Source organism: Onychostruthus taczanowskii, unplaced genomic scaffold (genome assembly GCF_017590055.1).
Source record: "Onychostruthus taczanowskii isolate IOZ18803 unplaced genomic scaffold, ASM1759005v1 scaffold4, whole genome shotgun sequence".
Classification (NCBI taxonomy): Eukaryota; Metazoa; Chordata; class Aves; order Passeriformes; family Passeridae; genus Onychostruthus; species Onychostruthus taczanowskii.
Genome location: NW_024501459.1, coordinates 2,475,469 through 2,547,557, shown reverse-complemented (window position 1 = coordinate 2,547,557; position 72,089 = coordinate 2,475,469). Strand labels below are relative to the sequence as shown.

The following is a 72,089-nucleotide window of genomic DNA, read 5'->3' as shown; positions in this document are numbered from 1 at the left end:
GAAAAAAAAAAAAACCAAAAAACAAAAAACAAACAAAACACTGTAAGACTTATTTTTCTTGTAAAGCTGCCTAGACTGGATATCTATCATACAATTTTTCCAGGAGACTGTTTTGCTTCTAGCAATTTCACTTTGAAGTCTACAAAATATGATAAAATCTATCAAAGAATAAAAAACCCTGTTTTGCCCAACTCGCCATAATCAGAGAGGAGCAAGTAAAAGTGGGCCCAAAGAAAAGCCAAGAGCTCTGTCCTTCCATGCCATAAATCAGAGATCGCTCTCCTTCGCCTTGAGAAAAATGTAAGGCTTGTAGTACAAAAGCTACCAGAGGACACTACCAGTATTTCGAGTTCCCTACAACAGCAGGAAACTTGTTCTGCTTAAGGGAACCCAGAAGTAACACAGCCTAGGTATTTCTCCTATATAATGACATTTTGGATTTTGTTTTGTAAGCACTCCAGCCACGTAAAGGAAACCCACAAGAAAATTGCATCCAAGCAAGCAGCATGACAGGGACTTTAAATTGTGTATACTTGACAAAACTCATCATCAATGCAATGATTTTTATATCCCCTATCTTGGTAGTTAGTTTCCTAAATAAACTTTCAAAGCCTCTAATTTAAATTCTTCATGGGTATAACCTGTTAAAGGTGCTTCAGATGACAACTTAATAAAGGCTGATCTTGTGAAAGCAGAACAGAACAAGATGACAAGAAATCAGAGTGCTATTCTTGGTTTCCTTATTTTTTTTCTAGTTCTGAAAAATTTGTTTAACCTTGCTGTACTTCACTGTACTCGAAGGCTAATGATGCATGCCTATTCTACAGAGAATACTGGGAAAATAATTATCTTTACATTTCAAAGCTATGGGAATGAAAAGTATCATTACTTCACTGTTATTTAATTGTATAAAAAATTATCCTTGAACTTCCATTAGAGTCTTCGGTATTAAATATAACAAGAGAGAGCAGAAGTAATGAATACCACAGTCCCTTATTTTCTCTATGAGTAAAGGTATTTATATGAATTAATTAGGAAAGCCAAGTCTTTTTTAGAGGAAACAGAGCCTATCTTCTGTCTAAAGGAGGAAGAACCCTTATCAAACTCATATCACCAGTTTAGTTTAGGTTCTTCACAGTCAATTTGTAGTGTTTCAGGTCTGGGAGCTTTTGGGTTCTGTGAACATCACAGTGCTGCTCTAGCAATTACGCTGCAAAGAAAAATTATGTAAAAATTATCCAGAGAAATCAAGCTCTCTGGTGTTAACATCCCAGATGGGAAGAGAACAACAGTAGGAAGCTGACTAAACACAAGTCTCTATATAGAATTTTAATAACGTCTCCTCTGTTGTGCTGACTAAAATAAGGTATTTCAGAGAATTTCCTGTCAAACAGAAATCAGATCTAAGGGCTCACTGAAAATTAGTAACAATTATTAGTGCCACATAACTTCCTCCTTCCTTTGCACTAGCCAATGACTGTATTTCTGAAAACAACTCTTGCAAAATCAGAAGAGTTGTCAGGAGAAAGGAGAGTACGATAGTGATGTCAGAAGCTAAATGATCTATTAAAAAGGAACAAAACCCCGGTTCCCAAAGAGTTTACACTCTGTTTTAGGCAGAGAAAATAGTGAAGATATTTTGGATGTTATTGTACTTTGCAATAACACCATCTTTGGGTATTACTGATCCCTGTGAATATTGGGGGAAAAAAAAGGTGTGCTACAACAACTCTAAGAATGTTTCTAGTTCTTTGAATAGTAACCATCCAGAAGAAAAAAAAAAAAAAATCTGAGTTAATTTTTTTAATTGATATTTAAAGTTTTTAAGGTTTTGGATGAAATGTAGGTATTGAGGTATTGAGTTAGTTGGTTTGAAATTTTTGAAACTGGTTATAGTAGGTCAAATCTTAGCATGCTGAAAGGTTTACATCACAACTCACTAAGAAGGCAACATTATTCAAATACTGGGTGTTTACCTTTTTTTTTTTTCCCCTATGAAATGAAGAGCATATTTCATCCTCTAACTATAAAAGTCTTCAGACATTACAGTCACCTGCAGCTCTGAGTCACAAAAAAGATACTTATTACAGCCCAGACTCTCAGTATCTGATTGTGTTTTGATTCCACAGTTCTGATTGCAATGAATGGTGTCACTCTTCTGCAACAGTTAAATTGGTTTTAAACAGCCACACAAACACGACAACCATATACTTAGCTTGTTTTTGTTGTGGAAAACTAATTAACCTCTAACAAAATAAAATCTTATGTTTGAAGGAGGTCAGTGAATGAATTAAATGAGGGGTCTTAAGATATCTCTTACATTTAAACACCAGAATAAAGATGAGTTACAGTTATTGTCTGAAATGACCCTTCTTGGCTGCAGGTGGAAAGTCAGAATAAAGAAAGGTACTACATTGACTTTATTAATAATGTCAGTGATAGGGCAGATGGTACCAAATGAAAGGCTGTGAAAAAAGCCTCAGGGTCATTTGGCTAAATGTGCTTTTAACAGAAGCATACCCACATCACATTACATGGGAAACTGAAGCTACTCTGACAGTCAAGGTCTAAAGTGCCCAAAAGTTCCAAGCAGAAAATTTCACAGAAATGTTTAAGTATCTGGGACAAAGTAGGATTAAAGAGTCAAAAGCTTCTTCTGTGGTATAACAAAGAAAAAATCTTAAACCAGAATCCAAGGAAGTGTGACATTTATAAAATTATTCAGAACATTTCTTAGGTATTGAGGATGCATTTTCAATTGTGTCTTTCTAAAATCTGTTTCTTGTGAATTATTCCAGAAAATAAGATGCTTCTACTCCTTCCTCTTCACAACTGAGGTTCAAGAATCCACTGTTATTTCTTTTTTTTTATATTCTAAAACTTCATCTAAAGATTCTGGCAACTTTTGGAAGGCAGAATACTATGATAACAGATATGAAGAGCTATGCAGTACCCTTCATATAATTTTTTTATGTTAAAAGATATGTATGAAGAAAATGGAGCAAGATTAAATAACCTGAGTTCTATGGAGTGTTTTTGTTTTGCCATTGTATGTACTGTTTACTTAGTTTTTGAATATATGTATGGAATTTCACCCTTAATACAGATGTATTTGAAGAATCCCCATAAACCCACCTGGATACCAAATAATTTCATTTGTCATACAAGTTTGACCTATGTGATTACTTACATGCTGGGTAGTGCCTAAAGACTCCACAACCTCTCAGGGCAGCCCATTCCTTTCTACACTTTTTCACAGAAAAGAAAGTTCTTGAGCTTCATTTTCTATTCCACAGCATCAACATTCTTTTCAGAGAACAGAAGTATGAAATCAGCAGAGTTCTGCAATTACAACTACTTAGAAGCCAAAATGAGACTAAGTGTAAACTTTCATTGACCTAAGTTGATGCTGGAACAATCTAAATAGGCATGTTTACCTGACACTGCTAGATTTACCTGTGATCTAGAGTATGCTTTGAGTTCTACTTTTTCAGTGGGAAATGGTTATGTGAAGAACTGAAGCACCCATAAATGACCTAAATATAGAGTGTAAAACCAGAAAGTCCTGTAGAGATATTAGTGAGCATTCTCTAACAATAACACGTTGCTACCTATATACTGTAAGACATTTTCATGAGTGCCAATAATAATATAATTGGCACTCATGTGCATATAATTCCAATTATATGCTAGAAAATGCAATAAAGCACATCAGTTAAATACAGTTCATACCTTGGAGGAGGAAAATGAGGTTTGTATTATCACTGTCTCTTTACTTCCTTCAGTAGCAGGCTGAAGGAGGCTATCAAGTCATACAGAGGCAAACAACATGCAAAACAAAGAACTGTGTTCTTTTTCTTTAATATACTGAGAGTTTAATTGTTCCAGGATCAGATTCTGCCACTACTATAATGTATAGTACACTGTTAGCAGAAAGCTTTAACCTTTTCACACTTAGAGTCCCCTGAACGCGTTCTTGCCACTGAAAGTTTCAACACACACTCAAGAAAGGCTATGTAAGGTATACCCTCACACTTGTCTGCTGCCCCATTGATTTCTGGTTGTTATTTGACCTGAGAAGTCAGACTTTAGCAGAATAATTTTCACACTCTCATGCCTGTGTTTTTTCAATGCTTTTTTCTTTTTCTTTCATGTAATTGTATGAAAAATTAGAGATTGGGTGATGCAGTTAAAGGCATATAGCCCCTATGAAGATTTATAGGTTTTTATTCCTAATAGTTGATTATTTAAGTTTTTTATTTCCTTAGGTTAGTAGAAAATTGAGAATTGCCAAGAACCAAGATGAAACAAACACAGAACTATAAAAGGGTTTGGGCTGGAAGGAAATTTAGAGATGACTTAGTCCAATTTCCCTGCCATGGCCAGGCACACTTCCCACTAAGACCATCCACCGTGGCTCTGAACAGCTCAGGGCATCTGCATCTTCTCCGGGCAACTTCTTCCAGTGTCTCACCATGATACAATCTTTCACATGAATTAAAGGGTGGAGCTTTAGGCACTCATGCAGATCTTTTGGAGTACATAATGTTCAGTCCTGTAGTTGCATGCAAGAACAACTTGGCTTTAACAATATCTTCCACTATAACCAGTATGCACTAAGGGGAAAATATTGGCCTTCAGCATTTGCTCAAGACTTAAAACAAGCTTACTCATCCTTGTCTTGCACATGAAGATAGATGCATTAGGCCAAATTAAAAAAAAAATGAGAGAGATCATAAACCTATTTCTTATCACAACAGTAAAACATAATTTTTACAAGAGACCAAATGCCTACCTAAGGCTGCTGAAATGATCAGAAGCTTTTTAACTTGGCATACCTTAAACGTGACAAAGCAGTACAATCTTCATCTGGTTATTACACCCTGTAATTAGGTATTCACTGCAAAGTTTGGCCTGCCAAGTTATGTCTTTTAAGAGCTCCATTTGGGCTTGATCAGTTAAAACGCTCAACGTCATGATCTGTGAGGCTGTAATGGTGCTGATGAGAGTCCACTCACAAGCCCTTCCTGTGAAGATTCATTTAGCCTCAGGTTCCTTTATCCTATAGGTGCTACCTCCCACCCCCACATCGGTGTTGTGGCTTGTTGCCTTGCTTTTGCTCTATGATCTCTCTATAAACTCCATTGCTATTACCACTCTCCTTTGCTTATCCTGCTCAGATCAGACTGTGCCCTGGCAATGAGAGCTCTACTCATCCTCTGCTGTGGCTGCTCTCAGCTCTTCATTCCCCTTTAGCTTTGGAATCCTTCTCTTGCTGCTGGCTGGTACTCAGTGGCCACTATTCCTGTCAAAATGAATCTCTCTTAGAAGTGAGGCCCCTGAAAGTATTCAGCATAAAATGCAAACAGCTGTGCATGGAGCAGCTCAAATCTACCACTTGCTATGAGCATACTCAGTTACAAGATTTGCCTTCAGTATCTTGAATTCTTCTCCCACTTTAGCCACTCCTTTCCAAAATGCGCTAGTAACTCTTCCTCCAACATGAACATGCGTTTGCAGGATGCTTTGCCTGGAATGGGGTAAAACAACTAGAACAATGCCCTATTTGCAAACCTACCAGTGGTAAATGACGAAGGGGCATCACACTGCTTTTGGTGTTGAATAAAGCTGAAACAAGTCTGACTCATCAATCCCAAAATTAAGCATTCTGATAGTGAGATGAAGATGTAGTAGGACTAGTAAAGTACCCAGATAAAGGAATAAACGTGATACTACCAACAACTCATCTAAAGTTGCTGAACTGACAGTTGCTGAACTGACACAGCTGGCCTGGAAACATGACTGACAGTCAGTCACTCTATACCATAAAAGCCCAGTCACAAATTCTAGCAGCAAAGTCTTCTAACACATTCCTTCTAAGAGTGTATGTGTGGAGGTTCCTCCCATTAGTGGAGATGTCCCTCAATGTTACTTCTTCAGGCTGAGCAAAAGATTTGCCCACAGTCACTGGTGTGGGTAACATCAATCTCTACTTAATAATTATATACAAGTGCTTTAATACAATTGCTTCAACATTGTTTTATATTACACTATATTATAATAGTTGCTATAGCTCCTATACTGTGTAATAAATAATTCTGATAAAGATCTTTTTGTCTAATCACTATCATAATAAATCATATATATTTATATAAATAAATCTGGTTTGCCATCCTTCATCTTGCAGGACAAAGTTCAATTACACCTGTATAATCCTTTAGACATAGACTGTTGACAAATCTGGGACTGAGATTAGATCCAGCCATACCCAGGCTACTCTGAAAAGGAGTTTAGAGAGCAAGGGGGTCCTTTCTACATCCTGTGACGCAACAGGAGGGCTTCTTTACTAAACTTTGTATGAAGCTCCTCCTGCCCACAACAAAGAGTCTAGCTGTGCTTCAATGTACATGGCTTTGTATGAGAACAGCTGAAGGCAGAAAACATCTTGCTCTTAGTGCTGGGGAAACAGCTGGAGAAATGGCCAAAGAGAGACTCACATAGCCAAAACCAGAAATGCATATTGCTCCCCATGCCATAGTCAGTTAATTGACTTCAGTGATGGTATTTTACCTAGCTAACATCTCAAATTTTTTACCTTTCTCACAATTGTTCCAGGAGCCAGAAGATAAAAGGGCAGGGCATTTAATTCCTTTTACTGTATACCTAAGCCTGTGGTGTACCACTGCAGATGAGGGACTCTAAGAAAACCCTCTAATTAATTGGTTGAGATCTGCTGTAGAGATACTTTGCAGCTCTCCTAACAATGAAGTTGCATCTAACTTACTAAATAATGTGCTCCTCAGACATAGTATGAAGTTTCACTTTTAGTGCCCTTGCTATCTGCACATATATCAAAGACTTAATAGTAGCCAACTACATCATCCAAAAAGGCAAAAAACAAGAGGGAAAAAAAAAAAAAAGAAGTGTTAAACCTCTGCAAAATTTGGAGAAAAATATCAGTTGTATTTTTTAAGGCAGCAGGAGTTTGGAAGAGGCTAGAAAAAAAGATTATGTTCTGTTAGAAAACTTTTCAAGAGCAACCTGCATGCTGCAACTTAAACACAAATCTTTTGGTAAGCCTGTTGGATATAATGTAATATTTGTCCATGTCTCACAAAAATTACTTAAACTGGAGAATATTATATAATATGAACTTAATTGATATTAATATATTTTTAATATCTATAAAATAAATTACTTTTTCCCTGCCTTTTTGGTAGTCTGTTGATAAAGGATGCTTTTAGACAATAAACAGACTAAGTTTATGTCTCTAACAACTCAGTCCTGCTGATTAAGAGATTAAATTCTTTTAGGGGAAAAAATTATATAAACATAACATTCTCACTTTGTCAAAAATATTAAATTAGTTAGAAATGGAACTAGAAGCATTTTTGACACATTTACAACACACAGATAGCTTTTATCATCTTTGCTACTTAAAGATAAAAAGTTGCATGTAAGAAGTAGAGTACTTGGAGACTATTAGGTATCTGGTAATCAGTTGATCTTAAAAGCCTCCAAAATTATGGAACACAGGCCAGCTGACTATCAGTAATTTTATTACTGTACACTGTATACACTAATACACTACAGGGTATTATCAGCCCAAATATAGAAGAGAGGCTCCACAAGTTAAACTTTAATTCATTTAAATTAAATTACATATTGTTCCATATTTGATTAACAAAATCAGGCAAAAATAAAGTGAAAACATTTATTATTTTCAGAATAATATATGTGCTGTTTATTTGCTATAAATACAGCAACTTCCTTTAAATATGACTCATTCAGCTCAGAGACTGTCTTTAAAGTATTAACCACGGTGGCATATATTTTTTCTTGGTTTGAAGGACTGTGTTCCTTCTAAAAAAAGAACGTTATAAATTTAGAAAAACACCCTATTGATTTAAGAGAAGGATGACATAAAGAGTATGTTGTTGACTCACTGTCAGCTACATCTAGAGACAAATCAACATATTTCCATGGAGAATGTCTTGTGCTTGCAGTTTACAATCAATAGGGAGGACAGAAGTGATAATATATGACACTTTCTGCTTACATATTCATTTTGTATCCTAATATACCTCTCAGACAAGTTACAAATGGTTTAAAGCAGAAATACCGAAGGAAGACATTTCTTTTTCCATCAAGGGTCATGGAAAAAATAAAAAGTAATATACATGAAATCTAAGTAACTGGCACTTGGCTTAGTACCAAATTCTAAAAGATTTTTTAATATTTGATTGTGTGACTAGATTTTGTAGTACATCAATCATTATCTAGATCTGCTCAGTTTGTTGTATTTACGAGCAACATTTGGTTGAGCACTTGGCAGTGACTACAGGCCACTAGAACCCTTCTGTTGCTACAACCTCAGGCTTGTTCTTAACAGACAAAAAACCAGGAAGTTGCACACAAGAAATTGGAAGAGTAATCTGAAGAAGGCTAAAAAGCTGATTGTGAGAGACACACCCTTAAGACCAATGTCTATGGCTACAGACTCCATTTTATTTATTTCCTCATTTCATTCACTCATATGCATCTTTAAGTTAAAATATGGGTTTCATTGTTTTGGTATTTTTCTTTTTCTAGAATGTGCTTTCAATACCTTAATATCTGAACTGAGCTCATCTTATGTTCTGACAACCAAGATACTTCTAGCTCTGTGCCATGCTTTGCCCACTGCCAGATGCTCTCCCAAGAATTGCTCCAGAGGGGCTGAGAGTGCTAATACCACTCTAGCAGAGCACTTCATGGCAAGAAAAAAAAAGGCTCATGCACTCTCCTAACTACCTGTATGCAGGCATATCACTTTTGAAGATTATCACTGCTATTCCTGCCTACTCATCAAAAGAAGATGGTTTTGCTACCATTGTATGACATTTCTTTTAACAAAGTTGATAAAAGTTGTGACCACTTAAATGGGGTGTGAGAGGTGGGATGCACAGATAAGATTACAGGCATCCCAAATAAATATATGTAACTCAAACCCCAATGCATTTCATTTGGAGTGATTCAGATGAGTATGACTGTGATGCACAGCATTAAAAACATTGGAAAATTGCTTAATGCAATCCATATTTGCAAAGAGGGCATATCAAAATTTACAGCAATGAAAATCTCTATCCCTAAAAACTCAAAATGCCTTAGCAAGTAACAGTAACAAACTGCCTCTCTGAAGGGGGCTAAAGAGAAGAAAGGATGTGCAGATCTCAAAGAAGTAAGTGGCAAGTCTTAAAGACTAGTAGGGATACTCAATGAAGGAATCTGGCACATAGACAAGGCCTATGTCGTAAAGGTTGATTTATTCTTTTTAAAGGCACTCTTTTCAATCACTTAGCTCTGGAGCTTTGGGAAACCTTGTAATTATCTGAAACCTGTTTAGCATACAACTACTTTTATCCAGGACAGTAATTCTGGGTTTGTTTATCCAAACTGCTGATTAACAAGGTCAAAGATGCAGAGACACTATACACTGGGTATGTAGATCTTACCAGTTTTACAGGTGAAATCTTTCAAGTCTCACCTGTCAAAGCAACGTTGTATAAATGTGACTAAACTGCTTTCAGAGCCAGGCCACACCTCAGCTGCACAGCTGCTGGTTCCAACAGCCTATGGATGATGGTTTGCCAGGCTGGTGTCTGGCCACTCACGGGGACTGCAGGTTACACCCTGACCAGTCCATTACAGCTTAGCTACGAGTGTGCTCATCCTGTACATGCAACATGAAGGGACTCAGCTGGGGCTTGGCACTCTCCAGGGGATGACCCAGTTCCGTTCCTGGGAACTGGAACATTACTTACCACAAACTTTTGGAAATGGCAGGATGACTGCTGGGATCAGATGGGAGCCACAGAAGGTATATTCAAACATCTGGGAGTGAAGAATGCAAAAATATAACATTTAAAAATATGAAAGGTAGGCCAAAAATTCAGGACAAATTAAATTGCTTTCCAGAAGTTATTTCATTTTTTTTTCCTTTGCATTACTTGTGTTGTTTTTAGTAACACAGAACTTTTACTCTTTGAGATAATACAGTAATGCAGGAAGACCAAGGCTGCAGGGTACGGGAAGCCACTGCATCACGTCTCCATTTCAGGGCCTCTTCCTGAAACTCCTCCAATGGAATGTGTGACACAGCGTGAAGTATGTGCTCACTGTATCCAGTTGCCAGAAGTGGTACCTGCTGCAGACAGCAGAGGACAACCTCTGAAAACTGGAGCTGCTACTTCTGTAGCACATCTTTTTTGTTCTACATCTGTAAAATCAACCAGTCAAACTCTGTCAGGAAAGAAGATCTATGAAAAATAAAGGAAAAGAAAGAAGGCAATCAAAAGAAAAAATAAAAAGACAAAGACAGAGCTCAGTGGATGAAAGGCAAGTGTTAGGAAGTTATCAGTATGAGAGAGTATATAAAGTAGATATAGGAAATCACCTAGAATTTTAAAATGCTTGGTAATTGAAGAAGAAACAAAAGTACAGAATGAAATTTGTCTGGGGAAAGGAAATCAAATAATATTGTGGAAACTTAGAGGAAAAAAAAATAGTTACATGCAAAATGAATGAGGAAAAAAAAACAGAATCAGAAAACAATTAGTTGTTTCAAAATGACAGTGAGTTATAAATATTTTCTAAAAAGCTGCATCAACATACAAATGTTTGCACAACAGTGTGAAATAACTACTTACAAACAGAGCTAAAGTGTAAGTCTCTAATATCCTTAACTTTGTATTGACTTTCCAGAGCTAAATAACAAAGTAATGAAGTTCTTTATTTGGTAGGAATAATCCAAACCTTAAGAAATCCTACAAAACATTACACTGTCACAACTTTATTAAAATTAGATTTTATTGCAGAACATAAAAAAGTATTTTAAACAGTATCAGCTTAAGCTCCACCAAAAATTCTACAAATTTAAGCTTTATTAGATTAAGAAAATAACATATATGTCAGAAAAGAAATGTTAAAGAAAAACACTTTACTACTTGTTTTGTATGTTTTCTGTAGCATTTAAAAATATTTTAAAATACTTATTCAATAACAGAACATAGAGTTGAAACTGATTCAAATCAAAGTACCTTAAATGTAATGATATATAAATGGTTTCCATTAATTAGAGATGTGCAAAAAATATAAGCAGTGCAAATGATGCATTATTTGTTAGCTTTATGCCAACAGGATTATATTCAGGGAATGTAATTTGCAGCACTCTACTTTTAATCTAGTGCCATTTTTAGGAAGGCCAATATGTCTAAAGCACAACTTTTTTCCTGCATAAGTAAGAAATTAAATATGCCTAATAATACACTTACTCTGTATTTGTGACATGATCTTTATTTGAAACAGTTTTCATTATAAATTGCTGGGTATATCCAATTTTCTGTTCATTATAGTAACAGTTAAATCTAAATACTTAACCTTAATGACCCCTGGTAGCAAATTTCAAATTTATCTAAAAAATGGCAGTCTTGAGTACTTGTCTATTAGATATTTGAATTCTATAACCTTCACCAGAAGCACAGGATGAAGATTCACTGGAGTCTTCTACATAGTTCAGACTTTATCTGCATGATCATGAAAAATAACAAAGCAGCAGGACAAAGTACTGAAAAAGTAAGTTATGGTTAAATCTTCAGATGCAATGAAACAACCCTAAACTGGCTGAAGATTCACTGGAGTCTTCTACATAGTTCAGAATTCATCTGCATGATCATGAAAAAATAACAAAGCAGCAGGACAAAATACTGAAAAAGTAAGTTATGCTTAAATCCTCATATGCAATGAAACAACCCTAAACTTGCCCAGAATAATGAAGTTGGTGGAACTTTAGCCTAGCCCATTGTCTTATGAGGGTGAAAGGATGTTAAGGATGTTCACTGTGCTTCAATTAAGATGTGGGTTTCATTATTTCAATTTCATTCCATTAAGAAGTGGGAAATGTGGGTTTTGTACTCAGCAAGCTTATACAGAGGTTTGATGGGCCTGTCACATAATACTTTTACTTTTTTTGAGACTATTAACTTAGATTCAAATGAAAACAAAGGTTGTCCAAATGATGCACATCTTGAATTTAAAATAACATGACATTAAATATCTTTCACACCAAGGTGCAGACATTACATACTGCATCAGAAAATACACACCTTCCTTCTTTTTTGACAATGCATGGACAGCAGTTAGAACAGATTTGGAGAACTATACATGCCTGAGTAGAATTTTTTGCTAGACCTGAATGCTACAGTTTCCTTTCAGCTCTGAAAGAAGACGGCAGAAATGGCCTTCCTAATTGTATGTCCATGTTTGCTACAAATGGAAAAAATAGTATCAGTTGGTAATCACAGAGGAAAAAACTATCTGAAAAATTCTCTTAAAACTGAATGAGCAAAACATAACTTCTGTCCTGACTGAATACTGATCAAGTGCACCTTGTCTGACAGGTAATGCCTACATGCTGCTCAGGCGCAAGAATATCGAGGATGTGATGGAAAGAGAAGGAATCAAACCCAGGAAACCTTCACACATACAACAGGCAGGGAATTATACACACTTATTACACCTAACTAGAAATTCTTAATAAAAACAAACTTACAATATTCAAAGCCAGTAAAAATTATTTGTTTACTGATGCAATGATGCAAGGAATATTTCAGGGTAAAAATTGAATTTATGTGTTCATTTTCCCTTTTATTTCTCTCATTCAAGGAGCGATCAGTTACATCACTAATAGGATGGCAATTTGTAGCACTGTTTGAATCACTCAGTCCAACTGATAGGAGGCATTTCTTTCTGGGTCCCAGACCAACAGAAACTCTCCCCTTATATTGCCAGTTATCTTCACCTCAGTCATTGTCATCTACAACCATTAACTCCAGGTATTATCTACCCCCAACAGGGTAATCCTCTTGGCCTCCTAGCAGCTACACTTTAATGTCCTTCAATTCTCAGGACTTTTAGTTAGAAATCGTGTTCCACCACTACTCAAGCTTTGGCTAAAGCTCAAATCTTTACGCCTTTCAGCTGCATTTCACAAAGTACTCAGTGCTTACAACACTCCAGATTAAATTATCATTGTAAATGTCTACAAGTTATCTAAATTAGTTTTATTATAACACCCACTCAACATCTTCAGGTTTTCATATCCATTAGCCTGAAATCCTTAAATACTACACCTTTTGCCTGATTGTTTGGTGAATACTAACTTACTGTTCCTGAAGTGTGAATGTCATCCCTTCTCTGATACTGACCTCAGGCATTTTTCATTCCTTTCCACAACAAAAACAGATGAGCCAAGTTGCTACAAGTCCTGACACCTATGTAACTCTTAATTCTCCCGAACACCAGCCAAGCCTACTTTCTCCACTGACTCTCCAAATCCCACATCATTCCTCCTTACCAAATCAAACATGAGACAATGCCTCAGAAACATCACTTGAGACCCGGGCTCAGAATGACCCAATACTCTTCATCACCTTGGGCTTCAAGTCCGCACTGGGGCCCCAGGCTTCCCTGACTTTCCACTTCTTCGTGTCTGTTTCCTTCCATATGTCTTCCCGTATTCATAAATCATACAATAACCTGAGTTGAAAGGGTTACACAAGGATTACCAAGGTCATACTCCTGGCCCTGCAAAAGACCACACCAAGAATCACATCATGGGATTGAGAGTGTTGTCCAAACACTTATGTCAGACTTAGTGCCCTAACCACTTCTCTATGGAGTCTGTGCCAGCTCTCAACAACCCTCAGTATCTTTTCCTAATATCCAACCAAAACCTCCCCAACATCTTCACGCCATTACCGCAGGCCCTTTGCTGGTTACCAGAAAGAAATCAAGTGCTCTCCTTCCACTTCTCAGGGAAACTGCCGCTTGCCGTGAGGTCTCCCCCCGTCTCTTCCCCAGGCCAAATGATCTCAGCTGTTTTTCATGCATCATCTCCTCTAGACTTTTTTACCATCGCTACAGCCCCCCTTTAGACGCTGATACTTCTAATGATTTCTCCGGGCTTTCCCCGTGATCTCTCTTGCTTCCTGTAGTTTTTCAAACTATCTTTCGGAGCTTCGACAACGAAGTGCCCTTCTCTCGGGGCCTGGGGGGAACCTTCTGGCCCCCCTGCGAGAGGCCCTACGGAAGGGCCCCACAGAGCCTCCGCGTCTCCTGAGAACGCCGAGAACGCCACAGAGCGCGGAGGCCCGGGCGACGCGCAGCTCTTTCGGACGGGCACCGGGGGCACCTTGCGCATGTTTTTAAATACGGGCCTGCGGCGCGGCTGCGTGACACCCGCCGCCCACCCGCGGTGCCGGTGCCGCAGCTCGGCCCTTCCGCACGACAACACGGTGCTGCTGCCATCCTCGGCAGCGCACGGGAGACCGGAGGGCCGGGGAGGGAACACGGGGCTGCCGGCAGCGCTTCCCGGCCGGCGGGGACGGGAACGGGAGTGCGGGGAGTCAGCGCGCGGGCCCCCTCCGCCCCAGGGCGACTGGTGACGAGCGCCGCGAGCGCCGGCCGCCCATTGGCTGTGGCGCGGGGGCCGAGCGGCCAATCAGGGCCGGGCTCGGAGCGGCGCAGCGCTCGCCCTCGCCTCGCCCGGCGGCCCCGCGCGCGGGGGGCGGGGTCACGTGACGCTCTGTTTACATCCTCTCAGCTGTCGGGCTCCGCCTCCCCCGTCCCGTCCCCGTCCCGTCCATCGCACCGGCACCGACACCGACTCTGGCCGCCGAACCGACCCGCGCATCCCCGACCCGCGGCCACCCAGCGCCGCCCTCCGCTCACTCGGCCGTTTGCCCGCGGCCCGCCGGAGCGCTCTCCTGCCTTCAATTCTCCCTCCCCATCCCCCCCATCACCGGCGGGTCTCGCCGGTGCCGCCCAGCGCAGGGTCCGGGGCCCGCAGCGGAACGGGTGAGTATCCCGCACTGTGGGGGGTGGGCAGAACTGCGCTCCGGCCGCGCTGTGCGGCTCGGAGGCCCCGTCGGACGGCCGGGACGGTGGGTTGCGGCGGGGGAGGGGAGAATGTGGCCCTCCGGCCCCTGCCCTGTGGCCCCTGCCCTTCGCTGGCTCCCCGGGCGCTCCGCTCCCCATTGTCCGCGGGCCCCGCACGCAGGCGCGGGGGAAGGGGGGTGAGGGGGAGGCGGTTGTTTTCGCGCAGCCGGGACAGGGCGAGGGCTCGCCCTAGGGAGGGACAGGACCGGCTCCGTGCCTACGCCCTCGGCAGCCCCTTCTTCTCCTTCTCCTTCTCCTCCTCCTTTGCCCGACCCTTGCCACCCCTCTCGGCGTCTGCGTAATGAATAATCTCTGGCCCAAAACGGGTTGGGAGCAGGAGAGGTGGTTGGTGTAGCTGCCGCGGGCCTGGGCAGCTGTGAGAGGACGGGGACAAGAGCGAAGGTTTCAGCCTCGAGATCCCGGCGGGGGTGTTGGTGGTACAGGCAAGGTGAGGGCAGCGCTTGTCCCCCGCTGCGGCTCAGCGCCTTGCCTCCCCCCTGTGACGGCTGTGCGTTTGCTGTTTGCCTTTGAGGAAATGCAGTGAGAAGGGAAGCCTGCGGTTTTTGGGGATTTCTTTGGGCTTGGTTTGTTGGGTTTTTTTTGTTTGTTTTTGTTTTTTTTTTTTCACTGTCGAGTCTTTACAGTCTCATGGGTTTGTGGGGACTGCGTCTTCCAGGCCGAGGCATCATTGAGGGGTGCGTGAGACATTTTGTTTTGTTTCAAGAAAAACCCGTGGGCTAATGCAGGGTATTTCTCTTTCGGGGAGTGGAGGAGGTGGTGCGGCTGCAGGAAGATACTTTGTTTACGTAAATAAAGTGTGTGAAATGCGCGATAACTTCGCTTTTTGCCCGCAATCCAGGGTGAGTAGGTCGGTGAGCATTCCTGGCGGCAGCCGCCGGAGGAAAAGGAGAAGGCTGCCTCTGCCCGCCGCTTTGCCACAAACGCACATTTTGTCTCTGTTTATATTGTGGTCTCTGTTTTGGCTGGGAGAAGAGTAAGGGGAGGAGCAGGAACTGGCTCCGGGGCTGCCACCTCCTCCCGTCTGTTTTCTTTGTTGTTATCAGCTCGAGGAGGCGTCCTGGGGTCACGTCTGTAGCTGAGCTGCGGTCTGCGGTGTTAATGGGATTCCTCTTGGGCCCCAAACCTCGGGCCGCCTTCTGCAGTGCAGGTGCGGGTCTCGCCTGCCCTCCGTGCGCCCTCCTCCCCCTGCCTCGGCAGCTGGCAGCGGCTCGCTCTGAACTTGCAGGAAGGGGAAGGGGGGCAGAGGGAGAAGGAATCTTGGCATTTATTTGATACTCGGTCAGCAGCCTGGGCCTGCTTTATGCAGCTCTGTCATGAAAAAAAAACCAAACCAAAACAAAACAAAACAAAAAAAAAAAAAAAAAAAAAAAAAAAAAAAAAAAAAAAAAAAAAAAAAAAAAAAAAAAAAAGAAAACCACCAAAAACCAGCATCAGCAAAAATGGAAACAAACACCTAAGGTGGAAGGGTGAGGGGGTGTCTGTTTGAAAACAAATTCTTTATGAAAGTACTAAACTGCTCCAGTGTGTGGAAAATGCTTGTGTCCTTGCAGTACTTGCCAGTGCCAACATAGTTAAGTGTTCTCCTAGGGGCTATTTTTTTTCACTCCTGTCAAGTAATAAATAAGTAAGTACAGTTGAACTGCAGGCTTTGTCAAGAATGTTAGGTTTCCTCTCATAAAGAGCAGCAAATGTTGAGACACACACAAAAAATACCCAGAATAAGGCTAGTCAGCACTTCAGCAAATTAATGAAGATACCCAGTTCCTCTTGACCATATGACCTCTGTGTTACAGAGAATGCTTTTCTAGATGGAAGGCACAAATAATCTAATGCTTAGAGTTAGTAAATTACAATAATGTGTGGTGAGAATGTCTTTGTAACCTTAATCCATTCTGCTTGCAAATGAATTATAATGTGTGATACACTTTTTCCCCCCAACAGGACCATTACCTTACTCTGGGCAGAAGATCTCTGGAAGGAATCAGGCTTGGAATAGATGGAGCTTCTGCAGAACTCCTGCCTGATTTGTTGGGAGAGTTTGAAAAGTATTTTGGATTTTTAGGTGGAAAAATGTGTGACAGATCGATTGGTATTTTAACTGATTCTGGGTGAATAAATATAATGGTAGGAATGTTAGAAGTATGTGAGGTCAGAGAGCCACAATGAGGGCTTTGGAGATAGACACTTAGCCAGATGTTCTTTACAACAGTCAGTGTCCCTCAGAAGTGCTAGAAAATACAATTGGATGTTGTTGGGAGGTCTGCAGTGAGGAGAATATAATGGAATTGCAGAAATAGAAAAAAGTATGTAATACTGGACAGTCCTGGATGGTCAGATTTTGTCACGGTGTCTATGCAGGTTCCTTCTCTGCATCATCTCTGATCTTCACTCCAGAATTTTTGTAAAAGTCTTCCTGCCTCTAATTGGCCTTCTTTCTGGATTTTCTTTGTCTAATCTTTGTCATTACTTGCTTTAGATATGTGACTGGCCACTTTCAATTTTGCAGTGTTCTATTGATACATTATGAAATCTTGCCATTTTTATAATCATAATCTTGGCAGTTTTGTGGTTTTTATTGTTTAGTTTTCTGTTTGCCTGTCAGTGCCTGCCCCAACCTGCAGCTCCTTCTGTCTAATAGGAGACTTAGAAATAGGACCTCAGTGTCAGGCATGTATTGTAGTTTTCCGTGCCTGTGGTGGGCCATACCAGAGCAGTCACTTGGCTGTGTTTCTGTAAACTTGAAGTGCTTTGAGATGCAAGTGTGTATTCTGAAGCTAAGGTAGGCTTCTTAGGCATGATACCAGTGCAGCTGTAAGTCTTAAGGCAAACTTAGAAGAATTGGCACATAATTCCTACTGCAAGACATTGTAGTGCATCATTCTTTTTTTCCCCCCGCAGAACCAGGCAATAAGATTTCCCCATGCAGTGTCTCAAAGGTTTATGTCGGGTGTTTCAAAAGTTTCCCAGAACAAATACATTAAAAGCAATTCTGAAATACTAAGCATTATGGTAATGCTCATGCCAGTCTTAGGTGCATGGAGAGAAACACCTGAGAATACAGTAATTTTTTCTGGATAAGAGGTGTCTTTACATGTGCCTCTTCATGTCATTTCCTGCTTTGTTCCCATTTTCAGCAGGATTGTCACAGAGATCTGCTGTTGTACCCTGCTGAACTGAAAGTGATATTCTGTAGCTGATGATTAATTAGCTCTGTGTAAGAAAAGTGCCTTGAAGTCTCCAGCACTTGGCACTCTTGAATGCAGACATCGTTTATATAATCTCATTTGTTTTACCTACTTAGAATGTAAACTCCTCAAAGCAAAAGTGGGTAGAATATAGATGCAATTATGTTTTGCAAATGAATAATCAGGTATGTGACTGGCCTAAGGCACTCCAGGAATCTTCCGGTAGGGTCAGAAGTTGATCTGCATACTTCATCCTCTCCAACAGGTGGGGATTTTTTGGATGGAGAATTCTTTTAATGTATCTGCTTTGCAGAACTGTGTTCACACTGTTCTGTTTCCTCACTTATAGAGTTAGAGGGACTGAAGTGTGGTAGTTATATCAAATATTATGGGGATAATTACATGAGAGCATCAGGATGCAACTACCGTGCTCCAAGTCTTTGGGACTTATTTGTGTGCACTGGATGTTAATGAAAGCCTTCAGGCCTCCTTCATGCAAGCTCTTAAAGGAGTTTCTGCTGCTGTGTTACTTAAGAAATTTGGGCTGGACTTCTGGTCCTTGAAGAAAGGATAGAATTTATAGCAGCTCAGGATGCTGAGTATAATATTTTATAGAACTGAAAGATAGCTGGCTGGCATTCAGAAGAGGGTTGTTGGTTTTCTTTCCTTTTTGTCCTGGTATGTCATGCCTACTTCATGTTTCAAAGGAAGTGTTGCAAAGTCAACAGTGATGTTAACCTCAAGGAGCTTGGAATGCTGATGTGATGTATGTGTGTGGATTCTTGCTGAATCTACTTCTGATCAGAAGCTTATTGGAAATGTTAAAAGTAAGAAGTAAAAGTAAACTGTAAGCAAAAATGTCTTTAAAAATGTCAGTTAGTCCAAAGAAACTTTTTTTGGAAAGAAGAAAATAATTGGAAACTACAGGATTGAAAACAGGTCTGGAGAACAACTGTAGGGTCTTTATCACTTATATATTGTGACTACAATTGGTATGTGACATATTTCTCAATTAAGTTTGTCAGTTCTTTGGTCTGCATCCAGACAGAAGCACAAAAGTATGAATTGTCCTTTATTGTGAGGGAAAGACACTGGTTTAGAGGTTATTACAGAACACTTAAAGTAAGCAAAGAAAGACAAACTCTACAGCCCTAAAAGAGATTAGGTGTGACATTGGGAGTCACCATAGGAACTCACAAGCTATAGGTCCTGGTGTATTCTCATACAGTGAAGTTCTTAAGTGGGGAATTACTGTGGAACTTCTCTTCTTAGAGGGGCTGTCTTGGGGCAGAAAAATATTTGGAGCCTGCTGCTTAGAAAATGCATTTAGTGAAGGCTAGTTTTGAACCTCTTTGTTTTGTTTAGTAAGGAAAGGATGTAAAGTTCTTGCTTTTGCAAGTGCAGAGTATTGAACTCTATGAGTTGCATGCAATTGGAGGTTTAGATACTGGGAGTGTTGTTAAGGTGGCATAACAGGTGAGGTTTGGAATGCCTCTCAAGTAGACCATTTCACTTGATTTTCTCAAAGTAGTATTTGGTCAGCATACAGTTGCAAAACAGAGTTGCATTTGCTGTGGTTCTAGGGTGTAAAAGAGTGCAATTGGAATTAATGTTGGAACACTTGTTTGAGGAAACAATTCAGAATTTGACAACAAACGCTTAATATCAGGTTTAAAAGGTAACAGGCTTTCATCAAGTGGTTTGATAGTGACATGAGCTGTTTTTAATCCTGAATGAAAGACATTTCTATGGGAGGTGCTGCAGGGCATCAGGGTTGTCGGCCTGGAGCTGTTAGATATGAGAGCATTTAATGAAGGCCTATATTATTTGAAGTACTAAAAACAAACAAAAAAAAAAAGATGGCAAACAGGATAAATCTGAATTAGAGGTAGCTCAGCAGTTAGAGAAGAGAGCCCTTGTCTTGGTTGATGACATGCATGCTTTACTGGAGGTGGTGTATGTTTAGAGACACACGTGCACAGAGAATACGTGGACAACCAACCAATTCTGTGGCAGTGTAGATACTGTAAACAGGATCTCTGTTCTGAATGTTTTCAGAACTTGGTGATGGCAGACTGGTTACAAGTCAGTGTCTCCAGGTTAGCTCTTCTGGTCTCTTTTGGCCAATAATGCCTTTTATCTGGTTGCTTTAGGTTAGGTTCCTTTCAAAGCAGTCTTAAGTGACACAGAAAGAGCAGCTTCTCTGAGTTAGTTGCAGAGGAGCAAAGACAGGATGTGGGCAGAAGAGTTTTCTGTTTTGTTGTTCAGCACTAATTGTTGCTGTAGCACCGGCCAAGTAGCCAATAGTTAGCATAAGCACCTAAAATAGCACTAGAGGTCTGTGTTTGAGCACTCGAGTCACATCACAAATACCAGAAGCTTGCTGTTTTTATTACAAAACCTTTTCTTTGCATGATTTCTAAACAGATAAGTCTTATTAAAGCTGTCAGTAATCATAATTATTTCTTCCCTTTTTTTAACAATTGGCTTGTTAAAGTTTTAAGTGATAGGTGCATATTTCTAATGGCAAATTAAGCAATCTTGAAAACTATTTTCAGAATGAATAGTGACAACTTTGTAATACTAGATAATGTTCCTCCAGGAGGCATCTGTCACTGGGAAGATTTTTTTTTTCCCAGCTGATGTCTACAAGTGTCATTTTAGATTTAGTGGTAAGAGTTAAAGTCAAATCAGAGTTGTTCTAAAATACTAGTTTAAGATGTAGTGAAAGGCAGTATGCAGTAATATTGTAGACACAAAAGGAATGTAACTATTAAAAGCATGTATTGATGCCATTTTTCAAGTAAAACAAATATAATTTATTACTTATCTTCAGGAGTGAAAGGTAACTAGATTTCAAAGAGATCATCTCAGGGGTGACATGTCCTAATTATTTATTCATATTTAAAAAAATACTAATCTGCCTCTCCAAAAGGAGATTTCTATATTAATATGTGGTTTTTGTATGTGAAGTGATAGTAATTGGAATTGTTTATAATAATAGTCAATTAATGAATCACAGTCGGCAGTTGATATGCCTGTGGCATCCCTGTCCCAGACGAAAGGCTTGATTCCTGTAAGTAGTTGTTTTAACATTAAAAGAGGAATTAGGACCATGTGGTTGGCAGAAAATGAGAAGTGATTGCTATTTTGAGATTGTTTTATTTCTGTAGCAAGTGTTTATAGCAGATATTTGGGAATTACCATGTGGTTTTCTTGACATATAAAAGAAAAAGCCAAGTAATACTATTCAACTCAGTCAGGATGACTGTGCTGTTATATCATGCTCTGTATATCAAAGTTAAAAAAAGAAATGATTGTGGGAGCCACTATCCTTAGAACCGTTGTTTTTGCTTGATAGGTATGACTGAAATGAATGCAAGTCAGCATTGCTGAAAGAATGAACTCCAAAGCAGTTGCTAAAGGAGATGCTTAATTTTGATAAATGGTTACTATTTCTGTAGTATAAATAACTTCAAGTAATCAGGAATGCTGTATTTCTACTGGTACATCAGTTTGCCATTACAAGATTTGATTTTAATTTGAAAATCTTTGCCTGAGACTCATGAAATTCTTGTTTAGTGTTGTAGTTCTTTTTGGGTTCAGTGGGTGGGGGTTTTGCTGGCTCTTTTTCTGCTGGGCATGTGATCCTGTTCTTTATTTGCAAAACTGTTTCCTCTACCCTTCTGAGAATGAACTGTGGTTTTCCTTCCATTCCATGTAGTCCATTTTGTTAAGCTTTGCTGTGTTCTTCTTTCAAGAAACTCTAAATTTGGCATTATTGTGGTCAGAAGGTCAGTGAAATTGGAAGGACACAGAAAAGTCAAGCTGCTGAGTTTCTTTGACTTCTGCTGAGCTGACATCTGCAGTATTATAAAATCCCATAGGCCTTAGTCTCTTGTTATTTGCTTCAGTTAATTATGCATTCATCATGACTAAGACTCATTACTGCCAAGTTTCCTGAGATTCTCTGATGTTTTCTGAAGTAATGCAGTTGTCAGAAAAAGTCACTGTAAAATTTGACTTCTCCATTCTGGCATGCTTTGGATAAACTGGAGTTGTCCATGATATAACTACATCAGATTGTGTGAGTGTAGCAGCCTCTTGTGTTCTATCTGTAAACTACACTTATGTAAGGTGAAAACCATGTGCTTTGTATGACTGCAAAAAACCTGATGCAGTAAGATTGTGGAAACGATGATTATCATGAGCTGTGCAGCCGCACAGCTGCTATATAGGCAATGATAAAAGGTTCTCAACTTCCATTTCTTGCTGAAATATTTGCATGAATATCTTGGAATGGTTCCTGGAGCTTTCACAAGTGCTTCAGATCCTTTCTAGATGACATCTGCCATTGTTGGTACTGTAAGTAAATTATAACTTTGGAGCCACATTTACAGTAGTACTTGATTCATACCTGAAGAAAAAGAAAACCAGTAATTCAGAAACATTTTCAAGTTTAAAATGTGCTTATGTATTTTGGTTTGTGCTTTTAAAGAAGGGCTATAAGGAGTTTTGTTCAAGTGTTTCTAGTTTTTAGTTTAGGTGTCCATGGCCTCAGGTCCAGTGAGTTGTGAGGCTAAGCACGTATTCTCAGTAGCAAACAAACACATGTATTCATCATCTACGTCTGTAATTTTCCACCACACCAACACAGGAGACAGCACTAAGGCAAGCACAAATAGCGCCAATGGCCTCATCCTCTTACTCTTTCTGTGTGCAGACATATGTGTGTATGTATTAAGAATCTTTCCAATTACTGGGTTTAGGCACTCATTCTACCCTGGAACTCTTCAGTCTGTTTATACCCCATTGCCTCTTACACACATGCACATGCTCAGCTGCCAATCCCAAACACCACAGTTTCTCCAGCAGCTCACCTTGGATTCCTCTTAGTTCTTCCAGCAGCCACCTGCCTCAGCTGCCTCACTTGGCCAGTGAGTGTGTCCTGTCCCAGTCCCAAGGCCACTCTGCTGGTTTGCTGGCCAGTCCAGCTTGCTACTCTGTGTGGTTACACCTGGACCTGCAGAATCTCACACCCTGCTTTGCTGGCCCCTCAGACTCTCCAGCCCTTATGACCTGTGGTCTGACTCAGTGTCTTGTAGGTGCCCATGGGCACCAAACAGAAGCCCAAGATAGAGTTGCGAAAGGAGATTGACGGTCCAACAGGATGGGCAGGGCATAGCTGGACACACATACTGACCTGCAGCCTGCTGACAGGTGACCTGTCCCTCTTGTCACTGTAGCTGTGGCTTTCCCATGCTTGTTTCTCCCCTGGTCACTGTGATTTTTCCCTTTGCCTGCCTCTGGTTCCTCCCCCGAGCATCCTCTCGCAGGACTTGTGCCGTCCCCCAGATCCCTTTCCCCTGCACTACATGGGATCTTTTACAGACCTACTTTTGTAGCTCTGTAAAAGTCACACCTTTGGATCTGGGAAATGCCTTGGAGAGGCACGGTGGTGGTGGGAGTGTGGAGAGAGCTGGTGGTAGGCTGGGTCAGGGTATTCATCTGTGTTTCCCTCACCTGTAAATGCACCCCTGCTCTGTTGTGTGCAGAACAGCTTTCTGTCACATAACCCAACAAAGTTAACTTTGATATGTGCAGGCAGATAATCTGTTTAATCATTTGCAAGCCCTGTGGAAAATATAAGGTGGAAGGTGCGGACAAGCTACAGAGGTGTAAATTAAAATGATACTGTTACAAAAGCAATACTTTGAAACATTACCTCAAAGTAAGGATAATATTAAAATATTTGCATGAACCTTTGTGAAACAGATTTTGATTGCAGTGTTAATGCTGTAGCCTTTTACATTGTAAACTAAAGTGTTGATTTTTTTTTTTGTTTCCTGGATGACTAGAGACTTTGGTAGAACTTTAATGTAGATTTAGTTCGTACTTGATTAGTATGTTTTGAAAGTTTGGATAAATCATCACTTTCTTTTTGTTAGAACCATGAAAAGGAAGTTTATCTCTGTTTTATATAAAGTAAGCATTGAAAATCATAAGTAATAGAGATTTATGAACAAAGTCACATCATTATATAGTTTGTGCTGTGTGTGGGTTTATGGTAAGTGTAGAGACTGAGACAAATTATGACATGGATCCTTAAAGTCTAAAGCTTTTGGATATGCAGGATTTGGGGGTTAAAAAGAAGAAAAAAGGGTAGATATCCATTGCTTTCTTTGACAAGATAAAACTAACTCAGTGTGCAAAGTTGCATTTGAAAAATCAAGTTACATTTGAAAAAAATGGTGATTCCAGTGTGATGCTTCTGGAAGATTGCATTAGTGAAAGAATTTTATTTTGTGGTTCTGAGGAGAGAAGCAGGAAACAGGAATAGGCTTTACTCGTTCTTTCCTCTTGAGAATTACAGGACTAAGTAATAAAATAACTTCTCAAAAGATACTGTTGTATTGCACTGTACTGTTTTAAGAATTAAGCACAGAAGAATTGGGATATATTTTTTCTTAAATGGTATTTGTTTAGCATCTCATAAGAAGAGGATGCATAATAAATAAAAGTTGAGGTTCTCAGGCTGTGAAAGTAAACGTCATGATAATACAGTATTTAAGTTGTTTATGCTGTGATTATTGTGTGCTATTTTGAAGCTTTTAGATACATTCCTGAAGATTAGAAACGAAAAAAATTTAGTGTATTTGGAGGTTGGTAAAGTTGATTGATATTTCTGTTTTTAATTGAACCTGGTGGGTTTTTTTTTTTTTTTTTTTTTTTTTTTTTTTGTAGAGACTGAAGTAAATGCATAGCTCCAAGATGAGGTTTCAAGTGTCAGGAATGCAACTATCTTCTATTTTTACACTTGACCTCATTTCTGTTTTCTTTTGCTAAAGGCAACAGGCATATGTTGTTCTGTTGCTGCTGGAAGTGAGTTATTTAAATAACTTGAAATGTTTATGTGCAGTAAATTTTTGAACTTTAGTACTGCCTGAAATAGTGAAAATTTTGGCATGGGCCACATTTTGCCTCAAAAGTCAAAGTTATATGAAGTGTGACTTGATCTGCTTAAGGACTATAACTTTTATGGTAAAAGGTTAGGAAAATATGTTTCAGTTCTTGTACAGAATCTGCTTTGTATTTCTTATAAAAGAGGGTTCACCCTCCCCGTCCCCCAGTTGTTACTAGGGACTCTGATGATTACTCCAAGGAGCATAATTTTTATATTCTGGTCAACCAAACTAAATTATTAACCATCTTTTACAGAAAGAAGCAAGTTTGGTTTTAAAAATGTTGACTCTCTCACTATTGTTCTTTATATATATATATCTCAAAGTGTCTTAGATGGAAAGCAATCGCAGTGTTAAAATTTGCAGAAATGTTGTGTCGCTTTTAGACCTTTGCCTTTTCACACCAAACAGAATTAGATATACCAGAACCAGTTCTTCTCATACATCACACTACAGCTCTTCTGATTCTTAACATTTGCCTGTTACGGCTTATATGAACCTGCTTGAAATGAATACTCTCTGTTAAATACCCTTCTACAAAGCTGTGTATTTTGGCAATGAGTTTTGCAGCCTGGTCACTCTGTAGCTCACTAATTTGTGAAATATGTGCACAGACAGCAGTTTCTGATACGCAAAACAGGTGCATGAGACAGGCTCAGTGAATATCAGACATCTGTATGTACTAAACATCATCAATTCATCTCTCTAGTGAAGTCCTGATATTTTAGGCAGTGAACAAACTGCTGTTACCTGGTACCTCCTGTTTTTGTCGGTCTGTTAGGCCCTCCAGAGAAGCTTCTCATCTTTCCCCTTTCTCCCAGCCAGTCTGTGATAAAGCCCTTTGGCTGGTGTATACTGGGCAAACTAAAAATAGTTGTGACCTGGCAATAGACAGAGCTGTAGGCGCACCTCTCAGGAGCTGAGACCTTTACAAAATGTGCTAGAAGAGGACTGCCAGGTTCTGTCACGGACACTGGTATCAGAGGAAGGATATCTTTCTGCATATTAGACATTGGGTTAAACTGATATCTTTTGCTTAGATCTTCAGTGGAACTTTAAAAGGTCATTAAGTCATCTTAGGCTCCCCAGAGGCAAGAGCATTTTGGTGCATTGTCTTACAACTAGGCAACAGGAATTGTTTTCGACTGTTGCGGGTAGAGAAGCAATATTAATTATTTTGAAGTCTGCAATTGATGGTACACTGTACGGTACTCAGGGCAGAGGTAGTGTTCATTCAGTCATAAAGGTATACCTACAACCTGTTGTCTATATGTGAAGAAGAATTTAAGTCTCTTTTTGAAGAAGAAACTGCTCCTGAAGCCTGAGGGGCTTAGCTTTGCAAAGAGTTTTGGTTGCCCAGATTTTAAGCAGTAAGGAGAGCTAAGTCAGGATGTGGGGTTAAGCTGAACATTAAAATTTTAGTCCAGGAAGTATGTAGGATTGTTTGCTTTGCTTTGTAATAAAAGGTACTGAATTTTCAAGCCTTTATCAGCATACATGAGAACAGGTCTGGCATGCATAGAAAAATGTTCCTTTCAGCATGTGAAGAGGGTAGATAGAATTTCAGATGAAAAGAGCAAAATAAGTACAAGAGACAGTATAGACCAGGAAAGGAATGTCTCCTAGTTCAGAGAAGAGCGCAAAAACAAACACAAAAGCAACTAACAAAATTCTATTGTTTCATTATTTTTTATTCTACTCAAGTTCCTGTGAAAGGTTTTAATACTAAAGAAAAAAAAAAGTTCAGTAGCTATTCAGCAAGTTACTCCAAAATTATGCCCTTGTGCAGCTGCCAAGGTTAAATTCATTTGATCATGTGCTTATATGCTTGTCACTGCTCATACGTTTGTGGAGTTCCATAAATTTCACTACCTCTTTTGAGAGAAAGGCAGTACCATGTCTGCAGTTCAGGTGACTGTAGGTGGAGGAAGAGTGAAAGCAGGCACATACCTGGAATCTTGTACAAACAGCTGTTGAAAGCTCAAACAGGAAGATCAGGGCTTAAGCTTACATCAGACTTGACAAACATTTTCTGCCCAAGTAGGTCAATGCAATTCAGGTTAAGTCAGTAGTTGTAGCTGTTTACATTCATTTGACTTAACACTAATCCTGTGGTCTATTTTTTTTCCATTGCCATATTGCAGAGAACCTCAAAGTATGCACTGCATGGGAGAGCTGACTCTACTTGGTTTTGTACTTGTTTCTGTTTAACTTGAAGAGCTTCTTGAAGTGACCCACTGAACAGCAGTTTAGGAGTGAATGTTTTTAAGTAAGATTAGTCTAGAGTATAGACTATAGAAATGTGCAGTGTTCTCTATAGTATTCTCCTTAATGCGCCAAGTAGCATCATATATCCTAAAAACAATAGGTTTTCTTCTTTCATTAGCTGCTTGGAGTGACAAAACAAATACCTGTGGAAGAGAAGGTAGTTGGATTTCCAAAGCACTTAAACTTTTTGCTGCCTTTTGTATCAGTTTAGTGGCAAGTGCAGGTGTAAAAGTTTTTAAAAATGTTTATGAAGACTTCATTGTAAAATACCTGTGTGTCACACATTTTATTCTTAATTTTGTAGTCACATACTGCAGTTACTACCAGCACATACTTAATATTTTGGTTTTCTCCAGTCTTTGCTTGGTTTTTGTAATATTAGAATTATTCTTTTCTTTTCAGATCATAATCAATCATACTGTTTGTTTGAAAGCTACTGCTGAAATCTTAAACTCGGCTCTGCAGTTTCAGGTTGAATTTCCTTGTGTGAGTCACTATTATACTTGGGAGAAAAAGGGAAGCTAAACTGATAATGGAGTCCTGTGGTTGTAGGAGTCACTGAATGGGATGAGGACAGGCAAAACATGATCTTGAGTTCATAACAGCTGTGAGGGTATAATGTATTGAGTCTGGACAGAAAAGGAGTAAGTCTGGTATTTGAACTTTAAATCGCTGCTGATTATAGCAAAGTTGCTGATTTTTGCTGAGTAAACTGTTATCTTGACTGAAGTGTTTCAGGCCTGTGTGTGTATTCATGGTTAATTCCCTTCTATTGCCAGTCACAGAATATTCCTTTTTGGGGAAATTGAACAGCTGAATTCTAATATTAATGTGCAGCTCAGTGACTTGTTGTGTCTTCTCCCTCTCACAAGAAAGAGAGAGGATTCACCAAGCAAGGTTGTATTCTGTGTGAGTTTAAAGTAATGTATCACACTCCTGATTGAGTGTCATGTTTCTCCAAGCTGATGTGTTAGTGAAAATTGTGTTAGTTGTAAGGAGAAAACTTCAAATATGGCTTATTTCATTTATTATTCTATTTTCTATTTTTTGAAACAAAGTAAGGATCAAGTTTGTCAGCTCAGGTAGCTTGTATTTCTGAGTAGTTATCTATACGGAGTCAGGTTATGTCAGTATTACAAGATACTTTAAGATACTTGATGTCATATGGATTTAGCAATGTCAGTGAGGTTTTGACTGGCAAATTAACTGGATACCTTGCTAGCATGGTATTTAAAGTGTATTTAAGAGAGTGTGCAAGTCCTTAGTGGCCCAGGAAATTAACTTGAAGTGCAAATACATTTGTAGACATTCTGAAATTTGCAAAACTTGTTTCCCTTTAAAAGCTGGCAAAAAAACTTGGTTAACGTTATACCTCATTACTAACTTTTCAGCTAAGAGTTTTGCGTGTCTTACAAAATAGTGGAGAATTAAAATGCACTCAAATTGTCATCTCTTCCTAGCCACATAGCCAAAAAATAAGAGTTCAGTTAATGTGACAATATTAAAAATAAAGGAAAATTATCACAAAGCCACCCAGAATTATTTAATGTGTTTCACTGAAATTGGTTACAAATTAGGTCAGAAACAGGTCAGAGGTGGTGGTGTTACACAATTGTGTGGATTGTTAGAGAAATTGGAAAGTGTGTTTCCATTTCATTTTTATTGTGAATATAAGAAACTTCAAGACAAGTTTCCAGCTTCTGAGAACAAATTCATGAGTAGTGCAGAATGGAAAATAAGATTAATTGCAGTTGGTTTTACTAAGTGAATTAACTTTTTATCAAGACTATATTGAAATTTTAACTCCTACACTGTAATTTCTGTTGGCTTGTGTATTCCAGAGATTCCTAAGGCTAAAAGCATTAGCTGCATTTTGTTAAATTGACAAACCTTCATCTTTCTTGTAGTTGCTATACGTCTTGGTGTAATGGGCATCAGAATGCTGCTTGTGCTCTTTGTGAACTGCAGGTGTTTCAGTTTTACTATCAGGGAGCTTCAGATGATGTTTTTGGTGAGCATTCAGCTGTGTAGAAAGTTTTATCATGCTGCTGTTTTTATCTTGGTCCTGGGTCAGCTGTCAAAAGGAAGATTTGACTAACTTGCCCTTTTTCTCCAGCTGTGCTAAAATGGCTTCTGAGATGTTTTTTGTGTGTTTAAAAGCATTGCAGGAAAGTGAACTATCAAAAAGTATTTCTCTGCAGCACAAGAGGCCACTTCTCATGAAAAGATCTATTTCTTTCACTTCCTAGGGCATTTTTTGTTTTTGAACAAAAATGCTTTCCATTGAGCAGCATTTTTGCCTACCTGTAGCTGTAGAGTGCAGAGTAGAGCACTGTAGATGACTAATGAATGCAAACCAAACCAAGATACCTAAAAAGCTAGGTATCTAGCCTAAACACCATCACTGTCATCTGCTTAATGTCACCTTCTTCAGACGGGGGCAGTGTGTCATGTCCAGAATGATATGTAGCCTTTAACTGCACTGCCAAATAGCCACGCTCTTTTGCTGTGTCTCATTCTTGAGAGGAGACTCCATTTCTCTTCTCCCCTACTTCCCTCAAATGTCACGGTGTTGACCACACTTTTTCTGTTCTTGGCTTCGAGATTTTGTGTGATAACCATTATTGAAGCTGAGACACTTGGTGGGTGTCGTCAGTAGAAAGTCTTGTGCTATTGCAATAACTTGACCCATCATATAATGCCAAGAATACAAATTACAAAATACCTAAAAAAAGTCTGTTGCTGTGTCATGAATATTGAAAATTAGAAAAGTGTTATTTACAGGATCTAAATAGTATGTGAAAGCAGTGAAGACACTTGTTGATGGAAATGCTAGAGCTTTATGTTTTGCCATGCGCGGGCTCTGCACGTTTGCTGGCGCAGCGCTGATGGCTAGCCGAGTTCTCCATCTGCTGGTGCGAGGTGGTGGATGCACCCCGCAGGAAGAGCTGAAAGCGGCATTCCCGTTTCTCAAACGTAGCAGCTGAATTTAGTCTTTACGAAACTTAGTTCTTATCTTTGTGTTTTTAGTTAAATTTATTTCCAAACGTATCTCAAGATAATAATGAATTTTTTAGTATGAAAGATGGCAAAAACTATTGCTTTAGTCTCTGTAGATTATTTAATTGAAGTATCATAATTTGATTCATTGAATCTTCAGGTGTGGTGCAAGTGCAGACAAACAAATAGGGCTGGAATATTTTTATAAACTACAGTTGAAAAAATATCTCAGGTTTCACATTTTCTTAGTTGTCCTGTAGTTTTTTTAGAAGTAGAAAGAAATATTCCTGTGCAGTTGAACATACAGTTCAACATACATTTGAACATACAGTTGAACATACAGTTGAACATGCTTATTCTGCTGTGGAGCACTAGGGTATTCTGAAGTCTGTTTTTTCTACTTTAATCAAAGGGCTTTTTGCTGGATAATTGCACGTAGTGACTTTTTACCTCTTTTCATTCCAGAATGTCAGTGGGAATTAGGTTTGGATCGGAGGGAAGCACACAGCTGAATGGTGAACAGTCATCATTTCACCTGTGGTTGACCAGAGCTTTAATAGCCTTGAACATTTCACCCCCACCCCAATAAACTCCCCCCAGTTTATATACTGGTCATGACATCCTATGGTATGGAATAGCCCTTTGGCCAGTTCAGGTCAGCTGTCCTGGCTGTGCTCCCTCCTGGCTTTTTGTGTGCCTGCGCACTGCAGAGTGTGGGAAACAGAAAAGTACTTCCTCGGCTTAGGGTAAACACTAGTGAACAACAGCTAAAACTTCAATGTGTTAACATTATTCTGGTACTTACTGTGTACTCTGTTCACCTAGAAGTGATGCATTCAACTTCCTATTCTCCTGTCTCCTAGTCTTCTGTTGCTATTTTACTGGTAATTCATGCAACACTAAAAGTGTTAATATCTGGATTTTGAGTTTAGTAATTCATAATGAAATAACTGCAGCTAAAATACAGATCTGAAGGAATTACTTTAAAGTTAATATGACTTACTGCAGTGTGCTGTGTATAGTTACACTTACAAACTGGCAAGCTGTTAAAAATTTTTAGATACTTAAGGAGTTTTTATTCCTCTAGTGAATATGGCAGGCATTAGGGGGGGCTCAGATACTTGGAGGGCTTTCCTGTTTTGATCCCAGAAGAGAGCAGCGTGCCATTGTATCTGCAGTATTCTGTTTCAGCTCAAAAATGAACGTCTGAAAGCATCTCTGGGACATCATCCCTTAGTGGGTTTTCTTTCCCCCGTGGGATGATTTTAGCACATGGAATCCAAGTTCCTTTCAAAATTAACTAATTTAGTACATGCTCCAGCTGCTGTTGGATACTTAGCTCTCAGGATAGGACTCACCCAAAGGCAATTGCCGTCCTGTAGGTGCCTGCTCAAATATGTAACATGGGTGAAGGGTTCTTAGCACTGTAGGGTTTGCAGTGTCTAGCAAGCAACGCAGCATAAGGGTTTGCATGATGTGGACAGCCCATGCTGACGTATTAAGCCCATGTTTCTCAGCTCTGAGTTAGAAATCTGAGGGGCAGAATTTTGATTGAGTACTAGCTGTCCTGCCTCTTAGTTCTGCTTTGTAAAGTTATCCAGTACAAACAATATTTCATTACCTGCTAATAGTTGTTAATGCCTTTGTTTTGCAGGATTCTCTTGTGATGTCCTTCTGAAAAAACAGCTGAGACTCCATTACAGACTTATACTTCTGGAAAAACTGCTCCTAATGTATTTTGCAAACTAATTGAATTGCCACTGAAGTTCAGCATGGGAGGAGCTGTGAGTGCCGGGGAAGACAACGATGACTTAATTGACAACTTGAAGGAAGCTCAGTACATTCGTACGGAGAGTGTGGAGCAAGCCTTCAGAGCGATTGATCGTGGTGATTATTACCTGGAAGGATACAGGGACAATGCTTACAAAGACTTGGCCTGGAAGCATGGAAATATACACTTGTCAGCACCTTGCATTTATTCTGAAGTTATGGAAGCACTGAAACTTCAGCCTGGATTGTCTTTTCTAAATCTGGGTAGTGGAACCGGATACTTGAGTACAATGGTGGGATTAATATTAGGTAATTATTAGGTAACCTGAACGTTTTTATTCAAATATAGTGGGTTTGAATATTTTAGAAGATTATGCAAGCCCTGTAAAAACTTACTTTTACTTCTTTAATAACAGTACTATACATAAGGCTGGCTCTTGGAGGTGTGTTGTTAAAATACTGTTTGTTATCTACAAGCAGCTCTAATTTGGTGTTTTGGTAATTTCTTGGGTGTTTTGGAAGAGGCAATTCTTCCTGCATTCTGTAGTCTAAAATTCTCATTTGAAAGGAAACAGTCCTTATTTTTGTTTAAAAGGGAAAGGTAGAGTGGAACAATTTTTGAAGACTAAAATTTTCATCTGCATTGCACTCTTTGTGTCTTTGCTGTAAGTTACTGTTCTGCTCTTCAGTTTATGGAAGGGAAAATCTAAATTGTAAAGGCTAATTTATTTCTCTTGAAGAAACTGAAAAATAAATCTGTGTCAGTATGCAAACAATTATTTAAAATATATCCAATCATTTTTTTAGTGAGAATATTTTGGAATGTAGACTGATGAGACTTTAATCAAGTGTGTAGGTTTTCAAAAGAATTTTAACACACTAGCACTGTGTTTTTTCTTGTTTTCAAGTGCATTTTCTATATGAAAAATAATGGAACTAAATATTGTTGCCTAAATTAAATTTCAAAACCTGGAGAGAAGACTGCATTAAATCTCCTCATGCCCAGCATTTAGATTACAGAGCACATGCACCAACTAATTTTTTTACAAATTATTTTATTGCATAAAACAGCAGTAGTTATTTTGATGTGTATTTTTCATAGATACAGTTTTCTTGACCATACTGCATGCAATTTTTCCGTGGTTGCAGAAATCTTGCTGACAGCTAATACACAGATTTTGCTTACATTAATTTATATGCAAAACTAAGGTGTCAAGAGTCAGTTTGTTCATTTTCAGTTAATTTAGTTACTTTCTGTCATCAGTTCTTATTGGAAGGAAGAAATTATGGCTAATAGTGCATAACAAACAAAATTTGTTGGTATCTGCAGTGTCTTTTGTTCTAATTAATGCTAATAAACAAAAGAGTTATTTATTAATACTAATAAATAAAAACTATATTGTGGAAAAGAATTATGGTCATTCACAGGTAAAAATAAGGTAAAGCTGTCTACTCTTGGAGTGTTGCTTTTCTCTGTTTGGGAGTGTTTCTAATTGAGAGTAGATATTTTAAATTGGATTGTAGTATTTTAAGTGTAGTATTTAAGCAATTAGTAAATATTGCAGCATTTTTTTTTGCTAAAGTGTTTCTTCAGGGTAGTGACTAATGGTACTTGTTTATTTCTGTCTTGTGGAAAGCTTTGTTACTTCATTATTCTTACTTATCTAATACGTTGTGAAAAAAAGACACTTATATTTATTGTACTTGATTCTGTATACTGCATCTTTATCTCTGTACTTAACCAAATTTGAGTGGTTGTGAATACTCCTGGGTTTGACCTCTCTGTATTAAGCAGAATTCCTGTCCTTCAGAGTAGTATATGCAGAGCTGAGGGAATTAAACCGGAGAAGACTTGTCTTCTGCAGAGGGTGAGGTTGGCTCGCAGCCCCTGAGGAGCACATTTACCCTGCAGATGTTCCCAAAAAGGCAGCTCAGGTGCTGATAGTCCCTAGCAGGGCTTGAGCAGCCAGGAGTAGCAACTGCCCAGCTACTTAGGGAAGTAGACTTCCTGTGTTTTGGAGTGCTGTATCCTGTTGCCAAAGTCTTAGTGTTGTGATGTGTTTTGAGTTCTAGGCTGAGGCGTAGAAGGTATAAATGCAATTTATGTGTCTTTATTTTCTTACTATACTCCTTCTGCTAAAACTAGTTCCGTATAATAATTATACATAAGTGTTTGTTTTAAACCAGGGAACAGTTGCTTTACCAAAGAAAAATAAACAGATGTAGTTTTCTGACAAATAAACCATATTAATTTTTAAAAGATCACTTTTTTTTCAAACCAATTTCAGGGTACACTGCAGTGAGGAGCAGAACCATTTTGACAGTAGTTGGGTATCTTTTCCATTTGACAATGTAGTGAGTAATGTTTCTGCCACATTGGTAGTGTCAAAATGACTAGGTTAAATTATCAAATCATCTGAAACTGGTGATCACTTCTAAGTATAGCAACATACTAAAATCCAATCCATAGAGATTAAATTAACTTTTGCTGAAATTGTTAAAATGTAAATGAAGTTCAGACTAGGTGGTGGAATTGCTATCTCATTATGCTGAAAGAGGCCAGTCGATTTCAGAGAGTAGTGTGGAGAGTTGGTTTCACATTTTTAGAATAGCTGACTCTGCTTACATGTCCAGCTGTGACTTTCCCAGTGAGAGAAGAGAGCACATTTCTCATCTTTGCATTTAAATTACGGATGCTGTGGTGTATGATGATGTTGTAGTGTTCTGCATTCATAGTTTTAATTTCAAGTTGTTAGGGCAACTGGCATTTGCAGGATGTTTTAGTTGTTTTCAAATTTAGGTACTTGAAGGAATGTACATATGAATTTTTGGACAGATGATATTTATGCATTTTTAATTTAAATTGTGCGGTTAAAGGAATTGTGATTAATTTTTAGGCAAAGAAAACATACCTTGAATGCTGCTGTATGCTGTAGAGCTGTTAGCTACATCATAGCCTATTATGGTACAAGAGACTATTAAACAGCTAGAAAGGGGTTGCCTATGCCAATGCTTTTCTTAAAGTGATCAATAATAGCATGAATTTACAGTAAAAATGAATGTCAGCAGAAGATAAATGTTTTCACAGGATCTAAGAACATCCCTTGGATGATAGCTTACCTCTTGCCTGCTATTAGTGAGGTCTTAAAAGCACTGCCACTGGTAACCTAGTGGATTGCCTTTATTTCACCCAGCAGAAAATGTTCTAAACTATGTTAAGCGTTGCGGTTGTTGATCAGGTTAATGGTATATAGCTGTATGCTATGTTTTTGTTGCAGTAAAACAAAACCTCTCTTGCTAACCATAGGTCTGTTTTATTAATCTGTGTCCTAGAAAAGACAAATTTAATTCTGTTTCACTGGAGTAACATCATGGAGCTAAATATTTAAGTAAGATTTAGAATGCTGTAGAGGATATAAATATAAGTTTTGTTTAATCTTATTGATGTTTACTTTCCCTCTCTCCCTTCCCTCTCCCTTTTCCAATTCTATGCTCCAGTGACTAAAGACCCTGGGCTATGAGTGCATGTTAAATTTAGAATCCTTACAGCAAATGTGACTGTCTGATTCAGATTCCTTCCTGATGTGGATAATCCTCAATACACTGTCATGATTTCTTCTTGTTCTGAAATAATAGCATTAACTTTTGGCACACAGTTTGACTTGGAATTATACTTGGATTTGGTCACAGGAAGGCAGTGCAGTTGTGATGGGGTTGTGATGAGTGAACATAATGTGTGGGCAATTTCACTGTTCTTGGTGGAAATTAATTATTATATTAAATCAGGAACAAATTTCTGATTTTGCAATCTGCAAAATAGAAGAGCATATGTGGCTAAGGGATATAATCTCCCATCTCTACGTAGTCAGAAGATGAAAAGTTTGCCATAAGAAAGCTTGAAAATCTAAATATCAAAATACAGACTGAATCATAATTTTTATTTGTTATATAACAAGTAAGTAACATTTTGAAAAATAATTTGCTCAGACTAACTTCAGTGTAGTCAACTTAATTTCTGCAGGCTTACAAAGAAAATTTGTTCTGTAATTGTTTTGTTGTAGTTCTGTCCCTGTTCTTTTATTGAACCTTTGGCCTTTTACCTTCCTCTTTAAGCACTGGTAATGCAGATGAAAAAAATAACTTTGTCTAGCAGTGTGTGGAGACTTCTGTTTCATGTGGTTTTGATGTTTTTACACTGTAGTGCTGTTCCATGCAGTTTTGCTGTGCTTAGAAAATAAACGTCACAAAAACACACTATGCTATTTTTATTTACAGGGCCTTTCGGGATAAATCATGGAATAGAGCTTCATTCAGATGTGGTAGAATACGCTAAGGAAAAGTTGGAGAGCTTCATAAAATACAGTGATAGCTTTGATAAGTAAGTATCTAATTTGTCTAGCTTGCTTTGTAATAACATTTTTGGTTTTAAACTCGGCATGTCATTGCTTATGAGCTTAGGGAGGGGAGAAGAATAACATCACGCAACCAAAACCTAAAACTTCCAGTTTGTGGCTCTACTTCATGAGGTAAGTTGAGGCTTAAGAAAGCACTCTTTGGAAGTATGGGAGTATTTCTGCTGTGCAGTGCTTAGCAAAGTGGATTTTCCTGCATTTTGGCCATGTGTATACATGCACATGTGTGTATGTGCACATGCATGCATATATGCATTTAGGAGAGTGACATGGTATATGGGTGTCTTTGCATGTATAGAGCAATTTTTATCCATTAAATCAGTTTTTATGTAGTTGTACATAATCTCTCTGTACAGTATTAACTTTCTTTCTAATCTGCCCCTATTGATCTGGACATGAGTGATGGTTTCTGATTGCCTTCATGTTTACTTCCTGAAGAGATGGACTTCAGCATATTCATCTGTGCTCGTAGCACTACTCATTTTTACTTCAGGGTATAACTCTGGGTTCCAGGGCTTTGAACCTTATTGCTTCTACCTGCTCAACAATTTTTTGTTAAGTTGGCCTGTAAGAGTATTGGGAGTCTCTGCCTCTGTTGAAGGGAAAGCAAGGTTCTGGCTAAGGCTGTTCTTCGTAAAGACTTCTTTCCTTGCAGGCAATAAATTCTCCACCAGCGATTGTAAGGTAACTTCTGGAAATGCAGAAAATCTTTTGAATTGTAGGAGTAACCTAAAATTGCACATTCTACACCTCTTTCTTCCCCTGTGCGCAGCAAAGAAATTTTTTGCTATCCTTTTACCTTTGTAATGTGCTTTATGACTACCACATTCTTGATTATGTTGGCTGGAGCTCAATCCACTTTTTCCCATACCCCAAACTCGAGGAGCTCATGTCTGACCACAAGCCTTTCTTGTCATGCTCCTAAGTAACAGAAAAGTATCATCCTAGTGTTACCTGTATCTGAAGTAAATTTTGTAATTCTGATACTGGCTACATTATTTTGATACTGTGTTAGCCCAGTAAAATAAATAAAGTCATGTAGGAGATAATGCATGTTTTTCATTATTGTCTTAATTTTAAAACAAGCATTTATGTTGGCTGAAGTTAATCTATAACACAAGCTAGAAGAAAAAAAAAATTGATTCATTGAGCAGCTTTATGATGCAGTTTATATGTCTTAAAAAAATGTGTGTGAAACGTGGTAATTTATGATCACTACTAATACTGCATTAATGGCTCTGTTAAGTTAGATATACCTTCTAGCTAGTGAATCCTGGCACATGCCTTGTGCATTACTGTAGGTGTCTGTACAAGACATACAAAAGCTGGTTTTGATTGGAATGTCTTACCAATCAGGTGGTAGGTTTATATACAGAAATTAAAGGAAATTGAGGTAGCAATGAAGTTTTGACATTATTGAAACAAAATTTGATAAGGATAGTTTAGTAAATGAATAGCAGAACACTGGGGGTGTTGGTTACACTTCAAAACATGCAAGAACTTGAGACAAACAAAACAAAACAGTTAAACATGATGTAAGTAAATGTCAGTGTTGTATGTGTTCCAAAGAAATACAACTCTCCTCACCAACATGACAAAAATTATACTTCTGTGAAAGTGCTTTTTGATAGCCATCTGCCTGTAATAGCTGCAGTTCAGCTGATACAATAATGGTTGCCTGGTTGGATTTTGTGTTTTGGGGGGAATTATCAAGTTGTCTGCACAGCTCATTCTGGCTAATTGCTTTCTTTGTAAATATTTTATATTTTAATGTAGTTAATGAAGATGATGTTTGGGGTTTTTTTCTGTGGTAAGGTTCTTTTGTATTTGTTTTTACTGTAAGTGTTAATATAATATCTTGAATTTTAAGCTCACTCTCCAAGAAACGTTCTCTGACTCAGTAAGTGGTTTTGCTTCTTGTTTCAGTAACTTTCCTGCATCTTCATTTGTAAGTGAAAGATTTTTACCCAAAGTTATGGGACTGCACTATCTGAACTTAACTACTATTTTGGTCAGCTTAATATTTGTCTGAAAGACCACCCAGGGCAGAGGTGTATGGTATCTGTCTGCTGCTGAACACTGGTGTATTCCAAGCAGGAGTCCTCACTGCTTGAAAACAGATTACATGACAGACTGATGTGAATGAAGTTAGTTGTCTCAGTTAATGTGTATGTGAAAAATAACTTGAACTTGACCAGCAGCCTCCAACAAGGTACCCAGGGGACATAAGGAAAACAGAGAACATGATGTGTGTTCCTGGTAGTAATGGAGTTACAAAAATGGGAAATTCAGTAAAGCTTTGTTTTGCCACTTCCCTGCATTCTTTCTTTAGTGTATTAAGTTCTGCAGTCTGATTTGAATGTTCTAAGCCTTCTGCTTTTGAAACACAAACAACAACTTTGCATTTATGGGTAGGTACTTGGAGAGCTTCAGCTTGAGTCATAAATAAACATTTTGTGACTTTTTTCCTTTGCTTGGAGTAATAGGCCATTGGTTTTGCATTTGACTTCTGTGTGGAGCTGAGTCATGATGATTTAGATGGGTTCTTGCTTAATAAAACAAGATGGAATATTTCTTTGATGCCGTTTGTATGGGAGAATGTTCCAGTGCTGTGTGATACAGTTTAACTTGCTTTTTTGATTCTTGATAATAATGTTGTTGAAGTACAATTAGAAGTTTACTTTTCTATGATTCAGGTAAGGTACTTGACCAGTGACCTGACAATATGTAAAACTAGCATGTCCAAAAGGATTTGAGACTCAGCCTTAAGGGAAGGCTGTCTGTCTCCGATAGCTGGTCTTTTCTCAGTTTTGGCCTCTGGAGCTGTTCATCAGAAGAAGAGTTCTCAGATACCTCTTTCAAATAATTTCAGTAATTACTTATATCTGTATCCATATCCCACCAATCTATAAAATGTTTTCCTCTAAATGGAGGTGGAGTTGTGCACTCTGAAAGATAAAATGCTGCCTTGATTTACTTGATGATGTATGTTTGCCAGTAAAAGCAAAGGAGTTCTTTCTTGAAAACATCTGAAAGTGTCATGAGGTAAAAAGATTTTAGGTAAAGACTGAAGAAAATTCTTTGAGTCTGAAATACATGTAAGGCTCTCTTTCATTCTTGAAACCTTCAGAGAATGCATGCCAGTTAAGGGGAAAAGAATCATTCCTTAAGAAGGCTCTATCTAAAACACATATGTTCAAGTACCAGGCCCCGCTTCATCTGTTTATTGAAGGGGAATGTGTTGTCTTTTCTGCTCCCGTTCAACTTCTAGACCTAGAATATCCAGCTTGGAGAGAGAGCCACAGGGCAAGGCTAGGTTGCCCATCTTCTAGCACCCTATCAAAACCCAAACCTGGGTAAGCTGGTGAAGTCCCTGCTGTGAAAGAAAATCACCAACCCTTCTCAGGATCAAAAGAATCCACTTCAATGGTAAGTGACAAGAACCCTAGTCCTAATTCTGGGATAACTGTTATGAGTGAAACTTCCTCCTGAAATCCTGTAGTAGATTGTGTTGGCATTAAAGAATATCTTCCAGTAGAATGTTTTTCTTCATTGAAATGTAAGCTCTAAAGGCTCACTTTTTAAATTAAATTAGATTTGAAAGGTGATTCCCTGGTGTACACACAAAGAAAAATAGAGCTCCTTCTTGCTGGTCAGCTGACTAATGATTGCAGTAAAAATCTAAGCGGGAAAAAGCAAACTGTCTCCAAATTTACTGATGACTTTCTCAGTTTAAATATTACTGATAACTTAATTTCAGATAGTGTAAATAATGCATTTTTAGTGGTGAGTGAATTCTTGTTGAGATTTAATCAGAGCAACAGAGGCAGTGGAATTCTTTGATTCCAGAGGTTATGTTAAACAAAAAGGGAAGGAAAATAGGGGCTTGAAACACAGTGATTTTATTTATTTAGAGGTATGAGGGAAACTTCATGTTCTTTACCTTGTAAACCAGAAGGCTCCAGAGACAATTGAATCTACTCTTACCTGGGAAGGAACTATACCTACATTTTCCAAGTATTTGATAGTAACAAAAATAGATCTTCTTGCCCTGAGAACAGCAAGTGAAATACCTTTTAAAAATAAATCCCATAGTGGACACTGCTCTTGGAAATCTCTTATGTCTACAAGTTTTGATAGTACTTAAATTTTTTCTTACATTAAAACAAGTGATGACACTACTTGGTATATGGCTCCTATAAAAGCTGTTGTTTCACAAAAATCCACAGTAGAAAACACAAATTTTTCAACCTATAAAATCATTTTCTGCTTCAGTAAAACTAGAAAGAAAATACTTTTCTAGTTTTTGTTAACAGGCAAATCTTTCTCTAGACTTTTTCCATGGGTATCATAGGGCCTTTACAATAAACTGAACTGACAAATTTTTTCTTACTTCCCTATGCCCATTCACTTTTCCTAATATTCTCTGTGGAATTGCTGAAAAATATTCCTTCAGTATTACTTTTCATTTTACTACCAAAATTTAGGTATAATATAATGAAGTTATATTATTACGGTTAAATTTTGTAATTCTGTGTGGAAGGAAGAGTGTCGTGAGTCATAAGTATTTTTAAGAACTTTGACTTTAAGAAGTTTGACTTTTTCTTCAGAAGTAATTGAATAATATGCTTTGATCCACTCAGTGAAACTGATGAGAATGTCAGAAATAATCAACAAGATAGCTGAGAAGCAAGACAGTTTTTCCATTCCAGAGATGGAAAGATGACAGGTATAAGTGAGGCAGAGATACAAATTTCCCAGTATCCCTATAGCATTGCCTGGAAGCTGAAATAATGTCCAGGACAAAAGTATTGAATAGAAATTTTGCCAGCATCACTTTTGGCTATTACTGTAATGCTGATTAAAATTACTGTTATAATTGGATGTAAGAGACTTAAAATTAAGTCTTCTTCCTGAAATGAAGATAAAACTTCTTAAAATGTATGAGAAGTCTTCAAGGATTTAATGTTTTAATTTGTTTAATTTCTAGTATACATGCAAAAGGTATCAACAATAGTAGTGGGTGAAAGGTGTGTAACTTTTCAGCAAAACATGCTAGAAATACATGATTATGAATTTTTATAGGAGCCAAAGACTACTTCAGAGAGATTGGAAAATACTTAAATAAGATAGAATGAACAGTGGAGAAAAAGCTTGAGAAAAGGTGGAAAGAGCTTGCCATCTTGCCCGATACTGCCCCACTTCATAGGAAAAGAATCAACACTCTCTAAAAATTGTTTACCTTTATATCTGACTGGTGTAAGCTCTAAAGCACTTTCACAGTCAAGTGAAATGAGAGAGACTAATGGAAATCAAAAGGTATTTCATTAATCTGTTGCATGTTCTTGTGGCATGTTATGTCATGTAAAGCCATGTGAGTATTCATCTGTTGTTTTCAAAGAAGACAAGTTTTGAAACCTGAAAAATTTACTAAATGATCTGAAAACTTCTTCAAAGTTTCTTTCAGTGAATACATCAGTGTTTAACCATTAGGTTCTAGGAATGCTTCGACTAACATTACTGATTTAAGAAAATCTTGTTTGATATAATGGAGGCTCTGAGATGGTATTTTTAATGCAACTGCACAAAGAAACCACAACTTTCCAGGTTAAATGATGTGTAGCTTTTTAGTCTTTGTCTTTAAGTCAGCATGGGAACTCATTTTGCAACTGCCATAGCTTTATACACCAGTTTTTGGGTTTATTTCTCTTCACCAACCAATGTGCCAGAACTGGTGGAGCGTGTGTTTCCTTCTTTCCACACTTTGCATTTTCAGAAAGTATGACCAGCAGTATATTGGAACTAGAGCAAAAGTACATTAGTATAGGGGACAAAAGTAAGTGTTACTTCCTCATCACAGTAAGGAAAATTGTTTAATGTTTTATCACATCTTTTCAGACTCTACGCATTTTGCAGATTCATTTAAGTGTCTGGTTATTAATGTGTTTGATGGTTTAAGGGTAGTTTGATATGAAGCTAATTCCATGAGTTCTGCTGGATTTTCTATTCTGTTTTGAAATATTTATTAAGATATGTTGTTTTGGGGATTTTTTTTTCTTCCACAAAGACTTACGTGAAATTCTTTCTTCTAATGTAGTGTCACGGTAGTTCACATGACAAATGTTAACAATTTGCCAACCTTTTCTTATACATTATTAAAGTTGAATGGTAGTCCTTTGTGCCCTAAATTTAAATAAATTTAAATACATTTCATATTGGAAGGGAATTACTTAAAGCAAATTGATGGTGCTGAATGTGAATTCAGGCTTTTAGAACTTTGAGTTCACCAACTAAAGGAAATGTGTGTGGTTGGGGAAAAAGCATACTAAATTCATGCTGACATGGATTTTCTTTCTATAAGGGCTGTGAACAGTAAGTTGAGAGATATGTGTGGTTAGTAATTATGGGGATAGGCAGAAGTGTACTGTCAGATGCTATTTTGATGTGAATGTAGTAGTTGAGAGGTGTAAAATGTAGCTGGAGTGGTGCTGGTTTTAAGAACTAAATAATTATTTTCATAGCAAAAATAGTTTTAAGTGGTTCCCCCATGTTGCTTTTTTTTAATCTCATATTTTATATTTGTTTTCTTCAGATACATGTCTGTGGATGCTGACAGGTTTGGGTTTTTTTTTTTTTCTTTCAAATTACTTGAGATTTTTCTCCAATGTTATTGACCTTGCTCTTTAAAAAAATAAAATCAAGTATGTTTACCACTTAAAACAACAAAAAAGGAGACAATCCATATCTCCTTGCACCTAGTTTCATTTTCACAAAACATCAGCATTACACCCTGCATTCATGAAGGTTGTATAGGTGGAAGAGCTTGGCCCAAGAAGTGTCCTGTACATATTCAGAGCTGGAAGTAATTAAAGGTAGGGTTCATGGGTGGGTGTCATTAGGACCAACCAGTGAATCGCCTTGTAAAAAATCCTGGCTACTATGGTAGGTTAGTGTTACACTCTCCAGCTTCATTATTTAGTATTTTGCTGTGACACATATACTAGATTGGTGGATATGGATACAAGAGCAACAAACTTAACCTTGGATCTTTGCTGTAAATGTTTTAAATGGTTGTTTCTTTTATTACAGTAGTAATACTTCGCTGTGCTGCTAACTATAGGGAATCTAACTTAAAAACATGAGCAGCTGCAATCTATTACTTGATAATTTTCTTAAGTTTCTGCAGCAAAGGCAAAAATTCACTTTGAATTCTGCAGGTTTTTTTTTTCTTAATTTAGCTGGAAGAAAAGTACCTTTGCCTTGCACTTGAACTGCCCATTCTATGCAAAAGTCTTACATGCTTGAAACTGCTTGGTTATCTTGGGCCATTGCTAGATGTGATCTGTGCATGCTTAAATTTTTTCTGTGGCACGTGTTTGTTTAAACAGAGATTTTCTGTTGCCGTATTATCTGTAATGGGAACTCCTAATTTCTGTGTTCTTGGCTGTTGATTCTCTTGCAATCACGATAGCAAATTCAGCTGAAGAACCTGAAGTGACTAAACTTCCAGACAGTTACAGCACTTTTTTCCCTTCTTTTTGTTGTCTGGTGTGTGAAATAGTTTTTTTCATGTTACCAATATAATGCTTTGTAAAGCCACCCTGGTCACAAGGTAGAGGTGAACAAACATTAAAGAATATTTGGCAATTTTTAGTTGCATTTCAGCTTGAAAATAAACAAAATGTTTAAGTGAAATACTAGTTCTTCTTGATAGTTATCATACATGTTTGTTAATACTCATGTTAAAGCAATAAACTATTTTATTTTCATCAATATTAATAAAAGATAGCTCCATGTAACACAGAATGAAGTGCAGTATCTGGTCTGTTTTGATACCCGAGATGCAATAAGAATAAAAGAAACTTTTTGGATGTAGCAACAATTAGTACTAAAAGATTTGGGCTTTGATTGTTTTGAAATGGAACTTGACCTAATATGGGTGATACTACTTTCCCACTGTAAAACTAACATGCTTGTGTGTGCCTTGTGGGTATTCTAAACACTGAATACTTCATTATATTTGTAGAACCTTTGTATTTAAGTTTTAAATAATTTCCTGATTGATGGGGATCTCGTATACGTTAGTAAAACCAATCTGAACTTTACTTTTTTTTTTTGAAAATTATGTAAGCAAGTTAGCAGAAAGAATTTTCAGAATTATACTTCTTCAGTCTGTGTTTGAAGGTCATCTCTTATTACTGGATTGGATAAATACAAGAAAATTGTGCATATCTTATCAGCTCTTTCTGATTCAGAGGTGTGTCTATAACCAAAATCATCTTAAGATTCAGGGATCTGGGAAAGAGTCTTGCTGCATCCCTAGTGAGTTCTACATTTCATGGGAGCATGGAGGTGCGAGATTCACTGTTCTGCAACTCAACTAGTCCTGAGGAGTCCATGGTGCTCTACTAAGCAGGAAAGCAGTATGCTTTTCTTGTATGTCTGGTATGAGTTGCTGTTCATACCCTAACACAAGAAGCAGTTATTTCTGAATAATTTTGTGCGAAGCACAAATGAAGAGAGATAGGCTTTTAAACAGGCATGTTGCTGTTACCAGAGGCAGTATCACCTTTTCCTCCCATTTCTTCTACCTACTTTTACCTTTCTGGATAACAGGGAATTACCTGTGGCAGTTTGTGAACTAGCAACAGACCAGCAGCTGGCAGACCAATTGAGGCAAGCTGGGGGTGAGCATTGCACAGCCAGGTGAGCTGATTTGATCTCATTTGTCATCTGACATGGATTAAACAGGTGTCTTCAAAAATTACATGTAACCTAGTCCATAAAGTGTTTAGTTTTGCTGCAAGAAATGAGTTTGTCAGGAAGACCACCTGTTGACAGACTGGGTTGAAACTAACTGAAAAACTATGTGGAGGAAGAAGGTATTTTTTGAAGTAATTGGAATAACAAATGAACAGCTCTTGTGGTCATGAGCTTTTTTGTGTCTTCACAAAACTCTGCTAATAGGGTGGAAGGAGCACAGTCCAGACAATCTAAAGTGCCTATAGCCAGAGTTGGTCTCTAGTGTTTAACTCATCTTACTCTTTTAAGTGTATTAAGTTGCTTCTGTGTCTTTATTTGGCCTTTGTGCCCTTCTGGTTGCAAGCTACGAAGCTAAGTAACAAATTATATTCAGCTTTTACTATATTATTAAAGACCACTGTGGATTTTTGTCCTCAGCTCATGTGTAGAGTACTTTGTGTCTGGGGAATGTTTCATGGAGTTTTCTTGTATCTTGTATTCCTTGGATAGTTTGGTGTTCCTCCTTATTTTAAGAGGGTGTGGCCAGTGTATTCATGAGCTTTTAGGGTGGTTTCTAGTAGAGGAAATAGGATTATCTGGTAATAAATTTGGTAGGTTTTAAAGGAGCATTCTGAGAAGGTAAGAAGTTGTGAAAGTTGTGGGGATGGGCAGGCAGGCAGGGAGGCCATCTTCGTTTTTCTAAGACTAACCAAGGACTGAGTCAAGATTTAAAACTGCCTTTTGGAAAAGTACCATATTCATTCTCTCCCTGCCCCCTCCCCCTTCCTCCTTTACTTTTTAAGCCCACAAAAGTACTTTGCTCAAACTTGCAAATTAAATTGATACGTTGGTGCTTGATTTAAAGTGTAGACAATCTGAAATGAAAACTGTAGCATAAACTGCCTGTTTGACCTGTATGTGGAATGTAGAAAATGTAGGAAGGAACATGATAGCCCAAGTGCTTATGCAACGACATTTGCTTCTTCAGCAGATTGATCAGTATCTCGGATTTCATTTTCTGTCTTGTCTAATGTATTTCTAGATATTTCTGTGTTAATCTGAAATTATTTCAGCCACAGTCTGGCCGGTCTAGGTTCACCTTTTCAGTTTGTGCAACAAGGAAATTTATCCCTCTTCCATTTCCATCTCCCTTTTTTGTCTTCAGCTGACTAGTGTTTGCAGCTTTCTTCTTCCCCCCCCCCCCCCCCCCGGTGTGGAAAAGAAAATATGGACTCTTGACCAAAAGAAATGCATGAGAGAGAACCATGCAGTAGTTGTAAAAAGATTCTGGGGTTGGTCTGGACTAGTCATAGAAAGAAGCATTGAAGTATTTTCAAGATCAAGCATTCCATCTTGGAGAGAAAATTACACTTTCAGCAAAAACTTCAATTTCCTGATTTGTTAATGGCAGCGCTCTAGATCAGAAAGTCAGCCAAGCCTTACAGGCTTCATCCCTAAGCAGTGAAAGCTGCCAACTTTACTGTGACTGAGAACATACTGATTTGAATGTTGTCAGGTATTGTACTGGGATTTGCTAATGCTAGCTGAGCAAAAAGAAAAATTATTTTCCATTGATAGTCAGCCATAAAGTTCATAAAATGGCTACATGTATTTGAAGTTGTTAGAAAAATTCATTCTTTCTGGATGCAGTTTGAGATGCATTGGACTCTAATACTGCCAGATGAAGTTTATGAACTTTTTCATGCAAAAACAAGGGTGTTAGGTTTTATGTAATATTTTTTTCAAAGAAAACCATAAATCCTTTTAATGAGCTACTTTGTAACCTCTCCTCTTATATATAAAGTGCTCGGGGAAGATGTACAGTTATTTGCTCAATGAATTTTTTTACAAAATGGTAGATTTTATTATGGTGTTAACAGCTAAAGCAGTAACATGCTTCAGAGATTTAAAAAATGTCAGAAAATAACAGTGTTGTGGCAAATATATGCAGCTTTAGCAATAAAGTACTGCCCTGTACATTTTTCCTTTGGTATTTTATGCAGTGACAGAGAACACCTACAGTCCTTTCAACTTGTGTTATAAGCTTTGGTCCACTAAAATGCAATTGTATTACTTCCATTTGCTGAAGAAAATGAGATGTTTCTGAGATAAAGAATCTTTAATTTTTGCTTTGCGTGTGGTCAAAAAAATGCCAGACTTCTCCATTGAATTACTTTTTGGGGAAAAGTGGATTGGGCTCAAGGTGGAAAATTGGGAGGTAGAGAAAAAAGAGCCTTTAAATAGACCCTAACTGAAAGAAAATGGAGGGGAGCTACTAGGAAATGAAACTTTTCAATGTTTATTCAACAGCCTGGATATTGCTCATTGTTGATAAACATACTGTTTTAGTAGCAGTTGTGCCGTATAACTTAAGATTTCTTTGGATGAATCTACTTGCTTGTAGTTAGGAAGGTGATGTTTTGAAGCTTTCTCTGTTTTGCATAATACATTATTGTAACTGCAAGAATTTTTCTTCAGTGGTCCCTGATGTGGCAGAAAAAAAGAGATTACTCTCAAAGTAATGTCTTAATACAAATTTTTAAATTATGTATGCTAATCATTCTTATTGATATAAGGTAGGATATGAAATATATTTTTCTGTCTTTATCTGGACTGGCTTTTCTTAAAAATCCTAATTTGAAATGTATCTCCCTTTTTTTTCTTCTTCCCCTTAGATTTGAGTTCTGTGAACCTGCCTTTGTGGTTGGTAATTGTTTGGAAATAGCCTCAGACAGTCATCAGTATGACCGGATTTACTGTGGAGCTGGAGTCCAGAAAGACCATGAAAACTACATGAAAATTTTATTGAAAGTTGGAGGCATTTTAGTAATGCCTATAGAAGATCAGGTGACTTTAGTGACAATTTCCCCTTTTTGTCTTTTAGTATGAGAAATATGTAATTTAAAGAATGCTTCTGAATATATATTTGACTAAGTTAATGTTCAAGTAATGATACCTTGATTCAATGTTCTGTTGCAGTTTAGCAGATATTAATCTTTTTAATGAAGTATTGAACTTTTTTCCCTTAAATTTGTAGGAAAGCATCAATATCCTGCTTTTAACAGTCTGTTTCATGCTACCGCCTCTAAACCAGGATAATTGTTTTCAAAGAATACAAAATAACTATAGCTAGTGGGACATTGCAAGGGGAGGAAAAAAACGAAGGAAAAATATATCTGTATTCACAGCAGCTTTCAGTGTTGATTTTCCATGTTAGATGTAATGCTTTTCAGATGGGCATAATATTTTAATAATACTTCGCACTTTTATCACTTTTCATTCTTAGACCTCAAAAGGCTTCTCAGTGGTAAGTATTACTCTCCCTGTTTTACTAATAGGGAAATTGAAAAAGTGACTTAAGTTGATGCCCTCCTAAGTACAGATAATTACTAAAATGCTTGTTGATAAGCATGTTAGTTACTTTACTTTCAAAAAAGAATTCTCGCGTTATTGATCTGCTTTCTTAAAATACTGAAGGGATTTAAGCGTAGCCTGCATGATTCTGTTATATAAATAATTTCGTTATTTATTCATTTAGGATACTGTCAGTTGAAATAGCTGGAATTCAACTTAAAAGTAGTCACAAATTAAGAGAGAAATTAAAACCATTACTATTTTCACCTTCCATACAAGTGGATATGGGCTTAGAGCATATAAAGTATGAGGAGCAGCTACAAGATACGAGATAATCTAGCTTGTGGAAAAACACCAAGGAAATGTTTAATTCCTGTTGTCTTCCTGAAGGGGTGGAGAATTTATCTGGTAGACAGGAGTCCAGTTTTCCTCACAGATGCACAGCATAGTGCAAGAGCATTACGGATTGGCAGCAAGGGTGCTTTCTGCCTGCACATAAGGAAGACAGTTTTTTATAGTAAGAATGGTTGAACACTACAGCAGGTTACCTGGATAGGTGGGGAATCTCAGTCCTAGACCTTTTCTCACTAAGTCAGAAAAGCTTCTGATTTAACTTTGAAATTGGCCTTGTTCAAGGAGGAGGGTAGGACTCCAGAGGTTGCTTCCAATCTAAAGTATTCTTTGATCTTTTGGAAAAATGAGAAAAAACAAAACTTAATTTTTACCTTGGGGCCTTAGTTTTCCAGCTGCATCTCTTCCCATTACCAAAGAGCCTTACTTATTACTCTAGTGACCAAGTGATATTTCAAGGTCTGTCAAAGTCTTTTTTGTTAACAAAACAGCCTTAATTCATTGATTTTAAAACAAAGCAAAATAGCAGGGTGTTTGAAACCAATCTGAATAGTATTGACTATGACAAAATTGTAACCACTGATTTATTTTGGTTTTGTTTTGCAGTTAACACAGATCTTGAGAACAGGACAGAACACATGGGAAAGTAAGAATATCCTTGCTGTTTCATTTGCTCCACTAGTGCAACCAAACAGAAATGACAACGGCAAACATGACACTGTAGGACTGCGTAAGTTTGTGATCCTTCCCTTTGGCTAGCAGGGATGTTATGTGCTGGATGTTGGAGGTCTGGAAGCTGAGAGGCTGTGCTGTACAAACATTCCATTTAGCAAAGCAGTAGCTCACTGATACGTTTTTGTGCTCCTGGTGCATGGTCTGTGTTGCTTCACAGTTAATATTCTGAATTTAAGTTAATAATTTAAGTGATAGAATGTTTCCAGCTTTTTTTATCCAGCCATGTTTTCCTTTTAAGTACAGCTTCTCTATTACAGTGGTATAGATAAAATGGCCAGCTAATATTACAACCCTCATAGTGCTAACTTTCTCACAGTCTGCCAGAGAAATATTTTTTTTTCTCTTCTCCCTGAAATGGAAGGAAGAGGTCTAAACTGGGGCTGTGGTATGATAGGATATTAATAAGCCCAAGCATGCTTTATGTCTGTGTGCAGTGGATATAGTCATACCAAGCTGTTTGTTATTAGTCACTGGAATTGGCTTTCTAGCTGCAATGCTTTGAGCAGAGGTAGTAAAGAGCTTTAGAAAGTCTTTGGAAGTACAGCTGTTGCCAAATGGTAGGATAGGATGATAACAGGAAAGGAGAAAAAGCTGACAAAGAAAAGCGTAGAGTTGAAATTTCCTGTCAGAGTTGTCAGGGCTAGGAGTAAAACACAGAGCTATGGTAGCATGTGGAAAATTCGATAGACCTAACAAAGAGCCCAAAAGATAGCATGTTTTAACTGGGAAACTGATATAAGCCCTTCAGGAGTCCAGGGTGTCCTATCAGCTTGCATTGCCAGCTGATCTGGCTATTAATTTTGAGTGTGTTTGAGCTTGCTATAATAGGTAATTTTCCTTTTTTTTTTAATGCCAAGTATAAAGATAATTTCCTTCATGTAATCTGTTCCTATGCAGAAATAATTAATTTTTGTTGTTTTAATACTTGGTTTGAGCCCTCAGAAGCCACTTACTGAAATTCATTTACTAATTCAAGATTATTTTTCCTTTTCAATCCATAATACATAGGCTGTGTCATATCTAGCAATGAAATACAGAGGTGGCTAGTCAAACTTTACGATGATTTTGTACAGTCTAATTCCCTGGAACAAAAGAGGATTTTTTCTATCAACATTCCTAAATTTTCAGAATGAGGAGTGCAGACCATGGACAGTCAGAGCTGAATGGTAGTACAAGAAAGGTGTTCCTGTGTTATAATTTCAAAATTAAGTTTTAGTGAGAAGAGGGAAAAATAACCAAATGTGGTATTGCTTACATTTAAAAGAACAAAGTGTTAGAGGCTTGAAGTTGCTCTGTAAAATGAGATTAGTGAGATAGGCTTCTTTCCACTGCTCAGGTGGATCTGGTTTTATTTTAAAAGTTAAAAATAAAGCAAAAGTGTTCTTGTGGTTATTTGGTATACATGGAGGGGGCAGGGGGTGTAAAAAGAAGTGTGCTGAACCTCAACAAAGAAAAATTTTAGACAATTTCTCTTTCATAGTAACATTGTCTACTTGTTTCAAGCCCACAGGCCTGTAATTTATTTTAAAGTTCAAAGTAGTGTAGTCAACATGTTTCTTCTGCAAATTTTAGCCAGTTTGTAAATGTCATTACTAAGTAAACGTAGAGTCTGAGCCATACTTTGGGCAACCCTTGAATGCTTTCTGACACATATGTAGGGTTACATATAGACTGAAATAACTCGCATATGTAAAATATCTGTCAGCCATGCTCAATGTAGTCTTTTTTGTTTTGTAGAAAAATACAGAGATGGTGTTAAAAGGTTCATTTTGTCAATGTAGTTATTGGTTAGGGTGCAGTTCACTGGTAGTATGCAAATGGAAATACATGGACAGTAAATATCCAAAATTTTGCATCCTGCTCTTCTCATTAAAAAATGTTTGCATTTGTTATAAGTGGCATACAATCTGCAATCATGGTTTGTTTTGCCTGAACTTCTAAACATGTTCTGGATGGTTAGATAGGGTTTTGAATTTTCAGCTGATGTTATACTAAAGAAATGGGACCTTTTTTTCCCCTTCCTTCTCTTTGGCATGACCTGAAGTCAGTATTGTCAGTGCTAATATCCTTTCTGTGTCAGGTAAATTAATTAGTCTGCAACTGAAGTCATTGTATGTAACAATAGATCTTCTTTAAACTGCATCAGTAGCTTTTATAGCTGAATGCATTTTCTGGAAGTGTAGTTTTTGAAATTATTTCTTCCATAACTTCTTTCTTGCTGTAGTCCCTGTTATTTTTATGGTATTCTATGCAGGAAGGAAAGTAACAAGTAAGAAAGTTGAACAAGCTCCAGCTTTGGCTAGTGTGCTTTTTTGGTTTTGTTTTCCTTGCAACTAGGCATCCATAGTTCATCTAGGGCTGGTGTCCAGCAGCCAAGCAATACTTTGTCATCACCTGGATGTCATTGGAAAACAAAGTTTTGGCTTTTTGTTTACTTGTTGGTTTGGGTTTTTCTCCCTTTAGGACTTGAGTAATTTTGGTTCCTCTTCTGCTGCAAAGATACAGGTGGCTTATCTGGTTTGTCACCTGTGAATTAGACATGTCCCTCCCTCATCAGTTTGATTCAGTAGGAAGCAAGCAGAAGGAGGAGGCAGAAGAAAGGCACTTGCCTTGAACAAATATGGTACAGGGGTAGAAATTGTTTTCCCACAAGATCTTAACAGTGGTAGCAGTAGGTGCCAAGACATGCCAGGTGCTAAAAAGTGACAGTACTTGTTGTATAATTTTTTAAATTTATTTTATTGATCTGTTCATGCTTACTACTTCTCTTGCACATCTCTTAAAAGACCTCTTTGTTTCCTGGACTGTGCCACAGGGTCAAGGTGATACTATCTAACTTTGTGTCAATTGAGTATTGCATAATTTACTAAAATTTCAATTGAATTGGTTTCAAACATTAGTCTCACTGCCTTGCAGCTAATTTGGGATTTTTTTGCTAGAGGGAAATTTCACTTAGTACAACTTACTTTTCTTTCATTTTAGCTCCATGTGCTGTTAGGAACCTCCAGGACCTAGCTCGGATATATATCAGACGCACTCTTAGAAACTTCATAAACGAGGAGATGAAGGCCAAGGGTATTGCTCAGAAGGCTCCTCCAAAACGGAAACGCAGGAGATGTCGTAGACGCAGGATTAACACCTACGTGTTTGTTGGTAATCAGCTCATTCCTCAGCCTCTAGATAGTGAAGAAGATGAAAGAATGGAAGATGATAACAAAGAGGAGGAGGATAAAGATCACAGTGAGGCCTTGAAGCCTGAAGAGCCTCCTCGAAATCTGTTGAGAGAGAAAATTATGAGTCTACCATTACCTGAATCTTTAAAAGCATACTTGACCTATTACAGAGAAAAGTAACTTGTTTTAAGTAGAAATAATGCCTACTGATAGTTCCTTTATTCTTGAAAATGTAGCATTTATTAAGAAGTAGGTGGACAAATTATTATTAGTCTTTCATCAAGACTGAAGTACAGCGATAAATGGTAACTTGTCTCTATCTTGTCTTTGCTACAAGGAAGACTTGCATTTGACAGTAGAATCCCTTTTTAAAAGTCTATTTTTCTTTAAATTTTGAAAATGCTGTTTTAACTCTGATAGAAATATATATTCCATTATGCAGCACTAATCAATATTTTGCATGGTAAGTCTTTTTTTGATCCCTAACAGATTTGTATTGATAAAAGGATGAGTGAAATTTTATATATGCTAAATAATTGGTTAAACATGTACATCTGACTTGATGAGCAATTTGTCTGTATTTATTACTATTAGGGAAACATTTTAAACATGCAGACACTTACCTTCTAATGTCCAGATCAGACCCTTTTGAAGTTTATTTTACTATGGCTTTGTTGCAATCATTATTACTATGTTGGTATAGAGTATTCCAACAACACAAGTGCAATAAATGTATACAGACACTGAATGAGCTGGCTTTAGTGAAATACAAAAATATAAATTCTGAAATGTCAGATGACCCTGCTACTTCTGCATTTATCTTTTGCCAAAAGATCTTGAGACAACTAACAGCTTCTCTCAGAGCCTTAAAGAAACATTGTATTGAATAAGAAGCAAAGCAATGCTTACTTCAGCTCTGCTTGTACTTAACTCCATTCTACACTGTCAGTATTTCTAACTAGAGGCAATTCCTCATTTGTGGGAAGTATAGGACAGTACGTTTGTTTATTTCTAGAGCTCACAGCATTGAGTCAAAAAGTTTGGTAATTCAAGATTGTAATTTAGATTTCAGTCATCTATATTTACTGCTTTTAAGTAGAGGTAGAATTTCAACAAAGTTTAGTTTGTATTGCTTATTGGGATAGCTATAATAGTAGAACTTAGAATTTGTTCAGCAAATGCACTTTAGTAAGTGAATTTTATACTTAACATGCATCTCCAAGAAGGTAGACTTGTGCCAGCCTATATTTTGTTTCTGAGCATGGCTCTTAGCACAAAAATATTTATTAAATCATATGCATCTTTTGGAAACCTAAGAGTAGCAGTGCAACTGTGGGGACCCACAATAGTGCTGATTTAAATCCTTCAGTGATTTTTCCTCTTCTAGTTGTCAAGTTATTTGCAGTTCTCATTTTTAACTTTGCTTTTATCATCTTAATTTCTTCATTCTGTTGTAACATAACCATGAGGGTAAACAGTTCATTAAGAACTTGGCATGTGATACATATTAAAAACCACAATCATAGGAAATACATGCTTGTTAGACCAAATGAAAAACATTCCCATTGAAATATCCCCCATGATACATTTTATAATACTAGTGACACTTCTTTTTCTGTAAAACAATGAACAAAATAATCACATATTTCTAAAGCAGTAAATGTTCCTATTCCAAATATTTATAACCAACTAGTATTCATATGGTCTAGCAGTCCAATATTTACTTCAAAATACATTAGCATTTTGTTGCATCTGAGAAGGAAGGTCAGACACAGTCCCATGACACTGACTCTTTTTGGTGCATTTCATGCTGTAGTCCCTGTTTTTAAGGTACATCATAGTAATGTTTAAATGGAATTCCATGAAGGCCTGTTGTACCAGCATGTGGAGTTACTTTCCGCAATATATTTACCGTATAAGTTAGCAAAAGTATTTGAAATAAATATTCTGACTTTATTTTAAAAGCAGGAAAACCTTATAAGAAATAGTTTTCCAAAATAATGATACTAATAAAGTAATTGTGATGCTTCAGCTATAAGAATTGAACATAATCTTGTTTTAAATGGGTTATTTTAGATGGAGGTTAAATAATCTGAAGTTTGAGATGTTTGTCTCCTTTCTTGGAATCTACATCCATGAGCTCAAGAATTAAATTACTAAATATTACTTAAGTACTTCAAGGACTTTATACAGGATGCTTTTTGAGAATAAATTTCTGCATTCTTTCATGCCTGTATACTTGGAAAAATGGACAGTGGATGACTTGTCATGAATCTTCAGTATGTAAGTTTTTTTGGAGTCACTGAAAGAGAATGTTTCCTGTGTTTTATATGTGGATTTATTTTACACTCTTGAATTTATATTTACATAAATAAAAAGGTAGAAACGCAAAATTAATTGAAATTTATTTTCTGCCATCTCACTTGATGATGGGGACATTGTTGCAATAAAATGGTTTTTTGTGGTTTCTGCTTGCTTGAATTTCTGTGTTTCTGTGGAAGTATTTTCAGTTATTTGGAAATTGAGGTACAAGTTGTTTCATAATTAGGTCAGTAATATCTTAATAAAGGCTGTTCTTGAATTTCAGAAGTATATATTCTCGCTAAATTGTGAATTTTTGCGAAGGTTGAAAGATGAGATGTTATTAATGGAATGGGGAAAGCTGTTTTGGTCCCAGCACTACTTTTGAAGTACTTATGTGGAGAGTTTCCTCAGGAGAGCCCAGAATCTAAACTTGAGCTATATACTGAAGAGCATTTCCATGTTTGGGTTTTTTTTTTTCCTAAATACGGAATTTTTTTAAATCCTCAACTGAGTGGCTATCTGGGTCAAAACAAATAAGGACAATTTGGAGATAAAAGCTGCAAGGGTGGTGAGCAACCAGTGAGTCACACTTCCTACTGCAACTCCTTGATACAGCTTTATTTTATTGCTGGTTAGAGAAAAGATTCAAGGTAAGTCAGGTAGACTGATGAGCAGCCTGTAATTGTGATGACTGTAAGGAAGTGTGTGATGAATTGGAACTTCAAGGGGGTTTATCTTCTTTGGTCTGGTCAAGGACACAAGACCAGTGCAGTGTTTTCAAAAGACTTGAATTTTTAATCCCATGTCATTCAGGAAAAACTGAGCAGCTGCCTCCCAAAAACTTGAAATGAGTAGTTTTCGTTGCAGTGAGCCTAAATAGCTGTGCCTGGCTGAGCACTGTTGCTTGTTCAGGTGCAGGCAACTTAAGGTTTTTTTGTTTAACCCTTATGGGGTTTTTTTGTTTTTTTCTTTTTTTTTATCCTGTATTTTTCTCTAAAATACTTTTTAAAATGCATCTTTGCTTGCCAGTTTGAAAACAAATAGGGAATGTTATTAAATGTGCTATGTTCTGATTAAAGCTGTTTTAGCTCATTAAATATTTATCCGTATGTCCTCAAGAGTGTCGGCTTCCATCATTCATGTAATTGAGTAAAACTGAAGGCTTTGTGATTTACTAATCAATTATAAAAGATAAAGGAGTGGTGTTCTGTGTTCTTCCTAGAGGTGTGTCTACTAAGCTTCATATTAGTGAGCTGCTACTTATTTTGACAACACTCGAATCATGTATGAGGTGTTTTCCATAAACTTGTTCTGAGAAGGTCATTGAAGTGTGGCTAGAACAGTGAGGCTTTAAAGGTGTGTGGGTTTTCTGATGTTTTAGTAAAACAACTTCAGTAAAATTCAGGTGACTGGCTTGATCAGTGCCTGTCTCTCTTCTGTAGCTTCACAGTGTACTTGTCAACTTGTTGAATGACTCTATTCAAGTAAAGCTGGCTTGTTTAGCCACAAGGCTTGTACCACATTTATGGCCAGTATGGATGCAAGGATCTAACTCTGATTTATCAGTGCTTATCAGCATGATGGTATCATTCTCTTTATAAAGTTTCCTGGCATCCTTTGTATGTGGTGCTTTAAGAAGAATAGTCAGGGGAGCAGGGGGAACTTGCACATCCTTTTAAAAGCTCTGTCTTCTGCTGCAAGCAAGGAATCTGTAATACCTTGCTGGGGTATTTTGCAAAATACTTCCATGCTAGAAAGAAGCAAAGGCACTGCATTTTTAGTCACTTTTTCTTCATGCATTCATGACTAGCCATGATTTTAGGATAAAGAGAAAATAGCAGAACTACAGGTGTCAGTACACACTAAATGCTGGTGGTTTGTTTTATAAGCATTTCCTTTCCATTTTGGTAGCCTTTTTATCCTGGCTGAAAAAGAATTCAGTAGAGTTTCCTGCTGCTCTACTGCTTCCATGGATGTGTTCCATGGATGATCTCTACAAACAAAAATGTTCCTTGCAGGCAAATCAATGTGAAGAGTTAAATTGCATTTCTTGATATTACAGTAATGCAATTAAAACTGTAGCACATGCTCTTCATTTCTAATCCTCTTCGAGTTATGCTCAATCTCCCTTTCTTTCCCTTGAGTTTTAGATCCACAGTTAGAGAGGGCAACACAGTGTTTTGCACCTCTGCCATCCTTCATCGGCAGAATATTTTGTTCACATTCATGGTTCCTTCTTACCCTCCTGGGACCACCTTGGGAGTCGTTTGTGTGTTGGATAATGTACTTCTTGCATTTTCATTCATTGTTCTGCATCTCCAGCTTGTATTCAAGTTCTCTCTTTGTGATAGTATGTGTATGTTAGATACTGTATTTTGTTTCAGGTTTTGGGTCTGCATATTTTTAAAACTGACTGTTCTAGAGCTGTGCATAGCTCTAGAATCTCCAGTACCAAGGGTGGCCCACACCTTGATCCCCTTGCTGTCTCCTGTGTCTCCATTTTTCTGCTCTCAGCCTAGGGCTCCATTTTCTGCACTACAGCACCATGAGAGAATGAGAAATACCTTTTTTTACTCTTACCCATATAAAACTAGGCTTAGGCCACACAAGCATGAATGAGTGTATGCTTACCTACAGACAACAGGTCAGCCAGAGAGACTGATGTGTTTGTCCTGCCGTGGGTGATGTCAGTACTATGCATATGAGACAGAGCTACACAAGCATGAAAACAAGCTTTCATATCTCGACTCAGTGATCAAAAAGCATTTTTTCAGGGTTGGAACAGGAGCAGGAATAAAGAAGAATGGCTAATTTGTATGGAGAAATTACTGGTAAATAGTAACAGTGATAAAAAATAAACAGAGCTGTTTATCATAAAATTAGCTGTAAATTTTGATTACTCTTTAAAAGTCTTTTCATTTCTGCCATTTACCATTATTTTGTCTGTACAATCCATAGGCTTTGTATATGTTAGCTTGTAAGGAGATTCTGCTCTGTGTTTTAACCACTTTAACTACCTGGTTTAAATCTTTCTAACCTTATTGTTTGTCTCAGCCTTCAGTTTTTCCCTTTATTAAATGGCAAGGTATGATTTTGTGCTGTAGTCAGTAAAAGCAACACTGTAAAGTACTACTTTTGTGCTCTTTGCTCCACATCTAAAAAATTCTCTATGATTGACTTTCAGTAATCTCTTAACAGTAGAGCCCTTTTAGATCAACAGCCAAAAAAAAGGAAAAAAAAGACTTTGTTATTTGTGGAACTTTGCTTGTTTTAGTTTGTTTTTCTCAAAACCTAACATGCCTATTTTCCACACAGTCAAAAGTAGCACATCCTTAAAAAATGCTTTTACCTTGCTGAAGAATTTTATCTGAAACGTTGTGTGTAATCAAGGATACCAGAAGAGGGCAGCATTGTCTTTCGGGAACAAAGGCTAGGTGCTGGCAACTGATAGGAAAGACAAAAAATCGACATTAATTTTTTTATAGTGAAATATTTCTTTGAGTAACTTTCTTAGATACAAACACCTTTGTAAAACGTAGAGTCAGTCTCAGAAGAGTCTTTATGATTTTTCCAAGTAATTTTCTGAAATTCCTATGTAGGTGTATAGTATAAGCGGTTTTCTTCTGAGTTGTGCTTTAATGCAATCTGAGACCTTGCCAGAATTGCTGGTGTGGATAAAGCCTTTCACTCATAACCGTTCAAGGTGCCACACTGTATAAGGGTCAGTGAGGGTTTGACTGGCTGTCTAATTGGGCATTCGATGTCTTCAGCTGCCAAAGTTACTTTTCATCCTAATCCTTCCTGGAGAACTGGGCATCTGGCATGTGAGGAAAGCACAGCTGTACAGAAGCCTGCCGTGGCTGACACAGCCCGTGCCTGTGCATGACTTACAGATGTGTCATGCAGTAGCTGCTGTTCCTGCTGCCCAGTGCTGCTGCTCCTTTCCTGCTTGGAGCAGAGGCATAGGCTGGGAGGCCTGAGTTGTGAAATACACATTCTGTGTTCTGAAGCCTGTGGCACTATAGCCTGGCCCCTGCAGGACGTTCTCAGAGAAAGAGGTGTGACCTGAAGGAAAGTGCCTCAGAGCTGTGCTTGCCGCTCTGCTTTCCAGGGTCCCAGCAAGGCTTTTGTGTCCATTCCAGATACTGAAGCTGTGCCACAAACAGGTCCCAGCCCTACCTTCAGCTTTTGCAGCAACTGCCAACCTCACTATCCAGCAAACTGGCAGCTTTTGAGCCCTGAGAGTTTATCGTCTCTGGCTGTTGTTGATTTACTTTCAGAAAATTGGGTGAAATATGAAATGGTGGCCAAAAAAGCAAGTGTCATATTTAAGGCATAAATCATATAATGCTTCCACAGCTTGATCTCAGCTTTGCCAGTGATGCCGGTGCTGAGATGAGCTTTGGCAACAATTTTCCTCAGATGCAGTTTCAACTTTTCTTGAAAAAAACGATCAAGCCGGCACATTTCTAAACAATTGTAGTAGCAGAAGAAGGACACACTGAATACTGAATGTTCAAAGGCCAGAGTGGCAATTTGCATGGGCACAAATGTCAGGCTTGTTAGCCCAAATAACACAAAATGCCAGTAAACAGCATGTGAGATGTGGAAAATGGGTAATGAGCTATCTCCTTATGAAAACCTCTAGAGCTTCGTTCCACAGCTTTTCTACTCCCCAAAATACAGATTGTGTGAATGTGTTGTAGAAAGGTGTTACAGGATCATCATTTTAAGTACCTGCACTAAGTGACTTCTCCACATTGAAAACCAGGATTTTACGTTTGGTTTAATTTGGACTAAATCTTTTTTATTATGACATCCAACTCCAGGACCTTATCTCACTTCAAGAAATTTGGTTTAAAAATAAAGCAGACTATTTTCACTTTGATCACAAAAGTATATCCCGTTTCTTAAAAAGTTTTTATGTTTTTGTGGATAAGATAGTGATAATGATGGGATACTAACTTGAGATTTAAAAATAAATAAATCATATAGGAAAAGGTCCATGATGGTGTTCAAGTGTCCAGTTTCCTCTTGAGGTACTTGAAGTAAAATACTGCATGTCCATATCTTCTCCAATTCCCACCTTCCTGCTTTGAGGTTGAATGTAACTTAATTGTCATCCAAGTCCCAGCAAGGGATCATGGAGCAGCTGTCCCCTGGTTTGTCCTGAAAGCACAAAACACTCCTGCTGGGGTAGGCCTTGGAGAAGGTGAATGAACTGTTGCAAACGACACAAGTATTGGTGCAAGTGCTCTCACAAAACCAGGAAGACAAAGGTTTTCAATGGAAGTTCCCTTGTGACAAGCAAGAAATTTAAATTCCATACTGGGACAATTTATGGAAGTGAATGACAACTATCTTTTCCTCTCTTAGGCTTCAATATGTGGGGCTAGTTTTATTAGTTCCCATGCTGTCCCCACAAATTACCTTGGATGGGTGGTGAATGGGTATCAGGACACCAGGTCCCAGTTCATCTATTTAACTCTTCTGGGGGAAAGAAGCCCCACTATGGTCTTGGCACCGCAGAACAAAACTTATATTTGCTTGCATGTGCTGTGTTAGGTTCAAATTTTATATTTTTTTTTCCTTCTCTCCAGAGATTATAGTGTTTGTAAGTCAATTGCCTTTAATGATGCAGCCTTGCTTTGCTGCTAAGCTCCTTGGAGATTTCAGGATCAATATTTAAAAGAGATTGAAAAAGCTATTGAAAGTATTTAGTCACAAACAAGAATGGCAAAAACACCAACTCTGCTGCTTTGACAATTTTTAAAGCTCTTTGTCAAAGCCATTTCCTAATTAGAACTTGGGAATATGGCTAAGAACAGTTGATAAAATCTTTAGTGAAAATACCTGAATAGTAAACTTCTCACTGTATTGTTCTCTAACATCCTAGAAGTAAATATTTTAGAAACTTTCTAGAGTAGAGTAGAATAGAAATTTCTGACTTGGATTTTACCTATAGCATCAATGATACTGGAACAAAAAAGAAGCAGTCTACTTAAGAGTATCTGAAAAAGATGAATTCCTGATTCCCTTCAAGTCGATAAGGACTCTGCTGTTGCCTCATGACTGCAAACGGATAAGAGGTAGCAGATGGGGGGGGGAGGGAGTGGTAAAAGATGGGGGGGGGGTAAAAGATGCAGAGATGAGGGAGAAGGAAGGGCTGTGGATGCCCCCAAAAGGGAATTGGGATGAACTCACAGTCAGTCAGTACAGATTTGGCCAGCAGTTCCTGCTTTATTATGGGATCTGGCCAGTCCTTCTCTAGCCAGGGTCTCACAGTGACCACACCATTTCACACCAGTACAGCATATCTCCCTCAGGGGAGCAGAGAAAATATTAGAAAAGTGGTCCTGCAGTTATTCAACTACTGAGGAAAGAAAGTGCTGACATTTGCACTTTTTTTCATGAGAAAGGAGCACTACCAGCCTCTAGCAGGTGAATGCTCAGCCCTTTCAGTTTCAATGAAGATAAATGGTCAGACACAGTGAAATACCCTGTTCCTAGAACTGTAATATTTCAAACTTGCCTTCCAGTCCCACCTTTTCTTCAGCATTTCCTTTTAGCTGAATATTCTCCCTAGTCTTTGCAGTTCCCTGGTTCCTTGGCCCCAGCCTCAATTTGGGGGCCTCACAGAGGGAGGGTGCCTGCTTTTAGGGAATGCCTTTGCCATGCATACCCTAAAATCTGCTGTTAGAAGAGCTGACTGGAGGTGGCAGAAGTGCTGCACTGGATCAACGCTTTGGTATGGGGCACAACATACCAACAGGAGTCTGTGAATAAATATAGATGCTCTATGCTGTAATCCAAGGGAACAATACTAATTTCCTCTGAAGATGCCAGTCTATTTCCATGAAAATGCAAAGCTGTAAACAAAGAGCTCGTCTCCAACATTTTCTTTAAATGCTGCCTGGCAATGGGAGCATTTATTATCTGTAGGCAAGATGTCCAAAAGTTAGGGAGTACTATGCAGTGCTTATGCTAAAACTGTGAGATCTAAGTTGTTTAGAGGATCTAACCACAAATTTCGAATTCTGCCAGCAGATCTGAGAAAACAGCCTATCTTAGTAAGAGGGAGGCAAGAAATCTGAGGGGAATTGAAGATTCCTTTCCTGGTCTGTATGTTACCATACATGTCAATAGCCCATGCCTCAGTTTACCCATTGGGAAAACAAGCTTTGTGTCACTTAACCCCTTTGGAAAATGCCTTTACAAAGAGAACTTCTTCTCTATAAGAAGCATTTCATTATTTAAAAGAGACCTTACCCAGCTGTCCCTAGATCCTGGTGCAGGACAAACCAAGTCAGTGATCTGCTTTCCTCCTGATTTCTTATTATGAAAGAACAGGGAAAGGCAGCAGTGAAAGACAGAAGAATGAGTAAGAGCAAAAGAGAGGGGGGTTACCTGCCCATTCTACAGAGGATGTGATGTAGCTTTTAGGCTCTGAATCTAGACAGCTTTATGCTTATCACAGCCTGAGACTGACACTAGCTCTGAGGAATTTTAGAAGTAGACAGCATTTGGCAGATTTCCTCTTACAAGACAGTTTGGCATCAGTAATATCTGCCCCCTTTTCTTGTAGGCATGTGCAAAGCTGAGTTGTCCAGCCTGGCTTTCATACTTCTCAGGGGAGGAGAGCCTCTACCTCTGTTTTTTCTTGCCCTTTAAAAAGCCACAGCAGAACATTGAGATGCTTGAATTTCTGGAAACATCAGAGGAGAAAGTGCAGCAGCTCCAAAGATCCTAGTGCTGGCTGGACTTCTGAGCAGCATAAAAAGCAGCAGCAAGAGGACAAAAAAATCATCTGCTTCACTGAGAAGCCCTTGTTTCCTACAGCATGTGGCTGAATAAAAAAGCTGATGGATACTGTGCTAATATAAATAGTAGGTAATGTCTTCATGTCCAAGGAATCTGAAGCATAGGGGATGGCAGGCTTTAGGACACACAGCGCACTTGCTGGAGGAGGAGGCTGATGTGCATGAAGGTTTGAGATTCACTGGCTCTCCTTGCCAAAATACCGTTTTCTCTGCTCACAAGATAAGCCTCCCACACTGTAGTATTCAGAGCAAACTTCACTGCACAGTCAGTAATGGCAGATGGTTTTCAGCTTGATTACTTCTCCTGTCATTTAGTTAAGGTTCCCACATGTAATTTTTGTTCTCCTTATGTTTGTACATTAGAAGGGGATGCTTGGAAATGCTTGTTTTGTGGGAGTGTAATATGAACAAGGAACACTGGATAATGATTACAGCAGCATGGGATTATCAAATTACTATTATTTTAGACTGTGTGTTTGTATTTAATTAGATTTTTGAAACTGCCACCTCCTTGTGAACTGTTTATAATGAAAATTAGTTTGATTATAACTGATTAAAATTATTGTTGTCAAATATGCCTTGTTTTCCTGACCAACCCTGTATGTGTGGATAGGATGATCCAAGTCGTGGTGTTTGTCTTCGGGAAAGAGCTGCACCATCTCTGAGAACTTTGTAATCATTGTTCTTGTCTTTATAGCCTTGATAGGGATCTGTCTGATGTGCCTGGGTAGCAAGCAGTAGTTTATTAGAAGGGTGAAAAATGAAGGGCAGGAAATGATAGGAGAACGAAAGAACTTTGGGTTGGATTTGATCACAATTGAATTAATCTTTTCAAATAGAGTATATTACCTGAAGTTGTTAAGCAGTAAATTTTATAACCACAACACTGTGGGATGTTCCTTCAAATTCTCTGTCCTGAATCTCAGATCAGTGAAAATTTCACCCTCTCACACCCACTTACTTCTCCTGAAAAAGAAAAGAGCAATTCACAGTCACAACAGCTGAGTGCTGGAGGCCTTAGTTAAAAAGTTAAGCCATCTGTGGATTATATTGGCATTAAGTGATGAATTACAATATGATTATCAAAACCATTGTTACTGTGCGTACTGTTCAGTCACTGATCATTCATGAAGGGCCCACATGTTGAGCCCATGGCACAGCCCCTGCCACGAATGACAACTTAAAGTCAGAGCCTGCCCATCACTCCTGCTTGAGGGAGCCTCTCCTGTGGAAATCTCCTATGGAAATTCTGCCTGTGTCCTGAGCAGCTCAATTTGCCCTGTCAGAGCCAGGGACCTGGCGAGGTGTTGTCCACAGCTGAAAGAAATGTGGAAATGTGTAGTACAGGGAGTGGAAAAGCCTTGGGCAGACACTACATATGATGCAGTATGGAAGAGAACAGAGGGAAAGTCTGTTGAGAAACTCACTGAAATGTTGTTTATTAGTGGATGCCTATGGGTTTTTTTTTGGTCAAGATTGTCATTTGGGAGGGCACCAGCCCCCTCCAGGCTGCTACACATGAGGAATCTACCACCTACCATAGAAATCATCATTGGTTCATACCTTCCACAAGGAGGAATATGGTTTTACCTTGGCATTTCTCTTTTATTGTTGGTGCTGTACAATTAATCACTGCTTTGCATGGTATTAATGTGGGATCTTGAAAGATAATTAAGGCTGTGTTCTCCATAGAAGGTGGAATACATACAGAAAATGGAATCCTCTGTGAACAGAAAGACTTATTTTAAAATATTTAAATTAACAGTAACAAAGGTTTGTGATGTATGATAAGAAATGTGTTGAACTCCCACAGTGTGCCATTTTAGGCTGTGACCTGAGAAAAAGAAGAAACAAGTGGTAAACCCTCTGCTCTGGAACAGATCTACTTACCATAAATAGAAAAAAAAAATCACCAAGCCCTGCAAACGTACCCACCAGCACACTAGCTAAGGGTTTGTATGCATGTAATTGACCCTGTTTACTTTATTCATTAATATAAGCTGTAACCTTATTCTGTTCAAGTTACAAAACTAGGGCTGTTTAAATATAAGCCAAATAAACTAAGATTAAATGCAAAACTACATTTGCTTGAGATTTTGTTCTTTATCTTCAGTATTAACTTGGTAACACATACACAATGCATGCAGCAAAGTCCCTCAAAGAGCACGAACTCCCATAGAAACCTGAAAGATGCCTAAATCTGCTTTTTGCAATGGATCGGAGCACTAAGATCTAAAAAAATCTTAGTAATAAACAGGGGGTTTAGATGCAAAATAGCTGCTTGCTAACAGAGAGTCTAATATTGTCTCAGCTGTTTCAGCTGAGTGCTCTGCATTGTTGCAATATGTTGTTCAATTCTCTAGTGAACAGTATGGGAATCTGTACAGAAGATAAACAACAACAAAAGAAAAGGTAAAAAAAAAAGTCAATACTTGGTTGTCATTTGAATACAGTCAGTGCTTTGTCAGATATACATTTTAAATACCTTTTTTAAAAGTTTGGGGTTTTTTTCTATTGTAGGATTCTGTTCATATATCATAAGAAATATTCTTCTCACTTGGATTGTGTCAAATTTGTATTTGATCTATTCATGGTATGTTTTGCCTGCTGTAGAAATGAAGAGTTTGCCTATTCCTGTGAAAAAATGATGCAAATTGTAAAAAGAATAAGGATAGTCAACAAGATGTTTTCCATCTTGAAGAAATAATGTCATTTGTCGAGGCAAAATAAATTTTGCTTGAGACTTGACAGTTCTCAGTCCAGCTAGAAGTTAATTTTTCCTTAGAAGGAATGAGCATCAAATGCAACTTTGTTTTTCATGTTTCAGATGATACTCCTAAAGTTGTGATCATCTATGGAGGAGGGCTCTTTCTTTTACTGTGTGCTGTTAGTCTTTGAGCTGGAAACTCCTTCAGTGTGGACAAACATATTTTTCTGTGTGAGATGAAAGCAGCCAGTAGTAGAAATGTTGTGGGCTCGGACCCAATTTGATCCCTACTTTCTTGCATAGAGTCTGCATTCTTCATTTTTACTGGATGTCTTGTCTAATGCGCCACACTCTGATAGCAATTCAAAAATGTCTTGAGCATTTTTTAGTATATTAATTATGTCTAATTACAAATCTTCCTACAGCTGAGCATTCTCCTGTCACAAACTTACCTGAACTGACTTTAGAAACAAAGGAAATGTGGACAGTGTCTGTCCAGCCTGAAGGTTTTTGCTTTGTAGTTTATAGTTTTTTATGAATAGTCCTGATGTCTTACCTCTCTAAATTGAAAGGAAGAAACAAAGAAAACGTGAGAATTTTATGTAGGAGTGCCAGACGCTCAGGTTTGAGGTCCATCAGAAAGATCAAGGGATGTTTGGATTCCAATTGTATTTTCAAAGGAGCAAGCTACCAGAAGAGGCATGCTCCTGTTCTTTCAATGTCTATTTAGTTATATGGTATCATGTGGCTGCACAAATTTGCTTTGGTACTGCCAGTGTCCTGGACTGTGGGGCAGTTTCTCAGACATCTCTCAGGAGGTGTGGGAAGCAGTGCATGCAGAAACCAGTCATGTTTATGCTTATATCTTCTGTAGGTACCTGTTCACATTTCATTCTCTAATTCTTAGCAGTGAGATTTGGCAGAGGAGCAGTTTTCTCTCCTCTCCAACATTCTATGCCAGTTCTATGATTTTCTGAAAGTATTTATGATGTCAGGTTTAAAATTGGCAAATTCTTTTTAGAGAACAAATTGAATATTTTGTTAAACATTTCCCTGTACCTTTTAAAAATGTCTTTTTCTGGGGTTTTTGGTTGGTTGGTTTGGGGTTTGTTTTGGGATTGGTTGGTTTGTTTGTTGACTCTGTGTGTTGATTTTGTTTGTTTGTTTTTGTAAGAAATATCCTATTCTTCCCTGTAAGGATAAGTAGTCTTCAGAATGGTTCTAAGTGAACAAGACCTAAGAGGCTCCTGGTCCTATCTTTCCTAATCCATGCCTTAAAATACTGTGGTGCATGCAAGACTTTAATCTACTGTTTTAATTTCTGTTGAAGAAAATCTACTCATTAGAAAACCATTAGAGGAAATTGAGCTTCTAGTAATAATGAGCCCACTCATACCAGTCAAATATAAAGTGTGTAACATGAATACCTGTGAGGAAACTTGAAGTATACTTACTGCAAGCAAAGAGCCTCTTTCCAGGTATTGTGTGCTCCTGAGCCCATGTTAGATTTCCCTAAAAACCACCACCAATTATAAATCAAAGCATCAAGGAAAAATATAGATTTTTTTTTCCAGCACAATTTTCAGCTAAAAATTCCCCACTCTTCACTTTAGAGAAGTTTCTTGTAAGTGCTTCCATGTTTCTTAGAAATCTATTTTTCACTCTACTTTTCCTGGGCTGACAACTCGTTTTCCTGAAAAAAAGCTGAAGGAATAATCTTTTCCTTCATCAGTGAGAGCTGGCTGATTATCTCTGCCTTTGAAGAGCCCTGTGGAACAGTCATCTGCTTTGCTGCCATTGTAGCACTAATGAACTGCAGCTGATGCCTGGGATGTGCAGCCTGTCATTCACGAAGAGCACAGAAAATACTTCCAACACACTCAGCAATGGCGCTTTGAAAAACATTTAATGACACATTTCCTTTAGCAATATATAGCCAGAAAAGTTTTGTGTAAATATGAAGGGAGAGATGGATAGCAGAAGAATCTCAGGACTTTGCAAGAAAATCCTTTCAGTGAAAAAATAAAAATATTTTAGAAAAACCTTCCAACTTAACTATGCTTGTAGGGTAATATATTGCATTTTTACACTCAATTTCTTTTATTTGTACTAAAATGAGATTTTATGATATAGAATAGGGAGAAGAGTAGTTTGTTTTAGTTATTATACAATTCACTGAAATTATTTAAAGAATGATATTTCAAAGCACCATTCAAAAATTGTCAGTTACAATGTGAGCTGGTAATGATCTATAAAATGATAAACTTCTTAGTTTCTGGGTACCAATGTTGTGTTGTTATGAGCTAAATGTTTAGTAAGCTCCTCTTTTTCTGGACTTTTGTTTATGCTTATTTAGTTCCTGGGTAGCCATGAAACAGGTCATGGAATATATAAATTAAATAAATGTTCTTGGAATGATTTTGGGCTGGCTGCTCTTTGGTATAAGGAGAGTGGAAACACTTTACATCAGGCTGTTATCCAGTTTTTAAAAATTGGGTTGTGGTGGGTTGTGATGGGTTATCACACTGGTATTTCATTAGATTTTCTCTCTCTCTCTTTTTTTTTTTTTTTAATAATACTGGCCCAATTGTAGATAAATCCTACACTGATTGCGTGGTCAGCCTGGTCCTACAGGTCTTCCCATTTCCTGTTTCTAAGCCACCTGCAAGCCTTGGCTGATCACTGGGTAGTCATCATCCAGTACCGCCACCATGAATGACCATTTGCAAACCTTTTTGTGTGCAAAACTAAGATAAACTCCCTTAGTTCAAAGCTTTTTTTTTAATGGAAATTCATTGAATGGGAGGCACAATAGGAGGTTTTGGTGCTGTCTTGGTGGCTACAGACGTGTTGGGGAGTTGGGGTCCATGGTGCTGCAGAGGAGCTCCAGGGTGGTTGATGGGAACATTCACCAAGGGCTGCCAGCAGCTTCATGGGCCACATCCTCCTCTGAGGCTCAACAGAAGACTAAAGAAGTTATCTTGAGAATTGGCTCATTACAAAACCTGGAGTTGGATAGGTGTTGTGAAAGATGAAGAAGGATGTTGAAGGTTTTCTAATATAATACAAGCTTTTCAATTTTTTTGCATTTAAAAGCAAGATTTCTGAGCATGTGCAACAAATATCAGTAGAGGGTTTTTTATCAGTTACAAGGAATAGTGTTAATAAGTTCACTGCCATTTAAGAAAAAAAAAAGGACTATAAAACTATGAGAAGAGCGTGCTTTCAAATTTCTAATTGATTCACTAGCTTGTAAAATATTTCCACCATTTTTGTCTTATTGAATAATAATGAAAAAAAAATCATGTAGAAATTTTCCTAGGTTCTCATCTTTCACTTAATGGGAGATGATCAAAACAGATTTAGTAAGTATAGATCTCATATATGTATGCTGCTGTAATGGTGTCAATGCCTGATAATTAATTCTAGCTTTGAGTAACAGTGCAGCTTGCAACCTGAGATAATAACTAGCATTATTCACAGGAAGTTTTGAGTAGGGTTTGTGGTTTGGCATTTGCTTCCAATTTTTTTTTTTTTTTTTTTTTAAGAAAATATTATTATTTTAATGCAGTTTATCCTGATAGGCTGGAATTTGCAATTACATCCATGCTTACAATTTTATATTTGTTTATATTTACAAATTTCTGTATTTGTCCAGACTCACTTAATCCATATGGGTAAATCAGTCTGGAAGGAAATCCTTGGTTCTGAATGAAGTTCATAAGGTGAAAAGTGCAACATAGAGAAAAAGAAAAGAAGGAAATGCGAAGGATACTGATGGTTCTGTTTCCTTTGATCTCTGTAAAGGGTTGAGTCCCAAGGCCTAACACATTGATGCTGGTTTGTGCAAACTGGCCTTGTGCTTCAGTGCTTTTGGTTTTTTTTTCAATACATGTCCTTATTTCATTGGAAGTGAGGAATCTTTTCTTACTGACTATACTTCCACTGGTTTTCAGCAAGGCCAAATGCATCATGCATTTGTCATTCTTCCTTTTTATTTATTCCTGGCAATGTTTTTAATGATCTTTTAGAGTCCAACTCAGATTTTAGAACAGTAAATATGATATCAGACTATTAAAATCTTCCTACCAAAGAGCAAATGACTGCTTTGCATAAGCACAAAACAGAGAGGGCAACATCTCTGCATCTGCAACTGAATTTAACTTTATCAGGCTTCGCAGGTTCACCTTCTGAAAACAAACTCCACCAACAGTTTTGAAGGAGAGAAATATAGCACAAAAATTAGATAGACACTGAAGTTTACTGTGTAGAATTTCACTTGAAGATCTCTGGGACTGAAGCCTGTATTTTCAGTAGTCATGAGTGTAGACTGTCATTTGTGGTTGGACTAACAATGAGAAATAGCTCATGATAACTGTGTATGAAAACAGAAGGTTCAATTTTCTTGAATGCTCTTAGGAAAATTGTGTCTTAAGCAAGAATAAAATAATTTGTTTCCCTAAGTTTCAGAAAGAAATATTTGGATATGCAAAAAAGGAGAAGAAAATGTATCAGTCTTATGGATCTGAAGAGTTAAAAAGTCAAAGGCTTTATTAAAGTAGCACTGCTGCAATATTTGCTTTCTTTGTTAACAGCAGTCCAACAGGGAGAAGGTGAATTACTGGTCTGAGTTGAGAAATATGGACAGGGAATTAAAAAGTAGATTAGTAAGTTTTCAGCATGAACTGTTTTCTTGAATTATTTAGGAACACCTTGTGCACAGCACAAGCCTAGCAACAAACATCTCCCTTATACATTTGGCAAGAGAGATATTTCAGACATATGACAGAAAATTTGGTTTCTGTTATACAAGAAATTGCTACATTTCACTTTCATTTTCTTAACAGAAAGTTCTAATTTAGTGTGGGATGAGGAATTCCTTTTCTTTCCAAATCAATTTTTTCTTTTAAAAATGGTGAAGAACTCTGACTTATTAGCTAGTTTGATAAATCAGTTTTCTTGCATAAGCCTATGAAAAAAATTCAGTCTCCAAAGGCGTATAAAAGTATTGTCTCTTATTATTATACCAAAAGGAAAAAAAACAAAGGGAAAAAACTCACTAATAAGACACAAGTCTCTTCTGTTTTGTCAAATGGAAACTGTCAGAGGCTAGTAGAAGTCATGCTGGATCCCAAATAGAAATAAATCTGAAAGCTTTTATCTGTTCTACATAAATATAGTCCCACTATTAAACATGATGTAAAAAATAAAATATTCACAATCGCTGAGGAGCTCTTACATCTTTCTTATATTTCCTCTGTTGAAAGCAGCCATGACTGACATGTCAAGTACTACTGAAAGGTCAGGTTCAGAGGAGAAAAGTGTTCGTGTGCCACTTCAGCAAACACTGTCTCCAGTGTCCTCCCAGCAAAGGACCAGCTCCCTCACAGACCACACTGGATCGATTGTGCTGTGGCAGCTCAAACTGAACAAAGGGGACATCTGTACACATCTCCTGCTGGTGGGCCAGCAAAGCCCCTTTTGGACTGTTTGCCCTAAATTCTGATCAAGGAATTGGAGTTGCTGAGGTGTAGCTGGTCACAAACCACATCTGCCAATGATTTTGTGTTTGGAGAATATAAAATCTCAAATCACCAGAGGAACTGCCAGAGCCTGAGTAACTCTCAGCAAAAAACTCTGTGTCTACAAGGAGCACCATCCAGGAATTAAGTGTTTCACTTGCTGGTTCCTACATGATATTTGAGTGCTAGCTGCTGGTACCAGCATAATTCATATGGAACTACATCTGTCCAAGTTTTTTGATAATTACTTGAAGGCAGCATGATATCAAAGCAAATAGAAAGAATAATTGGATTATTTCAGCAAAATTTGCTCTGCATGTAGTCAGTGATATGGAAACCGACTCCATTATTATTTCCTATTTGAAATTATCTGACTGATTAGGAACTGAATTGCAATTTAAACTGCAAAAGTATGTTGAATTTATCCAATTTAAATACAATTTTTGGTTGTTCCCAGACATACTTTATTCTACCTCATGAAATGCACTTTGTGCAATTTCAATTGTTTCTGCTTTCTTGGGAGTATTTATGCTATTTTACAAGGTTGTTAATGATAACTTTTCCTTGTTATTAATGAAATTCAACACCAAACAGAAAAGCGCAGCTTATCTCCTGACTTAAATTGTCTCATTAAGTTTGTGGTCTCAAGCAGGATTAGCAGCATTAGTCCATATAGTAGTTCCTTGCAATGTTGCAGAGACCTAAAAATGCATTTTATGCAGATTACCTAATTGATAAGAATTTGGTTTTTAAAATTCTTTTTCTTTTTGTTCATTAGGTTTGTAAA

At 37.9% G+C, this 72,089-nt stretch overlaps 1 protein-coding gene across 4 annotated transcripts; it reads left to right on the top strand.

Annotated features, from left to right (window-relative positions):
• The first annotated feature begins 14,665 nt into the window (after positions 1 to 14,665).
• PCMTD1 (protein-L-isoaspartate (D-aspartate) O-methyltransferase domain containing 1) lies at positions 14,666 to 55,416 on the top strand. Of its 4 annotated transcripts, none has more exons than XM_041412715.1 (7): positions 14,666 to 14,895; positions 32,067 to 32,491; positions 36,458 to 36,560; positions 45,211 to 45,300; positions 48,012 to 48,183; positions 49,648 to 49,771; positions 52,759 to 55,416. In XM_041412715.1, exons 2-7 carry the CDS (start codon positions 32,185 to 32,187, stop codon positions 53,127 to 53,129), a joined length of 1,167 nt encoding a protein of 388 aa, XP_041268649.1. In that variant the 5' UTR covers positions 14,666 to 14,895; positions 32,067 to 32,184; the 3' UTR covers positions 53,130 to 55,416. The 4 variants fall into 4 exon arrangements, with proteins under 4 accessions (XP_041268649.1, XP_041268654.1, XP_041268650.1 ...); XM_041412716.1 differs by lacking the exon at positions 14,666 to 14,895 and adding an exon at positions 14,960 to 15,424; XM_041412719.1 differs by lacking the exon at positions 14,666 to 14,895 and adding an exon at positions 27,877 to 27,898.
• Positions 55,417 to 72,089: the final 16,673 nt, after the last annotated feature.

What these genes read in the sequence shown, in the direction of transcription:
- PCMTD1 (XM_041412715.1), top strand. Translation starts at nt 32,185, where the DNA reads ATGGGAGGAGCTGTGAGTGCCGGGGAAGACAACGATGACTTAATTGAC. An exon ending in TACAGTGATAGCTTTGATAA is followed by an intron (nt 36,561 to 45,210) that starts GTAAGTATCTAA and finishes TCTGGATAACAG; the next exon opens with GGAATTACCTGTGGCAGTTT. An exon ending in ACATGACACTGTAGGACTGC is followed by an intron (nt 49,772 to 52,758) that starts GTAAGTTTGTGA and finishes CTTTCATTTTAG; the next exon opens with CTCCATGTGCTGTTAGGAAC.